The sequence below is a fragment of the Zeus faber genome (assembly GCF_960531495.2).
Source record: "Zeus faber genome assembly, chromosome: 16".
Classification (NCBI taxonomy): domain Eukaryota; kingdom Metazoa; phylum Chordata; class Actinopteri; order Zeiformes; family Zeidae; genus Zeus; species Zeus faber.
Genome location: NC_137202.1, coordinates 1,014,464 through 1,086,195, shown reverse-complemented (window position 1 = coordinate 1,086,195; position 71,732 = coordinate 1,014,464). Strand labels below are relative to the sequence as shown.

The following is a 71,732-nucleotide window of genomic DNA, read 5'->3' as shown; positions in this document are numbered from 1 at the left end:
AATATCTTTATGAATGTAGAAATTTATGGCCCTAGTGAATTTCTTAGCCAAGCAAATGGGTCCCAACTGTTAGCTTGATCTTTCATTAAATCATCACGTGAGTCTTTCATAACTTGTATGGCTAAAAACAAATTTCCTGATTCTACATCATTGGCAAGAATGTATGTACAGCACGACTCACCTATTATAGCACATACACCTCCTTGAGCTGCACTCATTATGTCTAGTACCATACGATTCTGGAGAACCATTGAACGGATCAAAGTTAATTCTTGTTTCTAGCTTCTTCTGCTAGGATAGTTGTATTAATGAACAGAAACAACTTATAATGTATGATATTTAGCAATTTAAAAGCTGAAGATGTACCTACAGGTGCTAATGTAGACGTAAAAAAAAAAAGTTCTGCTCCACCCACAATCCTATACTCAGCTGGAAGCCATGTCACGGACATATATGTTCCTGATCGTCTTACGCGCACATCTTGATGGGTCAGATTATATATGTAAATTGGCATATCTAACATAATTGGTGTGCAAATGCCAGTCCAATTCTTGGGCAGACTTGCATACGCCATGTGTCCACATAACCAATAGATATCAGGAATTGTTGCTTATCCCATTGTATAAATTATCTGAGTTTGTTTACATGCAGTTGTTATCCCCATGGAAATTCCAGGGTAGCAGTTAACAAATGGATTGAAAAAATAAAGGGCGAATAACCCCAGCACGTGAATGGACTACGTATAGTTCAGGAGGCTAGAGGAACAGTTACAGTAGTAACCAATCTTCTCCATACATTAGTGCAATTCAATTGTCCTACAGAAAGATTATAGTGGAATACCTTTATCAGTTCACCGTTTTGCTTCATCTCAACATAATGTGTCGTACCTCCATCAATATGGTTATATATTAGTTCAGTCATATTAAAATAAGTTGGAAAATATTAAGTCCTTGCTAAACATCTAGATTCTTCCAATGACGTTGAAATAGGTGAGAGGATGAATGGTGCTTGCACTGAGTGAGGCATTTTACTACATACATAACAGGAATGATCCGCACTATACTCTTCTTTAAGTGAATGATTCAAAAATCTCCATCACATATCTTGTTGAAATGAATGTCCAGTGGAGTCAACATTTAACCATGGGTGGACTGTGTTTATTTCTCACTTGGGGCTCTTCTTCTGGATCTGATGTGAGAGAGAGTGGGGTGGGGGAGCGGCTATTATTTAAGTCTCGCTGCGGAACTGTGTTCCAGGGTTGGATGATTAACAAGACTATGGCAATCATGATGAGAAAAATGATCACACAGGCGTGTCCAATCTTTTCCTGTTGATGGGGTGTCATCCTTTAGTAGAAATGCTGTAGTGGCATATCCTCTTCGCGGGACCGAGGTTACTAGCACATATCCCACAAGGTTCGTGATCTCAGTTCACGTCCGATGATTCTTCGTTGTTGTTGTTTATCTGGTCCTCTGGAATGTTGCAGACTTTCTTGCAATGTGATGCCTGTACCCACATTGGTTGTACTGCCACCTTAACTGCCACTGCGGTGGTGAGGAGGGTCTGTAACGGTCCCAGGAATCTGGCAGAGTTCCAACTTTACCTCCGGAAGTCGCCACCCAGTCACCTGGTCAGAGGTGGTGTAGTGGTCCTTCGAGTGGGATGGGTAGGGTTGCTTTGACCTGGGCAAATAGACTTAAACACTTGGGTGAGACACTTGGATTAAACACTTAAACACTTGGATTACATTTCACTGCATTACATTTCACTTCATAAATGTATGAAAGTATGTATATTTATGTGACGAATAAACCTCTTGAATCTTGAATCTTGAGAGACACACATTTTGACAACATTACTTGGTCTAGGTCCATGAATGTAAAATAGGGTACGTGGAATAATTCTGTAATTTCCCAAACAGTTATGTTGAATAACCGACTAGACTCGGCACAAAAATTTATGTATGCACCCTAGTGTAACAACAATAATATTATCACAATGTCTAATATGTAGAAGACAATGTCCATATAATCTCGATTAGGCTACAAAACAACCAACAGTGTGTAAATTATGCAACGCTTTTCAAATTTTCCTAGAACGCATTTCTCGAATGTTGCCTAAACATAATCCCATCGACACAATCCATTAATAAAGTAAATCTAACAATGATAAATACTAAACTTGACAATCTGATCACTACTGGTTTACGTGATGTTATTCATATGTGGCTTTTGTTGACAGAAGACAGACTTAACCGCATTGGTCTCCTGGTCAGCAATTCATGCTGAGACAGTCCTGTCGCACCATGTGATTGTCCTCGCATTCCCATCATCACTAATGACAGGAATGAAAACTCAGTAGAGCTTCCCTTCACTGGGATTCCATTCTGGAAAAACATATCAATTATCACCAAACAAAATTTTAATCATGACAAAGCGTCAGCTTGATTAGTCCATCATGAGGTTCCTGCATTGTTCTGAGCACAATCATTATGTTTACTTAATTCTCTAACTATATCCCTCCTTTTTGACAAATGGTACCTACCATATGTCAAACAAGTAAAACAATGAAAAAATTTGTGGGAAAGATACAGCTCAGTACAGTGTACCAAGCGACTCAGCCACTCCAATAATTTAGTGCAGGATACCTTTGAGTAGAGGAAAAAACAAAGTTAGTGAGCCTGTGTCCTCATCTGTGGAGGAGACAACCATCATTAGACAGAACAAAAATTGGGTACGGCGTCTTTGTTGGCTGCATTGGCTCCAACATTTTCTATAGAGATGGGGTCAAGTACAATCACGTAAACAACACAAATAGGAAGATCAAAATGGTGGGGGGGGGGGGGGTTATGACATCACAACATTAAACAAATGTTCTGTATGTCTCATCAAACAGCTACACCACACCTTATCACACTTGCCTGTACATATTCATGCAATCAAAATAAAAACAAAAAACAGTTTACCACAGATAGAAACGCAAACACAACTGGTTGTACAAAGATAGACAACCACTGTTTTATACAAAAACAGATGACGGACAAACAAACCAAACAAAAACCCTCCTTTTGTTGTACTCATGAGTTTAAATCATTGTAGTTGAACTTTTCAAGAACTTCAGTAGTAAGATCTGGGCAGGGCGAAGCCACAAGGGCTATCGCTGTCAAGCAATCATGTGAATCTCCATAAGAGTGAATAAGAGAAGTCGGAGTAAGCAAGGTGAAAGTTACACATGTTGATGATGGAGAGGTGACATCTGAGACAAACAAACCGGTTTGCTTTGTAGCAAGATATGTACAGTAATCAACCCAACCCAATGACCCCGGCACCGATTTTCCGAGCATAGTATGCAACAAGACGTAATTAATTTCCATAAGATTGCAACAACACAGCTAACATTAAACCATCTAATTTATCCTCAGTTAAAGTAATCTAGCAAACCCAACATGATGCTGGTGCAAAAACTTGTTCGAAAAGCAACAAAAGGTTATACCGTGTAATGGCTAGGCAAGCATTGCATCCAAAAACAACAATAACCACAACAGCTAAGAAAGGCCATGCCAGGGTGCGACCCTGAGGAGACAAAATTAAGATAAAATAGATCTTGTTCTTAGTATTTTAGGAATTCCTGTCTATCTACGACACAAGCAGATCAATTAACTACAATATTTTAATAAGTGTGCTGCCATTGATAAATTCAAAATCAGTCAAAAAAAATTTCCGTAATGTGGTAGAAGAAAACATTACCGGAGGCTCCACATAAATTCACCAATGAGTTAAGCAACTTGAGAGGGTAAGGAAAAACGTGATTCACATACTAAAACATTTTATTATTTAGCGCTCAATACTATATTCCTATTTTAATTTATTATTTATTTATTTGTATAATTCTTACATAGACCCTTAAAGGTACAATTGATAACTGCAAATTATAAGCCTGAGATGTCAGCAGTCACCAATCTAACAGAACCCTAACATCATCAATATAATAGGAGCCTAACTGGTGTTGATAAATAACATTTGATCAACTATCTGTCAGGGTTCGCCCGGGGCCTACCGGCATCGGCCACTAGATGCCACCAGTACTGCCTTTTCAGGGTTGCTCTGCTTCACCTATTTCTGTTCCTGATTACCCTGCCTCATTAGGTGATATGTTTCACCTGTGTCTCGTTTGGTCGTCCCTATTTAGACCCTGTCGTTTGTGTCCTCAGGCGCTCAGTCTTGAGTTTGTCTAACCTCATGACAATGCTCTTGTTCCAAGCTCCTGAGACTTCTTATTTGTTTTTGCCCAGTTTTTGTACTTGTTTTGAGTAAACCTCTATTTTTGCCACCTCGCCTCTGCCTTGTTCTCTGCACCTGGGTTCACTCAGCACGCCTCCTAACAGCAAGACTGAGCCACAACATGGACCCAGCAGAGAGCCAGCCTCCGGAGGTGGAGAGCCTGCGGGTGGCCTTGACGAACCAGGGGGCTGCGATTGGCCGTCAGGAGCGGGTTCTCCAACAGGTCCTGGACAACCTGCAGTCGCTCGCCCAGGCCGTCCAGCAGAGCCAGGCACAGGCTCCACCTATGGCCCCTGCGCCAGCGCTGCCTCCCATGGACCCGCGTCCTCCAGATCACCGCAAACCACGACTGCCGGCGCCAGAGAGGTACGACGGTAACCCAGGGGGTTGTTGTGGTTTTCTGACACAATGCTCCCTGGCTTTCGAGCTCCAGCCGTCACAGTTCCCCACCCAGCGCTCACAGGTGGCATACGTGGTCACGCTACTCACCGGCAAAGCACTCTCCTGGGCCACAGCCCTCTGGAATCGGCAAACCCCGGCCTGCTCCAGCTACCAGGCTTTTGCCGGGGAGATGCGGCGAGTGTTTGAGGCCCTAAAGCTCCCTCTGGCACCTCTAGAGCATCCTCTCACGGTGACAGCCCTGGATGGAAGACCACTGGGGTCCGGTAGCGTGCGCCATCTCACCGCCCCCCTTTGGCTGTCACTGGAGGGAAAACATTCAGAGGTAATCCAGCTCCACCTCATCCACTCTCCTGAGTTTCCACTGGTCCTGGGCTACCCATGGCTAGCCCGTCACAACCCACATCTGGACTGGGCCTCCGGGCGTCTCACCGAATGGGGTCCTGCCTGCCACACCACCTGTCTTTGTTCTAGTCCGTCTTCTCACCCTCTCGAGTCTCCAGTTCGTGTCCAAGCTCGGGCCCCTGCCCACTCCGGAGTTCCTGTCCGTGTCCGTGTATTCAAGGTCCCATCCCTCCCGAGTTTTCACGAGTGCCCCACGAGTATGCCGATCTGAGGGAGGTCTTCAGCAAGAGACGGGCCACCACGCTTCCTCCCCATCGGTCCTATGACTGCGCCATCGACCTTCTGCCTGGCACCTGCCCTCCTCGAGGACGTCTCTTCTCTCTCTCTGCCCCTGAGACTACAGCCATGGAGGAGTACATCCGGGGGGCGCTCACCTCAGGTTTCATCCGCCCTTCTACCTCCCCGGCGGGCGCAGGGTTTTTCTTCGTGGGTAAGAAGGATGGCGGCCTGCGTCCCTGCATTGATTACCGTGGTCTGAACAAGATCACAGTCAAGAATCGCTACCCCCTTCCTGTCATGTCCACATCTTTCGAGCAACTGCAGGGCGCCACCGTCTTCACCAAACTCGATCTTCGAAACGCATACAATCTCGTCCGTGTCCGCGAGGGGGATGAGTGGAAGACCGCCTTCAACACACCTACCGGCCATTATGAATACCTGGTCATGCCTTTTGGATTGGCCAATGCTCCCGCTGTCTTCCAGGCCTTTGTAAACGACGTCCTCCGTGAGTTTCTCAACCGCTCCGTGGTCGTCTACATCGATGACATCCTCATCTTCCCCAGGACCCTTCCCGAACACATACAGCATGTGAGAAAGGTCCTTCACCGCCTGCTCGCCAATGGCCTCTATGTGAAACTGGAGAAGAGTGAGTTCCACGCCACCACCGTTCAGTTCCTGGGATTTGTCATTACCGAGGGTCACGTCCAGATGGATCCTGCCAAGACCGAAGCCGTCCGGGACTGGCCACCACCCACCTCGGTCCAACAGGTGCAGCGCTTCCTCGGGTTTGCCAATTTTTACAGGCGATTCATTCGGGGTTTTAGCACTGTGGCGGCTCCCCTCACCGCCCTCACTAGGACATCCACAGCCCGCTTCGCCTGGACTGCGGAGGCTGAGGGGGCGTTCAGGGCTCTCAAGACGCGGTTCACCGCTGCCCCTGTCCTGGCCACACCGGAGCCTACCTCTACCCTTCGTGGTGGAGGTGGATGCTTCCGATGTGGGAGTGGGGGCCGTTTTGTCCCAAAGGACTCACGACAAGAAGCTCCATCCATGTGCTTTCTTCTCCCGTCGCCTCACCCCAGCGGAACAGAACTATGACATAGGGAACCGGGAGCTCCTAGCAGTCAAACTGGCGTTGGAGGAGTGGCGGCACTGGCTGGAGGGGGCCCAACACCCATTTGTCGTCTGGACCGACCACAAGAACCTGACATACATTCAGGATGCCAAATGCCTCGACTCCCGCCGGGTCCGCGGGGCCCTGCAATACCTGGTGGACTGGGAGGGTTACGGGCCGGGATATCCTGGACCCCTCTCTGATCCAGGATTTCCGCCGTCGCCGCCCGACACTCCCTGGAGGAACGTCGGGAGCCGTTCCTAGACGGGGGGTCCTGTCAGGGTTCGCCCGGGGCCTACCGGCATCGGCCACTAGATGCCACCAGTACTGCCTTTTCAGGGTTGCTCTGCTTCACCTATTTCTGTTCCTGATTACCCTGCCTCATTAGGTGATATGTTTCACCTGTGTCTCGTTTGGTCGTCCCTATTTAGACCCTGTCGTTTGTGTGCTCAGTCTTGAGTTTGTCTAACCTCATGACAATGCTCTTGTTCCAAGCTCCCGAGACTTCTTATTTGTTTTTGCCCAGTTTTGTACTTGTTTTGAGTAAAACCTCTATTTTTGCCGCCTCTGCCTTGTTCTCTGCACCTGGGTTCACTCAGCACACCTCCTAACACTATCGATTCTCTAATGGTCAATTTACGTTACTCAACTCCTAAAAATTACATACATTATGTGCTAAGCTTTGAACTGCTAGTCTTACCTTTTAGACAGGGAGTATTCAACTATAAGTCCCATCATTCTGCTGTCTGATTAGAGAAAAATGGAGAGGTTATTTGGCATTCCAATCAAGTTAACAACTTTTTAAAACAAATATATATCTATAATGACAATAACATAGCCAGCATTCAAACTGAGACCATCCAAAACCTAGAAGGGCTATTAATAACATACTTGTCAATCAATGAAGCAATCACTTCTGTTTAAAATCTGTGCCTAATTCTGATTCTACTGAATAATTGAATTTACAAACTATTCAAAACCTTTTCCTGACATTTTGGAAAATTATTTAATTTAAATTTGGCAATATAGTATAATAGTTTTTCTTCGAGAACATGAAATAATCTGTGTACTATCAGGATAGACAGATTGATAAAACAACGGCTGAGAAAACACAGAAGCAGTCCTTATGGTAATCACACAGATATCATTTCCAGCAGGACTTAAGGTGGTCAGTCATTCCACAGCACTCAGTTGGAGAAGAAATTTCAATTCCAGTCATTCAGTTTCATCTTGTCTGATGCAGTGACATCATCGAATCCAGTTCCAAAGGAGCACAGTTGATTAGGCTCCTCAACTTTGCACAACATCTTTTCCAATTATGCGTCTGCTGTACTTGGAGGCCAAACACCCTAAAAAACCCTGCTTAATGTGTTGTTCTCATACATTATCATGAGATGAAAGGAAAGGTATACCTCTGCAAGAAGCAGTGTCATAGGCGTCCAAGGTGCTCTGACAACAGTGTCCCTGAGTGTTAACACAGTACTCCTTAACTCAGCTTCTGAAGCTTGTTACAACAACTAGACTAGACAACTAGAATGTCATATTAAAATAAGAACTAATCAAGTATTATTATGGTTCTATAATGCACTCTATAATATCTGATGCTTTTATACATTTTAACAATGGAGCTCAATATGGGATATAGAGCGAAATTTAATCAAGGTCTCTCCATTTATATACTTGCATGCATATCATCTCAAAATAATTCCAATTGAGCCTATTGAATAATCAGATTTGCAAATCAGTTAAATACAAATAGTAATAATTACAATAATGTACAAGAAACTTTGAATGCTGGACATGTTATGACCTTACTCATTTGTAGAGCAATTCTCTTTGATCTGATCTCTTTGTCAGTCCTCCAAGCCTTCCCAATCAGACGCAGTCACATCTACACTGTTCAAAACTGCAGTCAGTGGATTATTGCTTAAAACTGCAGAAATAAAACACTAAATGGATGGGTTGGTTAATTCATCAATAGATAATTGTAAAATTAATCGAATCGAAGTTTAAACTTAAAATTTTTGAATGTCCGAATAAAAAAAACCATCTAAATGGGCAACATATTTCACATTTATTTAAGTTTTTCAATTTTTAGTAAGCGGACATACACAATCCATTACCTCTCTTGTATACAAAACAAAACAATTATTCATCTTTGTTAAACTACTTGTTGAATTTTATACTGTTTATCAACATCTACCTTATTCAATGTCAAATCGAGATTACTTCTAGAGTCAGACAAAAATAAAAATGAATTATATTAATAATGTTGTTTGATTATACTTAAACAATCACTAGCCTTACTGAGAAAAACAAAAAGTAACCGGTAAGGATTCGAAACGTACAAACACAGTTGTATATCACACCAAAACTAACAATTCACCCATGCAATATCATGATTTAATGTATAGTGTTTAATCTATACCATTTACCGGGGATGGTAGCTGGTAGCTCATGCGGTAGCGCTGGTGGTCTAGTGATCTGAAGGTTGCTGGTTCAATCCCAGGCACCTCCTGCTAGCATGCTGTAGTGTCCTTGAGCAAGACACTTAACCCCTCATTGCTCCTGATGGCTGCGTCTGTCGGTGTTTGAACAGTTGTAAGTCGCTTTGGATAAAAGTGTCTGCTAAATGTAATTTACTTATTTATCATTTCCTTTGATTGAGAATGACCAATTGCCTAATTCTTTGTGCCATTCAATTTGTTACTGCTGTAACACTGCAGACTATCCCTCTGTGGGATAGATAAAGGATTATCTTATCTCAACCAGCAGATCACTTTGACACAAGAACACAAAAGGGAAAAATAAAGTAAATTTAAAAAGAATAACTTTTTATTAACCAAAAAATATTTAATTTCTGCTGCTACTATGCATCATATCTGCTCTCCGAGATGTCTTAAAACATATTTTGGAAGCAATTTTGTTTAAATTTATATTTATACGGGCGGAACAACAAGCTGAAGCTCCCCATAAGCAGCCTGAATGAGGAGTTTATGGTTACCCGTGCAAGAGAGGTGCTGCAGTACAGGGAATTGAGTAACCCGAAAGTCTCCCAGGCTTGCATCGTAGTCAGGACTGGGAGGAAGTGGAGGGCAGCAGTCGAGCAGGCTGAGTCACGCTTGCGTCACAGCGTGCTGGTCGGCCCAGTGGCATCTGGACGAGCAGGGCTTGGTAGCGTTCCAACCACGTGCTACAACAAGGCCCTAAGCAAAGACAGACGCAGACTGGTCCAAGAGGAGGTGAGAGCTGGCGTGGAGGAACTGTGTGCTAGCCAGATGGTGGGGATGCAACAGCAAGGCGTGTGGACGAGATGGGAACAAGCAGTTGATCCGGCAAGCTGAGCCTTACCGGATGAAGTTCCTGATCGCATCCGTCTATGACGTCTTACCCAGCCCATCCAATCTCTTCTGCTGGGGCAAGGTTGACATACAATCATGTCCCTTATGTCTCAGAAGAGGAACGCTAGAGCACATCCTCAGCTGTTGCCCAAAAGCCCTTGGAGAAGGACGCTGCACTTGGCGCCGTGACCAGGTGCTGAAGGCTATAGCAGAAGCCATCTTCACCAGCATCACCCAGAACAAGCCTCTCCGACCAGCAAGGCAGGCGATTGCTTTCGTCCGAGCAGGGGAGAAGCCTAAGTCCCAGCAAAAGGGGAGCAGTGGGACTCCTTGGTACCGCGCCGGACTGGCAGATGAAGGCTGACCTGGGGAAGCAGCTCAGATTCCCAGAGCACATTGTGGAAACCACCCTGAGACCAGACATAGTTCTGTTCTCAGATTCAACAAAGCAGGTGGTTCTTCTGGAGCTGACAGTCCCCTGGGAGGAGCGTATGGAAGAGGCCAATGAGAGGAAGCGTGCCTAGTACGGCGACTTAGTGGAGGAGTGCCGCAGATGGGGTCGGCGTGCCCGGTGTGTGCCAATCGAGGTGGGCTGTAGAGGCTTCGCAGCACAATCTCTCTGCAAAGCATACAGCCTGCTTGACATCACAGGGGCACAGCAGAGAAAGGCCATCAAAACTACAACAGAGGCAGAGGGGTGATCCGTGGGCACATGCTACCTAGACACAAGTCGGGACTTGATCAATCCCGGCTGGGTCGCCTGGGTAAGGGTGTATGATGTTGAAAGACCTGAAACACCCAATGACCCCAGGTTCCATCACTGATGATGTGTCTAGGTGCATCAATAGATGTATATTTAACTAAATAACTTGAACAATTCAGTTTTATAATTTTGGAATACTTTTCCATAAACTCTATTAACAAACACAAACTATAGTTCTTGAAAAAAAATCACCATACTCCTAACCTTACCAAAGTCGCATTTAATGAACCAAAGACTTTTTCCAGCAACTTAAAACCTGCTTCAACTCACCACAACATTATACAACACACATTATCAACATCACAATCATCTCTCTAAACACAATCCAACAGTTCAAACCGTTCAATATCTATTCATACTACCACAGCATAGACCTCAGTTGTACACCATTTGACTATTAGTTAAATTATTCAGTTCTGCAGCTTCCTCTGCTGAACCAATCTCCTACTAAAATGACTTTTACATGCACTCTTCTCCAAGTTTCATCCCAAACAAAGAATCCCAAATGCATCATGGGCAAACTTTGCCACTTTCATTGTCATTGTCTTTCACATCTCAACTTCCCTAATCCTTTCAATCTATCATTACCTTTACAGCTCTCTCTCGCCTTGTTATATATAAAAGAAAAGATATAATTTTTTTTTCACAAATTAATTTAAAACCTTACGGTATCCTTTCCAGCAATCCTACCAGATATTTTCGATTATGCTACTTTTACACGTGCGTTTATACATTTGCTTGTTTCATTGAGATTTTTATCAACCAGGAGGCTAAACAAAGCCCAAGAAACTGATAGAATCTCTATGAACTCATCTCATCCATACGTGTTCCAGAGTGATCAATCAGCCAGACACCAATTTCATCACACAGGATTCATGTGAAAGTGTATTATACTGCAAATAGAGTCACACAGTAGGCCCTCGAACTCCGTTCTCCTAACTAATTAAAACTTACTGAAACTAGTTCTCCGAGTGCTGCCTTCTCCGAGTGCTGCTTCTCCGAGTGCTGCTACCTTGTTGTGGTGGAGAGGCTTGCGTGCCTCCGTGACTCAGAAGGCTATACCGGAGGGGGTTCATACACTCAGTAGGTTCAACCAAGCCGGACAGGTTTCTTGAGTAGAGGCCGGACGAAAAGCAGCACCCGGTCCTCCAGGTTGGGGGTTGGGCGTGGGGCTAACAACCTCACCCCGTAAAACACTTCCTGTTACAGAAACGCCAACAAGAGATCAAGACATCAACACCTTGGCCCAGGGAAGAGAGGGGTCTTCGATGAGAAGGTTTATGACGCCTCGGGGTGAAAGCCAGAAGTCTCTGGAAGCAACGAGGCCGACCACCCTTCTTTCGACCAGGGCAGCCCACATCGGATCGTGGAACGTGAGAACCATGTACGAAACAGGGAAGACATTCCAAGTAGCAGCAGCGATGAGGAACTATAATCTCACGGTTCTAGGTATAAGTGAGACAAGATGGACACAGTCCGGACAGAAACGAGTGCCCACAGGCGAGATGCTGCTGTACTCCGGACATGAAGAGGACAACGCCCCCCACACCCAAGGAGTAGCACTGATGTTATCTAAAACCGCCCAGAGAGCGCTCACTGGATGGGAAGCCCATGGTCCAAGACTCATCACCGCATCCTTCCGAACCAAGAAAAAGAAGATCAACATGAACATCATACAGTGTTATGCCCCTACCAACGATGCCGAGGAATCAGGAAAAGACCAGTTCTACAATAGACTGCAGTCCATCATAGAAACGCACTCAGAGAGAAACATCACAATCCTGATGGGAGACCTTAACGCAAAGGTCGGAAGGGACAACACGGGATACGAGGATATCATGGGAAAACATGGACTGGGGGTCATGAACGAAAACGGAGAGAGGCTGGCGGACCTGTGCTCTATGAACAGCCTGGTCATAGGGGGCACCGTTTTTCCCCATAAGAACATCCACAAGGCCACCTGGGTATCGCCAGACCACTCCACCGAGAACCAGATCGATCATGTCTGTATTAGTAGGAAATTCAGGAGGTCCATGCAGAATGTTAGAGCACAGAGAGGAGCAGACGTAGCCTCAGACCACCACCTAGTTGTAGCCAGCCTGAAGCTTAAACTGAGAAAGAACTGGATGTCAGCACATACAACAAGGCACAGGTACAATACAGCTTTTTTAAGAGACACCAGCAAACAGGAAAAGTCCTACAAGAGCTGCTGGAAGAGGACGAGTGCACTATGGAGAACAGATGGAAGGAGATAAAGGAGGCGGTTACATCTACCTGCCATGAAGTGCTTGGCCCCAAGAAGAAACAACACAAGGAGTGGATCTCAGGGGACAGCCTGCAAAAGATCCAAGAGCGGAAGGAGAAGAAGGCGGCAGTGAACAACAGCCGAACAAGAGCAGAGAAAGCCAAGGCACAAGAAAGGTACGAAGAGGGGAACAAGTTAGTGAAGAAGAGCATCAGAGCCGACAAACGAAAGTACATGGACAGCCTTGCAACGGAAGCAGAGCAAGCGGCAAGAGAGGGAAATATGAGGGAGCTGTACAGCATCACCAAGAAGCTGTCAGGAAAGCACAGCAAGCCAGAACGACCGGTGAAGGACAAAGAGGGAAGACCAATAAAGGGAGATGATTTACAGAAGAACAGATGGAAGGAGTATTTTGAAGAACTGCTAAACAGGCCAGCACCACAGAACCCACCAGACATCACACAGGCTGACACAGAACTACCCATAGCCTGCAACGCACCAACCATGGAAGAGATTAGGAAAGCCATCAAGCAGCTGAGGAACGGAAAGTCTGCAGGACCAGACAACATCCCTGCAGAGGCACTGAAGTCAGATATCGAAACCACTGTGAAGATGCTCCACCGACTCTTCATGAAGATCTGGGAGGAGGAAGAAGTCCCAGGAGACTGGAAAGAGGGATACCTCACCAAGATTCCAAAGAAAGGCGACCTCAGTAACTGCGGAAATTATAGAGGGATCACACTGCTATCAGTGCCAGGGAAGGTTTTTAACAGAGTTATCTTGAACAGGATGAAGGACCTCATTGACGCACAACTCCGCGACGAGCAGGCCGGCTTCCGCAAAAACCGATCCTGCACAGACCAGATTGCAGCACTCCGCATAATTGTAGAGCAGTCCATAGAGTGGAACTCACCCCTGTATGTCAACTTTGTGGACTATGAGAAAGCCTTCGACAGCTTAGACAGAGAGACCCTCTGGAAGCTCCTCCGCCACTACGGAGTGCCAACCAAGATCGTGTCCATCATCAGGAACTCTTATGAGGGATTGACATGTAAGGTCATCCACGGAGGACAGCTAACAGATGCATTCCAAGTGAGGACTGGTGTCAGACAAGGCTGTCTGCTCTCGCCCTTTCTCTTCTTGCTAGCGATCGACTGGATAATGAAGATCTCTACCTCACAGAGAAGGAACGGCATTCAGTGGACTCCTTGGACGCAAATGGATGACTTGGACTACGCCGATGACCTGGCGCTACTGTCCTGGTCTGGGCTATTATTTTACTCAAGTCAGTGTCAGCGGACCTGTTGGGTGTCAACACCAGATGCAGGAGAAGACCAACAACGTGGCATCCACCTCAGCACAAGTGGGACTCATCATCCACAAGGGAAAGAACAAGATCCTCAAGATCAATGCAGCCAACACTGACGCAATCATGCTGGAGGGGGAGGCACTGGAAGAAATTGAATCCTTCACCTACCTTGGCAGTGTCACTGATAAGGAAGGTGGCACAGATGCAGACGTGAAATCACGAATCAGGAAACCACGCGCAGCATTCGTGCAACTACGGAACATTTGGAACTCCAAAGAACTGACCACCAACACCAAAGTCAGATTCTTCAACACCAACGTCAAGGCAGTCCTCCTATACGGAGCAGAAACATGGAGAACTACAGCTGCTACCACCAAGAAAGTACAGGTCTTCATTAACAGCTGCCTACGGAAGATCCTCCACATTCGATGGCCAGACACCATCAGTAACACTGAACTCTGGGGAAGAACAAACCAGCTGCCCGCGGAAGAAGAAATTAAGAAGCGCCGATGGCGCTGGATAGGCCACACCCTGCGAAAGCCCACAAATTCCATCATTAGACAAGCCCTTAAATGGAACCCACAGGGAAAGCGGAAAAGGGGTCGCCCAAGAAACACCTGCCGCAGAGACCTGGAGGCAGACACCAAGACCATGAAGATGACCTGGACCCAACTGGAGAAGACAGCCCAAGATAGAGATGCCTGGAGATCGCTTGTTGACGGCCTATGCCCCAGAAGGGGTAGCAGGTGAAAGAAGAAACTAGTTAGAAAGTAAGTTGCATAGCTGGATTATCAATACCTCCAAAATGAAATCTAAACAGGAAAAACAATAAACAAAACAATAATTAAAATTATAATAATAACAATTATTATTATTGTATTTTATTTTATTTTTATTCCCTTTTTTATAATCAATTTTACTCTAGTTATTAATTAATTTTATTGTATTTCTACAACACCAGAAGTTTCCCTCCTTCCCTCAATGCTTCTGCTAGGAAGAAACAAGAGAGAGAAACATTCTGACTTTATTTATTAATTAATCTAATGTAATCTTGACAATAACAGAAGTTTCTTACCTATTCCCTGCTTTGCTAGGAGGGATCAACAATACTCTATAATATTATGTATTCATTAATGTTAAGTTATTATTTAATAAAAAAAATATATATAAAAATATAGATAAACAAACAAAAATCCACGATCCTCTTGATATTGGCCACTTCCACGGTCCTCCAGACCAATTATCCACTATCACTTCCTAGTTGCGCCGCACGCAAACAAGCCATACTTTTATGTGAGGGGGGGATTTCTAAGTTAACAAACAAGTTTACTCAGAGCTATTTCTTACACAATAGCTTTTCCTTCGATCTTCTCTGATTGGTACAATATCTCAGTTAGTCCTCACCTTAATTCTTTCAAGATCTCGTGTTGTCTCTTCTGGATCTGCCAGTCATGTCCAGACAACTCCTTCTCGGATGTCTTTACGGCCTGTTCCTGCCTGCTGTTGTGAGGTGTCTTGGAATGTGTGGCGTCACAAGACAGCCCCATCGTATAAGATAATCACTAAGAGACAGTGCCAGGGGTCCCGAGAGAGAGAGCACATCACCAGGGATCCTGGTGAGAAGGGAGGTGAAATGTGACCTGTGACCTATGTAGGGGAACCAAATGGTAAATGTTGTCTTTGGGCCACTATAAAAGACCCGCCCGAGTTGCATTCGAGAGAGAATACTTTGGCTTTGTTCTCTCCTAGGCTGTCCATGGCAAGTCTGGTCTGATGCTGTTCTTTTGTAATAAATCTATTATTTTACTCAAGTCAGTGTCAGCGGTCACTCCTTCTTCATCAACACATCAAATTCATCAAGAAACTACAAAGTGGCGTCACGAACAGGATCTGCTGGGCATCACCTGCCGATGCTGCCTGCTCCAGCAAATTACCACTCTCAGGGTGAGTGCTACCTCACAAATTGAGCTGTGTGTGGTTCTTGAGGCGGTAGTATTTTGGGCAGATACGCTGCACTGACAAGAGAAAATTGTGCGGGGATGGAGATGATGTGTTGATGTGTGAAGTGAGTTTCCGTCTAAATTGGGGTTTATTAAGTTGTAAAAGACGTAAATATGGGGAAGATTATCTAGAAGTAAAAAGTAATTGTAGAATGGCAGAACTAGTAGCCAAAAGTTATTTAAATAACCATGCAAGATTAATGGAGACAGGACCCGTATCTCCCTAAAAAGTAAGACATGTGTACATTAAATGCTGTGTGAAAGTTGGCTGAATGAAAATATAATATAGTCAAATCTAGGTAGGAAAAACAAAGAGGAAATGACCCTGGCCAGGGGAATTGACTCAAAATAAAATTATATGAATGAAGATTAAAAAGATGAAAAGTGAAAAATAGATAAAAGTTTAAAGTCTAAAGCAAGATGAAAAAGGATGAAAAGTGAAAAAGAGATAAAAGTTAAAAGCCTAAAGTAAGATGAAAAAGGATGAAAAGTGAAAAAGAGATAAAAGTTAAAAGCCTAAAGTAAGATGAAAAAGATGAAAAATGAAGCAAAAAGAGTTACAAGTTAAAGCTTAAAAGATGAAAAATAAAGTTTGAGAAAAAATGGGGAAAAGCAGGGCTAAACCAGCCTAAGAGAATGAGTGCACATCGAACATGAATGCTGAAAGATTCTGATTAAAAGGATAATTTGTTCAAAGTTTGGCCAAGGTGAAAATTTAAAAGTCTGGCCAAAGTGAAAATCTTGATGAAATTAGAAAAGTATACATGAGTCGAGCGCTTTTGAAGTTTTTGGAGAATCAGATGTGTGCTGCCGGTCAGACATGTCTTTTTCCTTTGGTGTGTGAGTGTGCCTGTGTGTGTGTGAGAAGTGTGCCGGCTAAAGAGATGTGAAAAGATTTGTGTATTGTTCATATATATGTAAAATATATATATAAAATATATATTTTTTTTATAAAATAAACATTTCTTGCCCCTTTAGTGATAAATATATATGAGCCTCTTTATGGACTTTGTAAAGCTGATGATAAAGATTATGAGCCTTTCTTAAAGGACATTTGATAAATATATATGAGCCTTTTTTAAGGATTTTTTGAGAAATATATATGAGCCTTTTTCTTTAAAGGACGTTTGATAAATATATATGAGCCTTTTTCTTTCAAGGACGTTTTATACAGTTGATAAAGGATATGAACCTTCACCAACAAATGAGCTTTCTTGAGAGAAGGACTAGAATCACCAGAAACAGTCTGCCTACACATTCATGTACACATTCAGAAAACATTCTCCTGCTCTGAATTATGGGTAGGATTTGTGTATTGTTTGGTTGGTGTGTGAGTTTTTTCTCTTTGTGCTTGGAGTGTGTGACAGTGCTTGCTGTGAGTTCTGTTGGTTAAAGGAGCAGATAGTCTTGGTGAAATAGAAGGAAAAGCTGGGTTTTTGATGCAAGAGAAGAGGTTTTGTGTTTCGGCTGCTGGGTGAAAGGAACCAGCTTTGATTTATGACTGTGCGTGGCCGCATTGGGCTGGGCTGTTCCAACGGGGAGCTAAAACAGGATGTTTGTTGGCTGACGACCAGTGCAAACTGGAAGGTGTGACTAAATTTAAGAGGTGGAGCAAGGGGTGGTGCTTCACTGGAACTTAGTCGACTCCCCCTGACAAGAGGGGTGGAGAAGAAGTATGATAGAAGAAAAGAGCCTAAGACACTGAACTTGTGTGTTGTTCTTTTTGTTTTTTCTTTGCTTCCTCTCTTTTACTTTGCTGAGTGAGAGCTGGGGGAAAGACAGAAGATGGAATGAGTCTGAATTGGATCATCCAAGGGGCAGATGACAAGACATCTGGCAGTTCTTCACAGACACCGGGAGCTTGCGGATGACAACGCATAAGAATTCTGAATCCAGATTGAATCAGGCCAGTACGGAACATCCACAAACTCTTTTCAATAGACACCTGCATTTACCTATAGGTGTGTACATCTAGTTATAACCTACATGATTGCTTGTTCTCACACATAGGATTACAGTAGTTATTTTTCTTATATTGCGTTTGCAATTAGTTAGTAAGAGACTTGGCAACAAACTGACTAATCAAGGCATTCGCCTAATTAATGGAGTATTAATGATTTGATTGATCACATGCGGAAAAACAGATTTGATTTAAATACAGTGGAGTGCTGTGAATATTGGTTTCATTATCTGAGTATGGTTTACCTTGATTGAGGCTGTTTTGAGATTGAACATTGATGGACATTTTGATAATTTAAGATAAATGAGTATGATCAGATGTATCAGATCATGAACAAGTGAAGTTGCTTTCATAAGTGGGAAGCTATTGGTCTCCTTTGGGGTTGGAAAATGTAGTTGTTTTTGGTTGAGTGTGATTACACGGTGCTTTATAAATAATTTTTAAATAAATCAATTGATTTAAAATAAAAGAAACGGATACAAAAATTACAAAAGTAATCACTCTAATTGATGTAGTGCGAAAGAATAATCCTCTTATTAAAGATATTGCAAAAATATCAGGAAAATGGAGCAAGCGGTGGCCTGACATTAAACAACCATGGCCAGCTGAAGGAACTCTTAACCCGGATGTGATTAAAACAATGCAGGTGCTTGTGTCCACATATAAAGTAAATCAAAAGAAAGGAAAAAGAGGAAAGAGACGCACGGAGAAAAGACAAATAGAACTTGGCATTCTGCAGCTGTTCGTAAAGGAGGGACAGACATAGTTCGAAGCTGTAAAGGAAAAAAGAGGACAAAGTAGACAAGAAATAAAGAAAAATGAAAAGGAAGCAGAAAAATTGATGGAGAAGATTTATGCACTCTTCTCACATACAGCATCTGTAAAGAAGCCCCCGCCTTATGAGAAGGAGGTGAAGTTCACTGATGTTTATCCTCAGCTCCCAGTGATGACAACGGAGGGCAGCTATCTCTTCAAAGATGAGGATGAGCAAATAATAGAGAGGGGCAAGGCTACAACAACTATAAAGATGTATCCAAGCTCCAACAGTACCAAGAGAAGGAACTGTTTGGGAAGCAGACAACAAGTCAGAAGCCTAGAAATAGGAGAAGAGAGTGTGAGTGATTCGGACGAAGCTATTGAAGGATACAACCCCGCAGTCAGACGGATGTTGGCAAAAGCAGAGAAAAAAGGAGATCGACCAGTGAGGAAAATGGCTCCGGGAACAGATGACACAGATGAGAGTGAACAGGCTGAAAGTGATGAAGAATCAGAGAAAGAAGGTCCTTCCTGTTTTCAACAATTAGCAGCCAGTACAGCGGTAGGAGATGACAGAAGCATGGTTTTAAGAGAGATTGAGAGGAGTATAGACAGATGCCTCGAGGACATAAGTGACACCACATGTCCAGAAGTTCAACAAATATTGGAAAAACAATTACACAAATTGCAAATAATGGAGAAGAAATTACAGAAGAAAAAGCTTCAAAAGCCAGACACTTTGAGGTATGGACTACAGCTAAGAAAAGGAAAGAGACCCAACAAAATGTGTCCAGTGATAATTCAAGGACCAAATTTAGAGTGCAAGCCTTGGCAGAATAAATACATGTCTAACATACTTGAAAAGTTACCAACTCTTCAAGATGGAGCACATCCGTGGATCTCAAAGCTGGAAGAGGTTTTAGTGGGACCACAGCCTGCCATGGGAGATATTAAGAGACTTCTGGCTAGCCTTATTGGAGTCCCAGCGATGGAGGAGATCCTGCAGGCGGCAGGCCTTAACAGATATGTGGCAACTGCAGTGAATGACCCAGAATTGTTTGCTGCAAGCAGAGGTCGGATGTGGAGAGCAGTGAGAGATGCATTTCCAACAAACGTACACCAGGACAACATCTTTGTTGAGTCATTGGGCCCACAAGAAAACCCAAGAGCTTATGTGTCAAGGGTTCATCAAGTGTGGAGAATTATGACAGGAAATTATCCAGATTTGAATCAAATGGAGAAATCAATTCTCCAAGCCAAAATACAGAAGGGGCTGCCTCTTCAAGTGAGGAGCAAATTTGCAGAAGTGGTTGACCTTGGAAGCATGACCAAAGGTGTTTATATGGATCACATAGCACATCAAGTGGAGCTATATCGGAAAAAGAGCATGACCAGAAGGAACAAGACCAGGAGACTCTCAGAAAACTCAGCCAAATACAGTTAGTGGATAAAAAGAATGAGGATAAGAAGGCCAAAGAGAAGGTTAATAGATGAGCAGAATCGAAAAAGTTGCCGGTAGATAATGCACTGCGGCGCCCCTAAGGGGAGCAGCCGAAAGGAGGGGATTCTTGGTGGTGGAATGAGGAAGTAAGGAGCAGCTATGAAGATAAACACTGATGATTATCTTGATAAAGAGCGTGACATTGAGAAAAGTGTGCCACATATGACTTTAATGGTGGCTGAAGGATTTGAGCAGAAGCATGTGGAGAAATCATGAAGGACTGATGGTAGCACCCCCAGACCTACTAGGTCTGATGATTCAGGAAGCACATGGGTTAGCCCATGTTGCAAGGGGGGAGATAAGAAAAAAAATCACAAAAGAGTATGGTCTTTGGGCACCGTACTTGCTTGAGCAAATTGATGTCATAGGCAGATGTACAATCGGTCTTAAAAACAATGTTCGGAGGGGTGTGATAAGTCCACCCGGTCACATTCCAACTCCGACAGGTCCCATGCGTGAGTTGGTCGTGGATTTTGTTGACATGATAAGACCAGTATGAGGTAAAAGATACATATTAGTCGTCGTGGATAGATTTTCACGGTGGACTGAGGCATGTCCAACCAAGCGTAAAGATGCTCAGTCAGTTGCCAAGCCAAGTTCTTGTGTCGTGAGGTCATAAGCAGGTGGGGACTTCCAGATCGCACATCTTCAGAAAATGGGAAAGACTTTGTGGATAAAACAGTAAAATAAATTCAGCAATAATTGGGAATTAAACAATGTCTAGGAGCTGTTTATCATCTGCAAGGCCAAGGTGTTTGTGAACATAACAAAAATTGAATGGTGTGCTGAAAAATCGCATTGTTAAAATCTGTCAGCATACAGGTCTGAATTGGGTAGAGGTGTGTAGTGAGGAGCTAACACTAGTAGAGAAATATCCATTCTGAATTTCTGATTCCGTCATAGACTCAAGTCTACTTTTAATCAAGAAAATGCATGGACAAAGGGGGGGAAAGGAAAATGTTAATTATATATTGGAATAATGTTAAGGTATAATGCAAAAGCAAAATTATTATACTGTATTTGATGTGTGTGCAAGATACTGGCTGGTGAATTTTTCTTCCAGGACCATGTTTTTATAATATTGGAGTTTGCTTATTACAATGTAGCCTGTATTATTGATGAAAGTCTGTACTCTACAGTAGATATTTTTAGCAAGACATGTTACTTTGATTTAGTATTGTTTTAATTGAAGTTTTCTGTAACAGGGTGAAATGGATCTATTGGGACCTCAGGTGTTTTATTGTTTTTGCGGGGTTTTGAGGGACATTGATGATAGGCAGGGACAGGTTCATTGGAAGGTCCGATGGGTAGACCAGCCTGATTTTGGACAAATTTTTTTATTTATTTCTGAGGTTCTGAATGTATGCATTTATATGTAACTGTACATATAAATGTAATATGTCCTGTACAGTGATCTAAACCCTTCTTCTTTGCGGTTAATTGATTTGGAGTGCAATAGGTGGTTGCCTGGGACAGAGGAACCGTGAGAAAATTTTCCTGTCTTGATTGTTTGTTGAAAGAACCAAGAAAGGAAGCTGCCAGATGGGTTTTTCGCTCTCACACTCCACAAATGTATTGTATTGCTACGACTAAGCATGTTCAGAAGGGTATATTATAATCATTTTGTTTGTTAGTAGGTGATTTCTATTAAGCCAATTAACGTTGTAGTTCAATGACTCTTATCTTTGTCGAGACTTTGTGTAGTCTCGAAGGGGGAAATATGAGCTGTCTTGGAATGTGTGGCGTCCCAAGACAGCCCCATCATATAAGATAATTATTAAGAGACGGTGCCAGGGGTCCCGAGAGAGAGAGAGCACATCACCAGGGGTCCTGGTGAGAAGGGAGGTGAAATGTGACCTGTGACCTATGTAGGGGAACCAAATGGTAAATGTTGTCTTTGGGCCACTATAAAAGACCCGCCCGAGTTGCATTCGACAGAGAATACTTCCGGCTTTGTTCTCTTCCAGGCTGTCCATGGCAAGTCTGGTGCTGTTCTTTTGTAATAAATCTATTATTTTACTCAAGTCAGCATCAGCGGTCTCTCCTTCTTCATCAACACATCAAATTCATCAAGAAACTACAGTTGTGCACACAACCTGGTCATGAAGAGGTCCAACAGAGCCAAGCAGAGATCCTGCTGACTACGCCAAAACTGTGGAATAAATTATTCTGCAATTATCAGTAAGGTTAATCTGCCTGCTACAAGAAAACAAAAAAATGAGAATATTCAAGATTATTTATTCTGCAGAATAAAGAGAAAGGTTCAGTACTGCTCCAAAGCAGTGTTCTGACCAGTCTAATCTTATTTCAGATCAAGAGGGTTTTATACAAAAACGGAGGGTGTGGCTTGGGTCAGTAATTTACAAGTCTGTGTCCCTCAACTGTCTCCCTGGAAGCCAACCTCAAACAGTAAATTCACAGGAACTTGTAAATGATCTGGCAGACTGTGGTTATTCTTCATCTCCTTACAAGGTAAACAGGGCCAAATATGATCTGGTTCTTCCATGTTAGAATTGACATTGTAGAGAGAAAGAACATTTCTCTTTACATAAAGTTGGGGGGTTCCTGGGAAAACAGAGACAATGTTTTAAAAAAACTCCCCCTCTAGAGGTAGAGGCCTTTGTCCTCATTCAAAATAAATGATCGTAAGCATTTTTCTCTCACACTAGCCAATCACGTTTGTCTAGATCTAGATCTATATAGAAACAAGCCCCGCCCACAGGTTGCACTTGTAAACACAGTATTCACGGAGCAGAGACAGAGCGCAGCGTCCAAAACACAGAGGAGAAGCAGAAAGATGATATATCATTGACAATAGGGTCAGGTCAGGGTTTTGATTTGATAAAATTTTTATTTAAGTGAATTGTTAATTAAAGCAGCTGCACTTTTTAGTTATTGCTCTTCGCCTTCATAATTTCATTCTTTATACAGCCTGCCTACCAATTGTTTTCAAGCTTGATAAACACAGATAATATTTGACTGCTATCTCTCTCATTTGTCCGGGACATTGAAATCTTCCAGGACATGTGGACCGGCAACAATTTTTCTAGAGGAAACTCTGCATGTCCCCCACAAGCTTGGAGAATGTCAACCAAAGTCGGGACGTCAACTTTTAAATGAGGCCTTGTAGATCTAATATGGGTGAAGATTCAACAACTCGATCGTTTAATTCTCACCTCAAATTTGTTCAGAAGCAGATACAATGATACCTAAACTTAACCATCTCTAACCTTAAACCTAAACTCACTGTAACCATCTCTAACCCAATATTTTTTGGACTATTGGGATTTCGGAATAATGGGCCGGTGGCACAATGTGCAGTCCCTGGGCTAGTAATATTTTTTAGACGTTTTTTCTGGACATGTCGAATCGAAACGTCCACGGTTGAGAGTTTCTATGTCATGTTATCAAACTCTTGTTGGTGTTGCGTGTTTTCTGTCTGAGCTTCTCCTCCTGCAGCGTGATGTCCAGCTGTCTGAGTTGTTTCAGGAATCCATGATTGGGCAGAATGCAGCGCCGCAGTCTTACATGCGCCACGGCGTCCACCACGGTTAGGTCCTGCTCCAGCATCAGGTAGGCCAGGACCAGGGAGGCGGAGCGGCTGCGACCCATCATGCAGTGGACCAGCACCTTGTCTGCAACACAGCACATTGGCCCTAAAAAGGTCAAACTATATGGAATCTTAACTGAGGTATACAAATTATTTGCTCTGAGGATTATTATAAAAGTACATCTATAGCAGTGGTATTCAAACTGTGGGGAGTGGAGGAATTCCAAGGGGAAGAACATTTTTCAATGTATATTTTAAGAACTAATTTGACATGACTAATTAAATTTCATGACTTATGTTCATATTTCAAATTTCTAAATCTAACAGGGTACTAGTTTATGTACAATTCCTTCATATTTTCATTTATCTTCACTATTTGTTTCCATTATATCATTTTTTTTATCATTAGTCGTGCACCTTAGCCTGTGTGAATAGGCATAAATGCCACAAATGACTGACTGTACTATAAACTACGTTAGTTTGCTTCTGACAACTTTTTTTTTGTACTTTTTAGACTGTCGAGTCCTTGAAATCCTGGGGGATGGCTCGGCAAAAACAGTTATACCACTGATCTAGGGGAGGCAGGTGCCAAAACCTGTCATACTCAAATTTGCCAAATGTATTCGTGAGCACATTTTCATTCTGCTTCTGGTCATTGTGACAAGGCTCGTCATGCCCGTCAACACCGGTCATTCTACTTTGGAAGTACTCTGCCGTTCTCTGATTGCACTCCAGATGAACTGGGCAGCGGGATAAAAAAACTGAGAAATGTTGAACGTGGGTTTATCATCCGCCTCGACGTCGTAGTACTGGACATCCATATCCCTGTAGTAATCTGCCCCAGTTAGCACGTTATTCCACATCCTGCATTCAGGATGTGGGTAACCCCCATGTTTCTCAAGCTGGGCCGCTCCAAGGCAGTTTTCCTGTTTCAACAGAGGCTCAATCAGCTGTCTGGTGGTTTCCTCATGTGTGTACAAGCACACACACAGGCATCGGGGTCCTTAAGTGTGAGTCCATGTGTGTATGTACTCACTCGTCTCCAATGTAGAGACCAGACCAAACCTGGTTGACGTGCGTGTACTGAACTCCAGCTCCTGACCAGAACCTCAGCTCCGCTCAAGGGTTCCTGGTGTGATGTAGTCGCTGTCAGGGTCCACCTGCACTGTGGTGTAGGGATTCCTGTCGCAGGACTTCTGTGCACGCGCAGACATGGTCCAGGTCCGTTGCTCTGATCTACTGTTCACTTACTCTGCCCAAACTGAAAGCTCTGGGACTGAACCGGTCATGACATCCAGCCCGTCGTGACACTTATCCAGAGTGCAGAGAACAGAGGTTAGTGTGACTAACCTCTAAGGACGAATTTTCTGTGTCTTTCTTTACTGACTGGTGATGCGACTTGGTCGGCTCCCACTGAGAAATCCCTGTCGTGATCGAGTCCGCCGCGTCCACTGCGAGGGACGCTGTTTTTTTTTGTTTTTTTTAACAGATTTAGTGTTTTGGAAATAAATAGTGTATAAATAGACATGTCAGTTTAAATTAAGTATTTCATTAATTTTCTTCCAATCACGTGTTCCTCTTCTGTCGTTTATTTATTGTCCCTCACCAATGGTCTTTTAACGATCATTACTGGATGATGTAGTGCGGGCACAAAAGAGTAGGATGGTTCCTTCAAAGGTTCTTAGAATTTCCTGCGGTGTGGAAATTATGGGAATTTTATTAATTACTTTGCTATGTTGTATAACCATGACCATATAAACTTGTGTCTAACAACATATCTAAATCTATGTAATCACAGAAAAATATGCAAACACATAATGAAGAACACAACCTCATATATCCTCAGTCACATATCTTTATTTTCCCATAGTTTTCCAAACCATGGGAGTACAGTCTGTATGCTATCGTCTTCTGGCCTCCCCACGATGCAGCTGCAAGAGCAGGAACACATCATTGTCCTTTGTGTGTCACAGAGTTTACCTTATCTTGAACACGTATGAATTTGTTAGGCCAAACTGACCATATATTCTCTGACTCCCTGAAAATAAACTGTTGATCCCAAAAAGCTGCTCTTAGGCACATCTCTATCCGACCCTTGTACAAGATTAAAAATTCACTTTGAGACCAAGAACTTTTTCCTCTTTGTTGTTTGGTTTTCCAAAAAGTGCACAGACTAAAATACCTCCACTCCTTTTTTCTTAATAAAAGGGATTTGGAAATAGGGAGGCGAACTCTCACTGGAGGAGAACCGGGTGACGGAGTCCTGCACTAACCAACCCAAAGGAGAAGTTAAGGTCTCATAAAATATTCTCGCTATAAAAGAAATTTAAATAGTTAACTAGGCTGTTGTACTGTCAAACTAAACTGTCCGCTCTTACAGGTCAGGGACCTGAGGAAAAGTACCTGGGGTACTTAAAACGATAAAGGTGATCATAGTATTGGAGACTTAGCCTTAGCTTAAAGAAAATCAGTCTGGGACTGAGGAAAATCAGTACTGAGCCAGTTTGGACAGCAAAGATAGTCAGGGTAAATAGCTATGGGTAACAACGGAAAAATCGCGGGAAGCGATCTCAAAGGAGATCTTAAATTTATGCATGAGAAAGACAAAAGAAATTCAAAATATGAATAATATGAAAAATAAAAAATGGGTGGAGTAAGAAATATGGGTTCAGAGGGAAGTTGAATGGGGATGAATGTAACCAGCTAGCGGCTGATATTGCAAAAGAGGCGGGAGAAAAAAAGAAAGACAAAGAAAAGTTAGGTTTTGAGGAAGCACGACGACCGCTGGAAGAGGCTAGGAAGAGAAGGGACACAAATGAAAAACATGGAAAAACAGAAACGCTTTTCATGCATACTGGAGACAATGAAGTATTTTACAGACAGAGACAACAACTCAGACCACAGCCCGATCCTCCTCCATACCCAGATCCACTCCTTACTCCCTCAGCACCCTCCTGCTTCCCTCCTCATTAGGAACCAGACCCTCCAACTCCATCAATATACCCAGACTTACAAGACTATGTGGCCGAGATCCCAATGGCCACATCAACACCCAACCCACCCCAAACGCGATCAGGTAAAACATTCTTTAATCCTTTGAGTCCAACACCAAAATTAGCGGACTGGACTATAAGCGGTGCAGAACAGTATCCTATAATAGCAATGCCAAATCCAAACGCTGGAGAAGACAACCAGCCTAAAACAGTATATGTGTACAGGCCTTGAAATATGAATGATAAGTATACCACATCCACGAGATAACCTAAGCACCTTTCTCATAGGGGTCCGAAATTTGCTGGCTAGCTATTAACTCAATGCTGTAGAATGTGAACAGGCATTAAGAGAAATCCTGCAGACAAATTGGTGCTTGGCAGCAGGAAAGTGGAACCCCGTAGCTGAAAATGCCCCCGTCGCCAACGACCCAACACCAGGAGGAGTATACTAAGGCTTAGTGGAAGGACTGACCGACAGAATTAGAGATCATTTTGCCAGCAGAGCAGACTACTCAAAAATCGGAGAAACTACACAACCCAAAGACGAATCGGTTGTGTACTGTAAAGGTTATCTTTGATGCCAGGTGGCGTGGGAAGGATGAACAGCAGGTTAGGGTGATGAAGGATAAAGATGAGAATGTGCTGACTAGTGAGGAGAGTGTTGAGAAGGTGGAAGGAGTACTTTGAGGAGTTGGTGAATGAAAAAAATGAGAGGGAGATAAGAATGGATGATGTGGGGATAGTGGATCAAGAAGTGCAGAAAATTAACCAGGATGAAATGAGAACAGCATTAAAGAAGATGAAGAGTGGAAAGGTAGTTGGCCCAGATGACATACCTGGGGAAGCATGGAAATGTTTAGGTTAGATGGCAGTGGCGTTCCTAACGAGACTGTTTAACACCATCCTGAAAAGGGAGAGGATGCCAGAGGAGTGGAGAAGAAGTGTACTGGTACCCATCTTCAAGAATAAGGGAGACATACAGAGCTGTAGTAACTACAGGGGAATAAAGTAGATCAATTCCAGCATGAAGCTATGGGAAAGGGTAGTGGAGGCTAGGTTAAGAGGAGAGTTGGGGATCAGCGAGGAGCAGTATGGTTTCATGCCAGGAAAAAGTACTACAGATGTAATGTTTGCTTTAAGAATGCTGATGGAAAAGTACAGGGAAGGCCAGAGGGAGTTGCACTGCGTCTTTGTGGATTTAGAGAAAGCTTATGATAGGGTGCCGAGAGAGGAAGTGTGGTATTGCATGAGGAAGTTGGGGGTGGCAGAAAATTACATAAGAGTGGTACAGGATATGTATGAGGGCATTAGGACAGTAGGAAGGTGTGCATTAGGCGTGACGAAGGCATTCAAAGTGGAGGTGGGATTTGCATCAAGGATCAGCTCTGAGGTCTTTCTTGTTTGCAATGGTGATGGACAGGTTAACAGATGAAATCAGGCAGGAGTATCTGTTGACTATGATGTTCGTGGATGACATTGTGATCTGTAGCAAGAGTAGGGAGCAGTTGCCAGCTGTACTTCGCACCAAGCACAACAGTTACTGGCAGATCTGCAGCCAGGTATCCATTCCATGTGGACCTACCGCTTGTAACCCGGTGTACATGACTATTAAAAAAGCACAACCTGACGATGGGGGGGATCTATCGCTTGGCATCAGATAGCATGGGAAGAGACACAGGGGGACCATTTAAAATCAGTGATATGGCAACCCACCAACACCACAGCAACACCTGCCACAACGCCAGAAAACACTGTACTGCAAAAGGACCTTATTAAGACCATAAAAGTCAAAGACCTACAGGATACTATGGAATAAGAGACAGGATACTATGATAAAAACGTGTGGTTAGAATGGATAAGGTTCACCGCCAGTTCGTTAGCCAAGGACTACTGCTATGCATGTTCTACTGCCAAGCCTAAGGTAGGGACCATACCCTTTCCACTAAATTTAGAAAATTCAGACCACGGACACTTCTGCATGATTAAGTTATATGAGAACCAAGCCATACCTACTGACCCAAACTGTACTGATTTACATTACCTATTTCCACCAGTGACAAACACCGACACCGCCACCATTTGAAGTGACTAAAGGCAATTACACCTGTTTTACTAAGTCCGTCACCCCGGGACATCGAATGGAACAGCTATCAGGATGTAGCCAAGTGATCAATGTAACTACTAACACCACTATGGGAAACCTTTCTTCTGTCTTGCTAGCCTCCACCTTTACAAGACTTTGTCAAGACAGGGCTGACGTCTGGTGGCTGTGTGGGGGAGTACGGCTCAGGTCTAACTTACCAGGCAATTGGACGGGGACATGCGCCTTAGTCCAGCTGGTAATGCCTTTCACCTTGATCCAGCCCCACGCGGTACATGACACTGCGCAACACCACTCTGCTAATGGACGACAAAAGAGAGGTAGCCCCAGAGTGATCTATTGATACACAGGTTTACATCGACTCTATTGGAGTTCCCAGAGGGGTACCTGAGTTCAAAGCTAGAAATCAAATAGGTGCAGGCTTTGAATCTGCACTGTTCTGGTGGTCCACAATAAATAAGAATGTGGACTGGATCAATTACATCTGTTACAACCAACAGAGGTTCATAAATCACACTCTGAATGCAGTTAAAGGCTTGGCAGAACGGAATCGCATTAGACATGCTCTTAGCTGAGAAGGGTGGGGTATGTGTGATGATCAGGTCGATGTGTTGTACATTCATTCCCAACACCAGTCCAGATCGCTCGGTGACCAAGGTGTTGCATGGGCTCACAACATTAGTTGAGGAACTGGCAGAGAATTCCGGCATTGGGAGGTCCCTCACTGGACTCTTTGAATCATGGTTCGGCCAGTGGAAGGGGGTGATGGTGTCCATAATAACCTCTGTAGCTGTTGTATAGGAAAATACTGTTGTACGCTTATTAACCACATTTAAGCTGTATAGTAAAGCCATAATCGCACATTGCTAAATAAGGTATCGCACACAATGCATTTTCAGTCTTCAGAACATGAACACATGTCTAGAACATAAGGTTCTTAGAATACAACCTCAAGGCCTGCAAAGCACTCAAACAGGAGATCGCCACACAGCTGCACGCTTGCATGATAAGCACCACAGTGCTGATAGTATAAGCAAGGCTGAAACATCCCAACAAGGTCACGATGCTTGTTTGTACCACAGTATAAAGACTGCACCTTTTTATTGTTCAGGAGGAGACCCTGAGACCGCACGAGATGAGGCTGCGCCCTCGTGACTCATGTTTAGCTCGCTCCTCTCCTTGCAAGGATCTGCTGTCGATCGTCTTTGAATAACTCACGCTTAACCATTTTAACATTACTGTGTTTATTGACCACGAGAATTTCTAGCACACTGTCAATGCAGGGGTGCTAGTGGTTCACAGCTTCTCCATGCACTGCCTCCGCCTCCTCCTGTCCTGCTCCAGGCTGCGGTCCAGGCTGCGAAGCTGCTGCATGAAGCTTGTGTCAGGGTTCGCCCGGGTCCTACCAGCATCAGCCACTAGATGCCGCCAGTACTGCCTTTTCAAGGTTGCTCTGCTTCACCTATTTCTGTTCCTGATTACCCTGCCTCATTAGGTGATATGTTTCACCTGTGTCTCGTTTGGTCGTCCCTATTTAGACCCTGTCGTTTGTGTCCTCGGGCGCTCAGTCTTGAGTTTGTCTAACCTCATGACAACGCTCTTGTCCCAAGCTCCCGAGACTTCTTATTTGTTTTTGCCCAGTTTTGTACTTGTTTTGAGTAAAACCTCTATTTTTGCCACCTCGCCTCTGCCTTGTTCTCTGCACCTGGGTTCACTCAGCACACCTCCTAACAGCTTGCATTTGGGCAGACATCTCTGTGGGTTCTAACGCACAGTATCATGTGATATAAGGATGTAGGGGGTGTATCGTACTAAGTTTTAATGCCAGTATTTTGTTTACGTACTTTATTTTTCTACTGGCTTTTTGGTTCAATTTTTAGGCTTATATTTAATGGTTATCATTTTTAATTATGCAACACCAATTTTGTACAATAATTTTCTGGTTATTATGTCATTTTTCTATACTTTTAAAATTATGTATTTATTTACTTGATTGTTTTTCAGTTCGTTTTTCTGTTATATTTGTTGTTTATCATTAGATTTATTGTATAGCGCCATATTTATATTATTTACAACTGTTATCTATCAATCCATCCATCAGTCTATCTACCATGTACCTCCCATGGCCAGCACGGCCCTGATGTACCGCGCCGCTGGGTAGAAGAACGGGGTCAGAGCAAAACCTATGGCATCGCCAGCCTCCACCCCAAAATAGTCCACGTCTCTGTAGAGCGCGGCCAGTGTTCACGTAGAATCTGGAGTCCGGGCTAGGGGGATGGTGAGCAGTGTTCAGGATGTGTGTTATGCTGAGGCCGTGGAGTGCGGCCTTGTCTCGGGTTGCCACCCTGGAACTCATTCACACACTGTTTTACTATTCTGTGTTTAGGTGTATTGTATTCACATACCTATTGTGTCACATACCTATACATACATATATGCAGTGAAATGTCATTGCGACGCACCCGGAGATTATGTACGATAAGTTCTAAAAATACTAAAATGTCTGTAACCGACAGAGTTGGGGTGGACCCCTAAAGGAAGTCAAACAAGTGTGTGTGCATAGTTGTTTGTGAACCTACTCGTTGTCAGTGTAAACGTTGGGCCACACTTGGTTCAGGTGTCCCGTTGGCCGTCTTTCCGCCAATAAGAAGTGCTGGAGCTCAGAGACGGCCGGAGGTTCATGGGGAGGCTCCTGAAAAGACATCCTGAAAAAGAAACATTGACAGAAGAAAAGCTGATTTTACATTTAAAAATGGATCGGTTGTGGGCATTTTGGATCTTGGAGATTTCAAAGGGAAAGTTGGAATCCCTAATTTCAGCACATTGTCGGTGATAACATTTTGTGATCTAACGTTGCTAATCCTGTTCAATTCTGTGAAATCCAAATTGCTCATCCTTGTTGTGGAAATTCAAACTTACTTCAAGTGACGTGCTCAATTCACGTCTGAGCTCTACAAATAACCTTGGGTCTCAAAATACAATAACACAAACAGTTTTTTATTGGGATATCTCAAGATAGTTTCATAGCACACAGCATGGCAGCCTGCAGAAATTCCAAACATTCTAAAAGAGTTGGTTATACAGTGTAGTTTCTTGATGATTTTGATGTGTTCATGAAGAAGGAGTGACCGCTGACGCTGACCTGAGTAAAATAATAGGTTTATTACAAAAGAACAGCATCAGACCAGACTTGCCATGGACGTCCGGAAGAGAACAAAGCCGGATGTATTCTGTCGAATGAAACTCGGGCGGGTGCTTTAATGCTTGTCCAGAGACAACGCTGACCATCTGATTCCAATCTATGGGTCACAGGTCACATTCCACCTCCCTTATCACTGGGACACCTGGCAATGGGCTCTCTTTCTCTTGAGACCTCTGGCACCGTCTGATAATAATTATCTTATACAATGGGGCTGTCTTGGGACGCCACACATTCCAAGACACCTCAACAGCCAGGCCTTTCAATCATTGCATTTTTCCATCATATCCTCTATGCAATGGCCGTACTATAATCTCGTGCAGAAAAGCTAAATGTGACTCTTCATGAACAATCCTAAAATCTTTTTTTTTTTTGTTTGTTTTTATTATTATTGCAATAACTTGTAAGACGCACTCCGCACACTGGGTAAGGGTTAGGGACTGACAGTTCTTCCTTTTTATTCCTTCTGTGCTACAAGAACACACTGAATACCGAACCTTGACCTGTTTCTTTTTTTAACTCTGCAGTCACATGCTTATGATCCAACACATCCTGCAGAGTTTATCAAGCAGCCATGCAGGTCCTGTGCAAGTTCCCAGTGTGTACTACCAACGGGATGAAATCTAACACAAAATCAGCAAAGATATGATCACTAAAAAAAATATTTCTGGCAACTGGGAGTGTGGTGGATGGGGTGGCTTGAGTAGCCACACCTGATGCTCGTTGGTTGGGCTAACAAGCTAACAAGCACCACCATCCATACACCACAGGGAGCAATTAATTCCAAAAAGTGTTTTAAGATTAACTGTTTAAAAATTGATGACACGAAATTAACTCAGAACTTCAGTTAAATTACATGAAACCCTTTCTAGATCAGAATGTGTCTATCTGGACTGCATGCCTGTAGTATCATGGATAACTGAGTTTCATTTGTAATATCGCATTCAATGCACTGTCCAGCAGCGTCTATGGCCTTTTATCAGATAATTCGGCCTGCACACCAATTACCATTTGTTCATTTAACTCTAACACACTGTCTAAATGGACTATTTCATTAATTTGTTAATTTATTGATAGTTTTTTGGGGTCCTTTGGTTAGGCTAACATCTATTATCTTCTTGGTCATATAAAACAACAAGATTTACATTTTGGGATCCTTAAAATCTTCATATGCATGAATTGCCTTTAGCCATCTGTCAAGATAATCAAAAACATGAAATAAATTATGTGTCATTATTGGTCATACATGCCATTATTTGTCAATCGAATTCATCCCCTTTTCCTCTGTTAATTAATGCAGTACAGAGCTAGAGAGTGAGAGGACATTTTTATTCAATATACATTCACAGCAAAATATGTAAAGCTGCAGAAAAACAGATTTTTTTTTTCTTTTGGGTTGGGTACCGAACAAAATATTCAATTATCAATCAAACACTGGTTAAAACACAAGTGTTACAATGCACCTGGAGATGAAAATAGTATATTATAGCTGTAACAGGTGTGGTTAGGACCCAATTGCAGCACAAAGACAGGCAGGGATATTTGGTAATGTCTTTTATTTGTAGAGCAGACGGAAGACAGGCAGGGAGCAGAAAATAACACCAAAAGTCCATGCAGGGTGGGAGGAGGGGGTCCGGAGGAGGGCTAGTACTCGTCAGAGACCCCGTCCATCTCCACGTCCTCCGCTAAATGGGCCACGTGATCATCATCGGAGTAGTTGGAGACCCAGGGTCGACATCCTCGCGCTCTGAAACATCGCTGGAGGACGCAGACAATAGAGGCAGTGGGGTCTGCGGTCGGGAGGGTTGACCCGGTCTGGAGGGCTGGTCAGGATGGCGCTGATGGAACTTCCTGATGAGGGTGTGGTCCAGAATGTGCCTCGCAGGGACCCAGGACCTCTCCTCAGGGCCGTAACCCTCCCAATCCACCAGGTACTGCAGGCCTCTCCCACGCCGGCGGGAACGTAGGAGACGGCGGACAGAGAAGGCAGGACCCGTCAGAAGCGTGGAGGAGGAGCCAAGGGGACCCAAGCACTCTCCCGGACTGGCTTGACCTTGGACACATGGAAGGTGGGATGGACGCGCATGGACCTGGGGAGCTTGAGCCGCACTGCCACCGGGTTGATGACCTTCTCGATCTTGAATGGGCCGATGAACCGAGGAGCCAGCTTCTTAGAGTCCACCTTCAGGGGGAGGTCCCGGGTGGAGAGCCAGACCTTCTGGCCCGGCTGGTACTCCGGGGCCTGGGAGGTTGGCGGCAGAGGCGTTGCGGCCAGCGGCTCAGAGGAGGGCGGCCCGGGCCCGGGTCCAGGTCCTGCGACAGCGGCGAATGAAGGCCTGGACGGACGGGCAGGAAGCCTCTCTCAAGGGCTGGGAACAGAGGCGGTTGGAAGCCGTAGGCGCACTGGAAGGGCGAGAGGCCTGTGGCCGAACTGGTCAGGGTGTTGTGGGGATATTCCACCCACAAAAGCTGCTCAGACCAGGACGACGGGTGTTGAGACGTCATGCAGCGCAGGGCCGTCTCCATCTCCTGTTTCTTCCGCTCCGTTTGGCCGTTGGACTGGGGGTGGTACCCTGAGGACAGGCTGACGGTGGCCCCCAGGAGCGAACAGAACTCCCTCCAGAAGACCGAGGCGAACTGGGGACCCCGGTCGGATATCACATCTACCGGGATGCCATGGAGGCGGAAGACGTGATACAACAGTAGCTTGGCGGTGCCCTTGGCGGACGGAAGCTGCGGTAGAGGCACGAAGTGAGCCATCTTGCTGAACCGGTCCACCACTGTCAGGATAGTAGTGTTGCCGCTAGACGGTGGCAGACCGGTGACGAAGTCCAAGGAGATGTGAGACCAGGGGCGATGAGGAACCGGCAGTGGGTGTAGGAGACCGGCAGGAGCAAGATGAGAGGGTTTGTGCTAGTTACAGGTGGGGCAGGCATTGACGAACCCTCGGACGTCCTCACCCAGGGAGGGCCACCGGAAGCGACGCTGGTGGCAGGTGAGTCGGGAGTTGTGGGCCCACTGAAGAACCTCAGACTGGAGGTCAGGCAGGACAAACAGACGTTAGGGCGGACATGCGCTGGGTCCAGGTTGTTCCTGGGCGGCGGCTCTGACCTTCTCTTCCACCTCCCAGTTGAGTGTGGCAACTAGACGGGAGGACGGTAGAATGGTGTCAGGGTCAGCAGCGTCTTCCTCCTCCTGGAACTGCCGGGACAGGGTGTCAGGTTTGACATTGCGTGACCCCAGCCGATAGGAGAGGGAGAAATTGAACCTGGTAAGGAAGAGTGCCCAACGGGCCTGACGGGAGTTCAGTCTCCTGGCGGACTGAATATACTCCAGGTTGTTGTGGTCAGTCCACACCAGGAACGGCACCTGGGTTCCCTCTAGCCAGTGTCGCCACTCCTCCAGGGCCCATTTGACGGCGAGAAGCTCCCTATTCCCGATGTCGTAGTTCCTCTTGGCCGGGGTCAATCGCCTGTAGAAGAAGGCGCAGGGATGAAGCTTCTGGTCGGAGGCGGTTCTCTGGGAGAGAACAGCTCCGACTCCCACGTCAGAGGCGTCCACTTCAACCACGAACTGCCGTTCGGGGTCAGGCAATACCAGAATGGGGGCTAAAGTGAACCGTGCCTTCAGGGCCAGGAAGGCATAGTTGGCGGCGACGGACCACAGAAACGGCACCTTGGAGGAGGTTAGGGCTGTGAGGGGGGCAGCCACCATGCTGTAGCCTCGGATGAACCTCTGATAGAAGTTGGCAAAACTGAGGAAGCGCTGGAGTTGTTTGCGGGTGTCCGGGGCAGGCCAGGTGGTGACGGCGGAGACCTTGGTGGAGTCCATCTGGATGGTCCCCCTCCCCACGACATACCCCAGGAAGGAGACGGACTGGACGTGAAACTCACACTTCTCCGCCTTCACAAAGAGTGAGTTCTCCAGGAGGCACTGCAGGACCGTCTGGACGTGGTGAACGTGCTCAGCTTGGGATCGGGAGAAGATCAGGATGTCGTGGAGGTACACAAAGACGAATTTGTTGAGCATGTCCCTGAGCAGGTCATTGACCAGGGCCTGGAAGACGGCGGGGGCGTTGGTGAGAACAAAGGGCATCACCAGATATTCGTAGTGACCGGAGGGAGTGTTGAACGCCGTCTTCCATTTGTCCTCCTCTCGAAACCCGGACCAGATGGTAGGCGTTGCGTAGGTTGAGCTTGGTGAACACCGTGGCCCCCTCCAGGAGTTCAAAGGCTGATGAGATGAGGGGCAGGGGATAGCGGTTCTTGACCGTAATGTCGTCGAGACCGCGATAGTCAATACAGGGGCGAAGCGACTTGTCCTTCTTCTCCACGAAGAAGAAGCCAGCACCCGCCGGGGATGAGGAGGGACGGATAATGCCCGCCGCAAGAGCATCGTTAATATAGGTGTCCATGGCCTCTCTCTCCGGGGCGGACAGGGAGTACAGGCGGCCTCTGGGGGGTGTGGAGCCGGGCTGGAGGTCGATGGCAATATCGTATGGCCTGTGGGGAGGAAGGGATGTCGCCTTGGCCTTGCTGAAGACCTCCCTGAAGTCGAGGTACTCGGCGGGGACCCCCAACATGTCAGGTGCGGAGCTGGAGCTGGTGGGTGGCTGAGGTGCGGGGGCTTGCTTCAGGCAGACCTGATGGCACGCAGGACTCCATCCCAGAATAGCCCCTGTGGTCCAGTCGAGGTGTGGGTTGGGGAAGTGACGAAGTGAGTGCAGGATGCAGAACTGTATCGTCTCGTGGTGGTTGCCGGACAGGGGCATGCGGATCGGCACCGTCTGATGGGTGACTGTCCCCAGGAGGCAGCCATCCAGGGCAGTGGCAGGAACCGGAGAAGGCAGGTGAACTCAACCAACACCCAGCTGCCGTGCTAGGTTATCGTCGATGATAACATCGGAACCAGAGTCAGTAAGTATGGCGAGGGAATGTGAGCATTGGGGCAGCAGCAGCTGAGCCTGACACAGGGGGCGTGGGTTGGAGGAGGGTTTGGAGGTGTGGCTCACCAGGACCTCCTCCCTCACTGGCGAGCCCGGCCTTTTACCGGACACCCGGAGATGTAGTGTCCAGCTAGACCGCAGTAGAGACAAAGGTTCCCCACCCGGTGTGTGGGAGAGACGAGGCTGGCCCGGCCAACCTGCATGGGAGGGGCCTCACTCGTGGGTTGACGGGCCGGAAGAGCTGGCGGCCCGGAGGAACATGGGAGACGAGTTGCTGGGCGGCGCTCCACTTGGCTCCGACGCCTCTCTCGCTGCCGGGGCTGGATGCGTCAGTCGATACGGGAAGCAAGCTCAATGATGCCATCGAGAGAGGTGGGGAGGTCGTGGGAAACTAGCTCTTCCTTCATGTACTCTGCTAATCTCAGCAGGGGGTACCCAGGCTGGGCCGGTGCTGGTGGGTCCGGGGAAGCGGGCGGCGGGATGAACTGACTGAGAGAGATGGCGAGCTGCTGGACCTGGGCGGCTAGCGTGGCGAGCCCTTGCGCCTGGCTAGCTGCTGCTAGCCGAGCGTCCGCTGAGGTGGAGGCTCGGACAGCCTCCTGGTGTTGGAGCTGTGACTCCACCCTTCTCAGGCGTGCCAGCACCTCGGGGTTGTGTGCTGGGTCCATTGTTGGCCAGATTGTACTGTAACGGGTGTGGTTAGGACCCAATTGCAGCACAAAGACAGGCAGGGATATTTGGTAATGTCTTTTATTTGTAGAGCAGACGGAAGACAGGCAGGGAGCAGGCAGGATACGTCGTCGGGGACAGGCAGGTTCGATAACGAGGAGTGCAGACAGAAGACAGGCAGGGAGCAGGCAGGATACGTCGTCGGGGACAGGCAGGTTCGATAAAGAGGAGTGCAGACAGAAGACAGGCTGGGGGGCAGGGTACGTGGTCGGAGCGAGGAATCAGTCCGGAGAACGCTGGAGTCTGGTGCAAGCATCGAAGACAATCTGGCAATGGGTGACTGGTGAGAGAGGCATATATAGTATTAAATTACATTTAGCAGACGCTTTTATCCAAAGCGACTTACAATTGTTCAAACACCGACGGACGCAGCCATCAGGAGCAATGTGGGGTTAAGTGTCTTGCTCAAGGACACTACAGCATGCTAGCAGGAGGAGCCTGGGATCGAACCAGCAACCTTTAGATTACTAGAAGACCAGCTCTACCGCCTGAGCTACCATCCCCATAATAGTAGTTAGATTACAGATCGGGAACAGCTGTGTGCGCAGGTGAATGGAGTTGGACTAATGGGACAGGTAAGGAGAGGGAGGGGAAAGTAGAAGAAGGCGGAGATCATGACAATAACTTCTAAAAGTAAAGACATTCACCATACAGAACAACTATATGGGATGTGTGTTCTGAAACAACTTGAATGAAACGCTGACAGTTCAACAAACTAAAACTTGCACTGATGTATATTATATATACAGTTTATATACTGTTTTCTCTCTCTCTCTCTCTCTCTCTCGCTCGCTTTATATATATATATATACACATATACACACACAGTATATATGCTGTTCTCTCTCTTTCTTTACACACACACACACACACACACACACAAACACACACACACACACACACACACACACACACACACACACACTGTTCTATTAGATATATAGTATATAGACATTTATATATTTATATTCTCTGTACTCAGTTCCTTTCTCTGCACTCCACATCTACATGGAAGTGCCACTGAAACAGAAAATTGAAGATTATCTCTCACAAAACAAGTGTGTTTGTAGGGGGAAGGATCTCCTTTTTGTTTAAAATTCCAACTGAGCACAGTAATATTGAAAATGAATCAATAATCCTGGTGGGAAGTTTGCTCTTTTCCCATTGATTCAGAGGTTGTCTGGAGCGGCATCTAGCGGCTGTTAGCTGAACGGCAGATTGAAGCACTTCCTTTCATTTTTTAAATGTCTTTTTTATTGTGACCGGTGCCAAGGGAACCACATTTATTTACTAATTCTATATCACTTATGTGAAAAATATTTGTGACAAAATGTTATATTGTAAAAGAATCCTTTATTCAAACGAAGATATTGCTGCCAATTTTGAATTCTACGAGCAAAAAGGTTATGACACTGATTATAATTTGTGAAATAGATGAGATATTTTTGTAATACTGATCCCTAGCTGTTATGTTATGTGTTCTGCTTCCATTTTAAAAATAAGAAAAAAGTTTGAAGCACTTTGACAATGTTGGTCCACACGATTTGGGTGTGGATGTGGCTGTCACAGCAGAGGACACAGTTTCCTCCTGTGGGTGAGCTGCGTGTCCAGCGACAGGAGCTGGGACAGGAAGTTCCTGTTTGGGTAAATGGCTCGTCTCTCCGCCACGTGCCTCAGGGCGTCGGTGAGAGAGAGCCGCCGTCGCAGCATCAGGAAGGCCAGGACCAGCGAGGCCGAGCGGCTCACTCCCATGATGCAGTGCACCAACACTTTCCCTGCCGGGGGGAGAATGGGAGGAGGAGGGAGTTCAGTCAGTGGGTGGAATGTAGAGGGTGTGAGGAAAGGCGGAGAAAAAAAAACTGTGGTACCCTTGTTGCTCTTCAGGGCCTTGTGTATGAAGTCAGCGGCGGGCCTGAAGTGTTGGCTGAGGTCATAGCACTCTGAGTCGTCCGCAGGGACACCGCAGTAAATGCAGGAGCTTCCGTAGAAACTCTGATCGCCAATACTGCCTTGCTTGGAGTGCGCGGCGTTCAGAACATGAGTGATACCTAGCTTATGTAACAAGTTCCTGTTCTGAGCTATGGCCCTGTAGGACACACACACAGGATGACAGTTCAAGCAGAATGATTGAGAACTATGTTGACACTTCTACCTGGAGGACAATTTAGAATAATGATTGTTCCACTGGGGCGTGACCTCAGGACCTTCTGTGTGTGAAGCTGATGTGATGACCACCACACTACGGAACTGCCTGCTATGCAGTTATGCAACAAGAGATTCTCAACCTTGGGGTTGCGACCCCATGTGGGTACACTTGATATGCACACAGAGTGGCAAGAAATTTCAGGACTGATGAATTTGTATTTTTGAAAAACATCATTCATATATTATCCATTTGGAGCTCCCTCCATGCTCCATGATAGAATAAGACACAGATGAGACACTAAAGTTCAGGTCAAACAGTTTCCTAATATTCAAAGGGGAATATTTGTCAGTCATGCACAGTCAGTTTTAAAAGTAGAGGAAGAAACATTCTTCTTACGTTTCTTATAGGTCTAAATGTGAAAAATAAAATGTGTGTTGCTGGCTCCAAAACAGTAGTTAAAGGAAGGGGGGGAAAAGAAAGAAAATGTGTCACGTTCTCCTGTTGTCATGGGAGCCAAAAAAGAAAGGATTGAACCTCTGCTGTGCACGAGCTGCAGCAAAACAGACTATACAGAGCGTACGACTGGACAGGACACTCACACATTGCCTATATACAAGTTGGACCACACCTCGTCTAGCGGCGTCAGCTCCACTTGACAGGAATCCAGGACAAGCTCCAGCTCCTTGACGAACGCCACGTCCTGGTGCTGACCGAGCCCGGACATTTCTCAGAGAGTTAGAGCGGCTCCAGCAGAGTCTTGTTCTACTTCACTGTCTCTGGGCGCTCCCTTCTTCCCTCCAGTCGAACTGTATGTGTGTGTGTGGGGGGGGGTGAGTGACATAGCAGGTGGTTGTTTGAATGCCAGACGGCTCCAAATTTAGTTCTTGGAAAAAATGTCCAGAGATGCTTTCTCACAGAGAGATACAAGAGGGAACAGTTTCTGGAAGAAGGTGGAGTTTGGAGTGAGACAGAATGGAATTGGATGGTGCGTAGAGGTTTACGTGAGGATTCTCAATGTGGTGCATGGTAACTACTGCAGAAAGAGCATGGACCGGGTAGAATTAGACAATAAATGAGTCCTTTAATGCCATCTATCATACATTGTGTCTGAGTTTGTGACCCACTGTAATCAAAGCATTTCTTCTTGCATTGTCTTTCTGGGGGTTTTGTTCAGGTCTTTGTTTCTCTTAGTCTGTAGTTTTTCATCGAGGGCAATGAGCTGCAGGAGGAAACCTCTGTTTCGGAAAATCCAGTGTTTCTGCTGCACAACATTGATGGAAGCCAGGAGACTAAGGTGGTGATGAAGCATGAGGTAGGCCAAAACCAAAGCAGCCGAGCGGCTCACACCCACGGCACAGTGCACTAACACCTTGCCCAGAAAAACAAAACAAAAAAAAATAAACACAGACATGGAAACATAGATACAGGTACGTACAGTAAACACACTGTGATCACAAAGCTCTTCAAGTCTCTGTTTGTTGAAGATGTGTGTGACGATACCTCCTGAGGTCAGAGCCTGGTGAATAAACTGCACAGCAGAAAGAAAAATGCCATCGAAACGAAAAATACTTTTTACATAAAAGTGAATATATATATATATATATATATATATATATATATATATATATATATATATATATATATATATATATATATATATTTATATATACACACACACACAAACTTTAAATCAAAATAAATTCTGTGCAATAATTATTTTAAGTTTTATATTTATTTAAGACTGATAATTGCCCTGCAGCTGGCGCACCGATGCGCAGATTATTTACTTTACCTCACATGGATAATTGCAATCAGACGATGCTATGGTTATTGTTAGCAGTAATTATAATTCCGGTTGTAGTGAAACATCTTCTGATTCATAGCTAGGGCACATCATCAGTGATGTTACCTGAGGTCATTGGGTGTTTCGGGTCTTTTGAACATCAGACACCCTCACTCAGGCAACCCAGCTGAGGTTGATCAAGCCTCAGCTTGTGCCCTAGCAGCACTCTCCCATGGATCTGCTCGCTTGATCGAGAGCCACCTAGAGGCTTTCTCTGCAGCCTCTGTGCTGGTAGAGATGGCTCTTCTCCTCCTCTTGCCTGTGATGCCAAGTAGAGTGTAGGCTCTGCAGAGGGACTGCCCTGCAAAGCCTCTGCACCCCACCTCCACCGGCAAGCACCTTGCTTTCCACCCTTGTTTGTGGCAGTCGCTGACTAGGCCCTCATACTTCTCCCTCTTCCACTCAAAGGCCTCCTCCATCCGGTCCTCCCATGGCATGGTAAACTCCAGATGGTGTGCTTTGTTGCCTCTGACACCAAGACAATGTCAGGTCTTAGGGAAGTCTTGGCAACATGCTGAGGGAACTTAAGCTGCCTGCTTGAATCCATTAAGAGTTGCCAATCTTGTGCGGTATTGAGAAGCCCTAATGTTGGTCTGTGTTGTACTTGGCTTCTCTCCAGCTCTGATGAAGTTGATGGTCCGCTTTAATGGTTTGTATTTCCGGCAGCAAGTGATCTCAGCAAAAACCCTCTCAGCGATGGTCTTGAGCACCTGGTCGTGTCGCCAGCGATATCGACCTTCCCCTAGAGCCCTTGGGCAGCAACTTAAGATGTGCTTGAGGGTCCCTTTTCTCTGACACAGAGAGCACGCGGGCGTATCGATTAAGCCCCAGCAGTGCAGGTTAGACAGGGTGGGAAGGATATCGTAGAAGGCCTGGACTAGGAACCTGAAGCGATGTAGCTCTGCCGCCGGAGGTCAGTCCACGTGATCTTCCTCTCCACAACTTGCTCCCATCTTGTCTATGCACCTTGCTGCCTCATTCCCACTGCTCTGCTGGACCTCTCTTCCTCGACCGCTGCTCTCACCTCATTCTGGACTAGTTGCCTCCGTTCCTTTCCCCAAGCCTTGTCATAACAGGGGGTTACGACGGTTCCTAGTCCTTGCCCTGGCTACTGCTCCCACCAGGACTCCATGGCCAAGTCGGGACTCCACTGCAGCCCCCACTCTTCACTTCCTGACAGTCTTGACCACTACCCCACACCAGAGACTTTTGGGTCGCTCAACTCTCTGTACTGCAGCATCTCCCTTGCACACAAGAACCTTAAACTCCTCCTTGATAGATTTGAGGGGGAGTGTCAGTTTGCAGGTGTTTCCATAGAGGGCGATGCTGCTCAAGCTCCTCGGCAGACCAAGCCATCTCCTCAGGTAGCGGCTGACTCTCCTTTCCAGTTCTGAGATGGTGGAGATTGGAAATTTGTAGAGGAGCAGCGGCCATAGGATCGTAGGAAGAATCCCGTGCTGGTACAGCCACGCCTTGAATTTAACTGGCAGGCCCGTTTTGTCGATGTCTTTCAGCCATCCCTCTAACTCCTCACAGGTGTTCTTGACAGATGTTGCATCCCAGAGGTTGCTGTCAAATAACTTTTCCAGGATTTTCACCAGCTTCTCAGCGATAGTAGGGATCGGTGTTCCTGAGATAGAGAAGCTGAACTTGTCCTCAACTCTGCCCCTCTTCAAAACCAAGGATCTAATTTTTTCTGGCTTGAATGACATCCTGGCCCATCCCACCAGCCTCTCCAACCCCTTTAGGATCCATCTGCTCCCAGGGACAGATTCAGTAGTCATTGTCAAGTCATCCATGAAAGCACGGATTGGTGGTTGTCAGATACCTGACTTGGACTTGGGGCCCATGCATTTTGGTTCAGCTGATTTCACCAACATGTTCACCGCCAGATCAAACAGGATCACTGAGATGGTGCAGCCTGTGATGATTCCCAGCTCCAATCTGTGCCACTCAGATGTTGTTGACCCTGCTGACAGTCTCAAACTAATATCGCTGTAATAATCCACGATAAGGTCTCTTACTGCGGCTGGAACATGGTGCCTCTCCAGCGTCTCAATCACCAGCTTGTGAGCCATCGAGCCATAGGCTTGGCCAGATCTAGCCACAGCACCACCAGATCACCCTTGTTCTCCTTTGCTTCTCTGAGGAGCTGAGTGACCACGCCTGTGTGCTCTACGCAGTCTGATACTCCAGGGATGCCGCCTTTCTGCACTGAAGTGTCTATGTATCCGTTCCTGAGGAAGAAAACAGCCAGCTGCTTAACAACAATGCTGAAGAAAATCTTCCCTGATTCTGAACTGGCTGATGTTCTTTGAGTCTTCCTCTTTCAGAATCCACACTCCCTCCGCAGAACGCCACTGCTGTGCTGTTTTCCCCCTTCTCCAGATGACCTTCAAAATCCTCCAAAGTCGGTGGGGCAGCTTGGGGCAGTGCTTGTACACCTTGTAGGTTGTCCTGCTGGGTCCTGGTGCTGACCTTGACCTTGCTTTCCTCACCACCTCCTGCACTTCTTTCAAGAGTGGTTCCCTCAGGTCAAATGCCTCAGCCGGTGGTCTTATTACAGCCTTGCACTGCCCTAATTCATGTTATCTGCTGGGATCACTAAAGGTGGTGTGCAGGTGTTGGTCGATTTTCTCCTTTAACCAGATTAGGCGTCCACTGCGTCTCTGCCCGAGGAGCTGCTTTGTGAAGCCAAAGGGGTTATTGATGAGGTGCAGCCCACTTCCTAGCCCGCTCTCTTCGCCACCTCCTGTGTAGCTCAGGTCTTCGCAGGGGTAGGAGCTTCTTCCTGAGCATGAGACGAAGCTCTGCCAGTGATGGCCACTCCTCTTCACTGGCCTCCTTATGTTGTTTCTTCAGGGACTTCAGCTCTTTCCTGATGCTGTGGATTTTGACTGCCCTTTGGTTCTTGGCATATGCTTGTCGAGCTCCCTTTCCTTCTTCAACACAAAACCTCTCAGCAGCCATGCTCAATATGATGGTTGTCATAGTCCACAGCCTGTTCTCTGCATCCCCTTTTGCCGTTGCTTCCAGCACTGTGTCTACATCCTTGTCAAACTTCTGCCACTCTGATGTTTTATAGGCTTGTGGCCACTTGATCCTCCTTTTCTCAGAGTACCTGCTTAAAGAGACTGCTTGCGTCACGTGGGGGCTCTGGGCTCTGTGGGGTGCTTCCGGGCCCCGCTCCTCCTCTGTCTCATCAGGTGCTTGACCTGTGCATTGTGGTGCTTGCAGTCCCTCCTTGCATTTCATGCTTGATTGGTGAATCTTTACCCCTTTCTCATTCTCGCAGATTTTGCCACAAAAGCACTCTCTGCTCATCGTCGTTTGTCTGTCGCCATTTGTCATTACCCTTGCATCCAGCCATCATAGCTTGCTTTGGGTCCTGGATGGGTTAAATGCAGAGGAACCATTTCACCAGCCACCATCAAAGCATGTGCATGTGCATGTGTGTGTGTGTGCAAGCATGTGTTGTGGTGTGTTGTGTGACAAATAAAGACTGTTTCTTCTTCTTCTTCTTCTTCCTTTACAAAAGGTGCAGGTTAGTGGTGCTAGCCCATGTCGCCCTGGTTGCCGTCTTTCCGAGCTGTTGTCTGTCTCTCCAGCTGTCACCAAACTCTTCTTGGTTGTCACCCAGCTTGTTCCTGGTAGTCACTGGTTCCTCCAGTCTGGCAGTTGTAGTAAAGTGTATATTTGTATGATATTTGATACACTTGCGCTTTGTTAAAACCAATTGTCTTCTGATAAAATAATACCTGTCACATTGAAACTCCTATGGTTAAGAGTTTGTATCCTATATTCCTTTTGTTTAAGTCCCATCGTGATACGAGACATTACATCTGTGCTTGGCAGTATCTTGTTAAGGTTTGGGTTACTGACTCACGTTATCTGTGTACTCCGTCAATTTGTGTGCAGTATTCTACAACAACTTATCCACTGTAGCATACGTCTTTGCGTGGTGCCAGTTTAGCGAGGACCAGGTTGTAGACCGATCACTAGACTGCAATGCTACCATGTGACCTGTGTGAGCCTGCACTTGCGCATGCACGCGTGTTGCATTGATGACAAAAAGTTTTTTTTACTAAATTATTCCACAATAATGGACCGATCTAGATCAAACTTGGAATGTTGGGACCGCTCCAAATACACATTTTATTCATCTCGTCTGTGAGTGCAGCGGATCCATAAGATCCATAGACTACTGTTGTCAGTTTTTCATTAACAATAAACAAGGGCCGCTGGACCCCAAACCCCTAATTATTTTTATTTTTCTCTAGATTATTCACAACAGCCAAATATTTTTTTTCGTTATACTATATATTTGTTTACAATATCATATATGTATACATAGCCTAAAATATCTTGGAAGGAATGGAGCGCATTTGTTTTTAACGCAGCTCATACATTCCGCTGCTCAATCTGGGTCCTCCCACGGCGCCGCATTACCGCCACCTCCGCTTCCGTACTGTCACTTCCGTACCTCCAGTTCCGGTTCGCCGTGGTCCCTTCTCGCCCCCCCCCTGTCAGACCAGAAGCATGGTGGCGGTGGCGGTGATGAATCACTTCTCTAATGGACTGTCCGCTCTGAAACCAGGCACGGGCGACGCAGGAAAACACCGAGGGACGGCAGCGAGTGGTATGTGGGAGATAATTCACCATAACTTCAAATAGAAACAATACAAAAAAAGGTTGCTCCATAATGGACGTGGATGTTGTGGATGTGTTGCTGTTGTAGTTCAAGAGTTTATCAAGTTTATATCCATGATTTAGTCGAATGGAGTTTATCGTAGTTGTAGCATCGGAGCCATGGCCACAACAATGGAAATCGAACCACAACAACAACAACAACAGTAAACCCAGTTGAATAGTCTATGGGTCCTTTGTTGGGTTCTCTGGCTCTCTCTCCTCCTTTCTCCAAGTGGTTGTCGCTGTGACTCACTGTCACGCAGGAATCCAAAAGTAAAGAGAAGTTGCGGGAGAGTCTTTATTATTTCCTGGTATTGCAAAGTTTCCGAAAGGAGCTGTCCCTCCCTTAAAAAAAATGCTTGAGAGAGATCGGCTGAGGTAGGCTAAATTCAGTAAATTGTTCTTGCAGATCCTTAATAAACCAATAAAGCGTTTATAAAGTTCAAGTTCAAGTCAAGAGATTATTTGTCACATACATATACGTACCGTCATACATTTACTAGTGCTGCTGAGTGTTGCTAGCATAGTGACACAACCTCACTATATACAGTATCTGTGAATTTAAAGTGGTAATCCGTAAGATTACGCTATTAATTATTTTAGCTGTCACTTTATAAGAAACAAGCATTCGATTTCTTTGGGTAAGGTATGTGCTCCTCTCTATGCTGTTTCCATTGTTGATGGCGGGATCCGCCCTTCTGTGAAGGCTGCCCTACCCGAATGGAAAAAATATCCTCACCATCTCAAGTTACCAAGAAAAAGAAAAAAAATTATAGGTCAGAGGGAAGCAAACTTTTGAGAAAAGAAAGTGACCCTCCTAATCCTGGATGTTTTTAATGGAGCTCTGGGACTGGGTTGTTTACTCCGCCCAACGCAGACAATCTTATGGATTTCCATTTTAAGGAAGTTCTTATTGATCTCTGTGTGTCACGCCGTTGAACTCAGGCACTTTCACCAGCCACCCATACACCATGACCTGATTTAGATTCCTTCTGGATTGCAATTCCATCCTCACATTGCAATGTGTGCATCTCTAGTTTTATTCCACACAATTTCACAGGCTGCTAGGCGCTGTTATTGCCACATGCTATAGTTAAAAGCCGGACCGCATAACCACAAATTCAAAATTCACAGGATCATCTCCTTGTCATCCTAAAGCAACCTTGGTCTGTAATTCTGCCTCAACAAGTACTGCAACTTTAAAAAAACATACAAACAAAAAACCTGTCACTCTCCCACTCCCACTTCCACTCACCCAAGCTCATTATTTTAAATCTACTTACATGCATTGAATAATGTTATTTCCCTTTGAGTACTATTTGAAACAGTTGAGGAAGAAAACTGCTGATGATGGGATTACTGATGATGATAATGACAATGATGATGATGACAAGTCTCTGTGTACTGTCAAAGAAACATGTGCTGTTGCTCAAAGATATTAGGCTGATAATTGCAGACCTTTGGAATACAAGTGCTGAAAATCAGTGCTTTAGTAAGCTTCTCCTTATCAGTAGGTCAGAGGGTAGCAGCAAGGATAAAGGCATATTTCATTAACAGCAGAATCCCTGCTGATTGTCACCACAACATTTCCAAGGTGATATTGAAGTTGACCAATGTTTTAGGGAACAGGCTCATGCACTTTTCCCTTACACAATACTGCACATAATACTTTGTGTCTGTGTGTGTGTAGTACAGTTAGTTACACTCGGTGAGGGTGAAGTCCAGTTTGTTTGGGAAGAGCAGGTGTTACAGAAATTGGTCGGTGGTTCAGTCGTGGTTTTATATGGGTTTTAGTTAATAATCAGCACTATTGTATATGCTAAATGTGTGTAGCTTGGAGTGTGGAACTCAGGGTTATAATCTTTGCTGTGTGGTGGCTAAACTGTGGATCCTGGGCGGGGTTAATCAGACACACCACATTCACATATCATCAGCAAAGCGCATGCAGATGGGATCTCTTCCAGAAACTTCTCTCAGTATGCTCCAACCCTCGAGCCGCTCACTTCCTCCTATCTCCGTTCGTGACTTTAACAGTCCATTTGTCATCCACTTTTCCATGTCGTTCTATTTCCCTCAGAATACAATAATATTTCCGTCATCTTTATCCCAACAGCACTCAAACAACAATAATTTCAGCAATAATGCTGCAACACAAAATACAGTGCACACGAGGAGGAAACAGACAAGTCTTACCACGTCCCAGACAGTCAACACTAATACAGACTTTCAAAATGGCTCCGCACACCTTAGTTCCTATGGGTCCTGTTGACTGGCCAAGTCGTGGGTCAGACGATGAGCCGCGGTTCAGACCATACAACAAACCCCCATACTCTCACAGATTCCATTTAAACACAAAACACAACAATAATTCATACAACTCTTAACACAAAGATTGGTAGGCTGGTACTGAAAGGTAGGGCTTTTGGTTCTGTGACAATTCCGCTGCTGGGAGATTGTTGATAAAACAAACTCTGTGAATGATGCTAGTGAGCAGATAACAATTGGCTCTGCACTCTTGGTTGGAAGGAGAAATATAGATTAGACAATTACAGAATACAGAATTATTTAGCGCTAGATAAAAAAAAATTGAATAAAAGAACAAAGAATAAACCATGGCCTGTACTCACTATATTCTAAGAATTGTATCACTATATCTAGAGAGCTATGATATCATCTTATGTTCCTCTGACCTGGACACATGCCACAAAGACTCACAAACTTATTTGACACTTTTGGCACAACGACGGAATAGTTAAAAGACCACTGACTGTGGACCTGAGAGTTCTTGCTGATTCGTGTATAATTAGCATTTATTTTATATACTGAGGTGCACGGCCATTTATAGCTTTATTGACAAGTAGCAGAATTTTTAAATCAATTTTAGTTTTAACGGGGAGCCAATGTAGATATCTAAAAACAGGTCTGATGTGTTTTAACTTTTATATTCTGTGATGTCAGTGGGAGCGAGGAGTGTGGCTTAATTGAATGGGGAACAGCGTTGGATTTTTAGGTTTGGCATGTCAAGCAGTCACACATGATAACGCAAAAATCTTTGTGGTGTCATTTGTGTTGGTTTACGAGTTTGTAGGATCAGTTCTAATTTAGAATAGAAATATGCCACCGGGCAGAGTTTTCCCCCATGGGGTTGACACAGCATCGATAGCACATATCGGTGCTGTGCTTTTGATCCACAAACTGAGCAAACGGGAGTCTATAGTCAGGGAAACCGAGTGTGGGTGCGATGGTAAGGGAATGTTTCAGATCAGTGAAGACCACCCGAGGTGGGTGGGTGGGTGTGGGTGTGTGGGTGTGTGGGTTTGTGGGTGTGTGGGTGTGTGGCTTGGGTCGATCCCTGGGGTCCCCTCCTCCCGGCGTCAACTCTGATAATGTCCAGATTCCCCTGTTTGACCCCAGTTGCCCTGTGGTCGTCTCTTTGGTGCCGTGGGACAGGCGCGGGCCTAGTGTCCTTCCTGGATGCGATAGCAAGTGCTGCAGCCTAGGTTGACCTCCTAGGCCTCGGTGATTGAGACGGCTTCCACGGAATCCCTCGCCTTGTTGGGTCTGGCCTGAGGTGTTTTGCTGAGGCTGTGATGGACTTTGCTGACCTTGAGTGAGTGCCTGAGTGAGCATGGTCGTCTGGGTCTGGGACTCACGTTGTTTCTTTTGATCTTGTTTGCGGTCTTTGTCCCTTTGGTGGGTCTCATAGGCGTATTCAGTGTGGAGGATGATGTCAGCAACATGTCACCAAGTGGGAACATCTGTCCATTGATGAATGCGGACCGTAGATGAGTCTTATCTGGTGTGAGGGGAGGTGCCCCCATGTTTCCAGGTTTCGCCAGTCCACTGTGGTTGTGGAAAACAACTTTCAGGCGTCAGGCGTAGGCTTGTGGTGTCTCGCCATTGTCGCTGTCAAGGTCGACCACTAGTAAGTATGCGTTATGATAGGCTCATCGCTAATGACGTCGTTGGGTAAATTTGGAGGTTGACGCCATACAGGAAGATGGGAGTCCAGGTCCAGATCCAGGGGCGTTCCCGCCGGTAACATAGGATACAAAGAAATACATTGATTAGCATCATAGGGTGGTGGTGATACTTATAGGATTCTTTTGATTCCTTAACTTGTTGATCCTTTTGCAGCGCTTTACTATTCCTGGTACCCATCGTGAAATTCAGTCAACAGTCCCGGACTGCATTCTGTACGCCACTCTATTAGACCCGCGAGGTCTGCGCCCTTAAGACCCGTGAGGGCGATTTCACCGCAGCTGTCTCGCAGTCACCGACTGCTATAGTACTATATCACCAACTGTGGCTTTTTATTTTATTTTATTTTTTATTTTTATTTTTATTTTATTTTATTTTTATATTCTATACAGTCGTCACTATATTTAACGGTTTCGTCTGAACTTCGATTGTAAATTTGAGAATAAGGTAACCAATGTCTTCACTTTTAGAGAAAAATAAAAATACAATTATAAAAATAATTAAAACCCGTATCATAAAATAAATCCTGAATTTAAAATTTTAAAAATTTTAATTTTAGAATAAGAAACCTTCTTTCAAACACTCCACATCTGTCTTACCCAGCTCTCAGGAACGATGATCGAGGCAGCGCCCCAGAGTCCCACCGAAGAACGGTCCTCCAAACGAGGATTTTAGTCTATGCCGGCTCCGTCGTCGATGGTCCCCCTGGACGCAGCTCGATCCTTTTCCGTGATGCCAAATTGTTACAGCAATTAAAGGGTCGTTTTAATCTGCAGTTTGTCATTCGGTGGTCTTAAATAAAGTGGCAGACAGACGTTGGTTTTACTTGTACAAGAGTCGGATCAGAGATGTGCTAAGGAGCAGCTCTCTGGGTCCACCAGTTTATTTTCAGGGAGTCAGAGAATATATGCTCAGTTCGACGTCACAGATACAGAGAATATAGGCAAGCTTTGAGGATGGGGAAAGCTTTTTGGCAGGAACCCAAGGGAGGACACAATCTAAATGGTTTGTGAAAGAATTAACCCTGTTTGCTAAAATAAAAGTGTGTGACTGGAAGCTACATGAAGTTGTGTTCTTCATTGTGTGTGTGTGTGCATATATGTTTATCTGATTACATGGATTTAGATATATTGTTACACAAGCAGACAGTTCATCTTTACTGTATTAATTCTTCCACCCAGAGAGAGAGGCAGGGGGTCCCATCGCTCAATATCCTGCTTCAGATTAGATAATAGGGAATGATAGTTGGCTGCATATAGATCTTTATAGTATGTGTAACCCATACTCCAAGGTACTTGAATCTCTTGGGGCTGATTTTGAAGAGAAATCAGGCTTAAGGCATCCAATCAGCACCAAGAGGCATCAGCTCACTTTTCTGAATGTTAACTTTCTAGCCAGATATTTTGCCAAATTCCGTACGTAAGGCCATTAATTTGGGACAACTCCAAAGGGGTTGCGATATGTACAATAACATATTGTCCGCGTAAAGCAAAACTTTATGCTCTGATCCATCACGCTGGATTCCCTTGATATCGGCATTTTGCCTCAGAGCTAGAGCAAGTGGTTCCATGGCAAACGCAAATAGAGGAGATAGTGGAGATAAGGACACCCCTGTCTTGTGCCGTGTTGGAGCTCAAAGTAGGTGGAAAGGTTATTGTTAGTGTGAGCTTGTGGCCAAATCCAAACATCTCCAGTGTGCTGAAAAGATAGCCCCATTCCACCCGGTCGAATGCCTTTTCCGCAACTAGTGAAAGCACTACCTCTGGCGCCCTTGGAGAAGGGCCATAAAGTATATTCAAAAGACGTCCGATGTTAAAAAAAGAATAGTGGTTCTTAATAAAAACCTGTTTGGTCAGAAGATATGATGGAGGGGAGAACTCCCTCCAAGTGACGCACCAGGACTTTAGCAAGGATTTTTAGCATCTGTATTTATAAGAGAAACTGGACTAAATGAGCCACATTCACGAGGGTTTTTGTCTTTCTTGAGGATTAGAGCGATAACTGCCTGGCGCATGGTTGGAGGTAGGGATTTCAATGAAAGTGATTCTTCAAAGACTGATAGTAATAAAGGGGAGAGTTGGTTTGAGAATTTTTTGAAGAATTCTGTGGGGTAACCATCCGGCCCCAGAGATTAGCCACTTTGCATAGACCTAATTGCTGAGGCTATCTCCGCGGCTGAGAGTGTACAATGACTGGTAAAAAGTTTGGAAGCATGAGTTAATTTTTAGGCTGTCCGTGCTTTTTGAGCCTTGCTGATGATTGCAGGAATAATTTGTCGCGTTGTCAGGAGATCAAACTCAGCCTGCAATGACATACGCTTTTTCATCATGTCAGAGGGCAGATGGCTATATACCCTATCCATCTCCAGTATCTCATCCGCCACCTCTTAAAGGCGTGCAGTGTTTTTTTTTATTTTTATTCACACAATATGGGTGGGTGGATGATCTGGCCCTGTAGATATACCTTTAGCGTCTCCCATATAGTTAAGGAGAACATTCCTGGAGTTTGATTAATATGAAGGAATAGTGTGATCTGAGACGTGATGAATTAGGTGAAGGCTTCCTCTGACAGGAGCAGAGGGTTTAGTCTCAAAGGCCGGTAACTGGACTGTGTATTAGGGATACACATTTTCATATGTAAGGGGCCGTGATGAGAAATGGCTCCTTTTTATGGCTCAATAATCACAATTGATAACGAGAGGAAAAGTCTTTTATCCAGGAAAAAATAATCTATACTGGAGTAGGTCTTATGGACTGAGGAGTATCCTCTGGAAGTAGTATTACGGAACCGCCACACATCAGCCACGCCATATAATTTTAGAAAAAGCTGAATTGAGTGTGCTGATACGGCGATAGTGGCGCCGCCCCTAGCGGTCGCCTGCGCCGGCGCTCCGGTTACTTTCTTGCTCTTATTACATTTCACTGCATATATGTATGGAAGTATGTATATGTATGTGACAAATAAAAATCTTGAATCTTGAAATCTTGAATCTTGATTTGGACAGGGAAGTCTTTTTGGGTGAGCTACGGTCCAAGACAGGAGAGAATGTACAGTTTGTGTAACTGCCAAGAATCAGGTGGTGCAGTGTCATGTTTGGTAAACGGGAGAAAAGATTGGAGAAGAACGTGGGGTTATTCCAGTTTGGCTAAGATGGCCGGAAACGTATAAAGTTTCCCCACCACAATAACATAGCGCCCTGTGGGGTCTGCCTATACGCTTCTCATTGTAAATGGTGTATTTTCATCAATGAGCATGGCTGCTCATCTAGCTTTTGAGTGGAAGTTAGAGTGATACAGTATGTCTGTCCTGCCCACCCCCCTCTCAGTCGAAAATGGTCTGTTGTACATAGATGGGTCTCCTTGAGAAATGCAATATCTGCTTTGAATTGTTTTAAATGTGTAAAAACCTTTCTGCGCTTCACTGGATGGTTAAGTGATTTAACATTGCAACTCACTAAGTTGACCAAGCAGCTTTCCTTCGGTGACTGGGAGTATTCGTGTCAGTTACGTTAGTCGTGAACAGTTGTGTACCTGAAATCTATAAAGGTCAAGGCGTAACAGTAAGTGAAAAGTAAAACAGACATCTGGCAAGTTAAGTCGTATAGATGAGCTTGTCTGGCATCCCCCCACCTCCCCCCAACAAAACCTTCAAAAACATGGTGAACATACGACCCTTCCAAAACAAATCCACACATATAGTGTTTGTGTTGGAAAACACTAGAGCAAACCGGTCAAGCTCCCACCGAACATCTTACATGAAAGTTTTTTAGATAGCGCATTATGATATATTAGAAACTTCTGCTGCATAATGAAATAAGACAAAAACCAAACTAAAACTGGTAGGGAAAAAAAACAATGATAATGTGCTTATACACATGTCGCCCCGTCAAAGTGAGCCCTGTAATGCCTCAGAGCATTGCAAGCTAAATGGCTGTGGGTGAGCAGTGCTGTATACAAAAATAAATACAATTTGAAGAGAAATAAATTTTTGATTTATTTAGTTACTTTTCTTAATCTATTCATTTTTAAAGGCATATAGGAGGCTCTGATACATCACAAAGCGACCTACCTGCCCCACCCCTGATTAATATAGACAAATAAGTTGTTGCCCCCTTGGGGTATAATATAACAGAAGAAATAGTGATATGAACTATACTGCATAATAAAATAGGACTGGAACTAATAGCCTTAACAAGAGCAGTGATAATGTGTTTAAACAAGTATTGTCCGGTCAAAAGTTGGCCATGGAATGAAACAGAGCATCACTGTCCTGTAACTGAGGGTGACCTGCCTCTTATGCCCAGAAATAAAAATAGATAAAAGGAGAGGAGAGGAAGCATTAACCGCTACCGAAAAACAGTCCTCTGTTCAGGCCAATTTCACCTCCCACCTCCTTTTAATGCAAAAGTAAATTATTTCGCACTTGGGGCAAGATTTAAATTGGGATATTGTATTAGTACATAAAGCTCAGTCTCATCATCAAACTCCAACCTCTGTGGTAGAGATGATATTCTTCTTAACGTGGACCGTCGCTTTGTTCGCGTCAGTGAACTCCTTTTCTTCTCAGTTGTGCGTGATGCGGAGTCGGCTGGGAACACAATGCCAAACCGGACGCCCTGGCGATTACGGAGCAGCTTCCTAACCTCTGTGAATACAGCCCTGGCCATTGCGACGCTTGCAGTGTAGTCTGCAAAGATAGCAATTGTCTCCCCGCTGACCCGAAGCGAAGTACGAGTGCACGCACGGTTCAGCACCTCGACACAGTCTCGATAGTAGTGGAGTTAAACTATGATGGCACATGGTTTCCCATCTTTGGAGCCAGGCTTCTGTGTGAGCACTCCACAAGCATGTCTTTATCCAGCCCGTAGCGCTTCCCTCAGGAGCTTCGACTGTGCAGGAGAGCTCGATTCATTCGTCTCAGCTACCCCCAGTATCCTGATGTTGTATCTCCTCATTCTTCCCTCCATTTCGTCACATTTCGCTTGAAGCGTGGTCATCCCTGCTTTCAAGTCAGTCACCGTATTCTGTAAAGTTGCCACCTTGTCTGACCATGTCGACAGTCCGCCTTCCACCTCTTTCATTGTCGTCTTCATTTGGTCCATCTCAGAACGGATCGCCATCGTATTGTTTATTTCTATTTTTACCGCTTGTAGTTCACTCTTGAGGAAGTCGAAGTCCTCGGAAAGTGCATTTTTCGGTTCTGATTTTATCACCGCTGAAATGTCCGCCTTTAGCGAGAGCAGGATCTGTGATTTCAGAACTTCAGTGTCCATCTCCTGGATGTCTAGCGGAGGCGGGGTCCTTCGAGTGGGGGGGCCTGTGGAACTCGATGTTTTGGCAACGTTGGGCCCAGTACTGGATGGTCGGTGAATTTATATTTACGCAGATTTGATGCCATCAATCTGCATAGACTATCATCTGACTTTAAGAAATACGTTCGGGGCAGAATTTACAATGCTTTGTAATGAAAAGCGCTTATTAACTTAATAAAACAGAAGTTCAGCGGGAGCTCAAATCAAAAGCGTCCTACTCCATCGCCAGCTCAACAGCGCCCCCTGCATTTAATTTACTCTGTTTCTTGCTGCTGATCCATTGCGGTTGGGTTGGTCGGGTTTATTTCCCACTTTCAGCTCCATATCTGTTGAATTACTGGACATTCTGGTCAAAGGAAAGGGAAACCGCCACTGGTGTGTGAAGTCCGCGTCGAGACACACGAGCGCACCGAGAAATATTCCCGTTACTGGTAATATTTCTCGCTAATGTGTGTCACTGTGCAACAAACTGGATGAACTTATATTGAATTTTATTGCTCATCACATGTGAATTGACTGCTAATGTTAGCCAAAACATTTATAACCAATTATTTATTTATAAAAAAAAATTCCAAATCAAATGGCAATTTCAGCATTCAAATAGTGATATAAATTTTTTATATTCAAATTCTATTTAAATTTTAAATTTCGTTCCTGCAGCCCACACACTACACTGTCCCGGCCATGGCTGCTTTAAGAGTGCCAAGTATCCTACTGAAGTCCATGTCAGCAGGTCAAGTCCAGTCTGTATCTGCAGGAAACTAAGAAGCTGTCTTCGTCACTGCCCAGTCAGCTGAGGAGATTACGTCTCAAAGTGAGGTCAGGCTGATTCCCAGATTAGATGTGTAATGTTTCTACTGTACCTGTGACAGCAAGCACTTGTTCATGTATGTCTGTCTGAAGCTTTTTTTCCATTGCAACATTCATTTTATTCATGCTGTCCTGCTCTGTCGGTCTGCAGTGCTATGGCACCTTCTGAGGCTTGTGTGAGTATCTGGAGCTGCAAGCAAGTGGCCCGATGGCTGAGGGATGAAGGCTTTGGGGAGTATGTGGAGCTACTGTGTACCCAGCACCGCCTGGATGGCACCAGTCTGTTGGCTTTGACCGAGGCCGACCTCCGTGGCCCTCCGCTTGGCCTCAGCGTTCTGGGGGACATAAAGAGGATGGCCCTCGCCCTTCGGCAGCTCCAGAGACGGAACCAGGCCCAGCTGGAGGAACTTGGTCTCAGCCCAGCAGAGAGCTTTTCTGCTGGGCTCACGCTGGCTTCTGCCCGGGCTGAGTGGAGCTGTAACGGAGCCGACAGGAGATGTAATGGAGTAGACAGGAGATGTAATGGAGGGGATGGTCTGAGTAACGGGAACGGGCCTCGCCTCAGGGACAGCGACCGTGCGCTCCCTGCCTCAGGAGGCACGCTGTGCCATACCCATGCCAACGGGCGAAGCAGGCAGAACCTGGCTGGGCGACTGGACCCAGAGCTGTGGAAAACGGTCATCAGCTCCATCTATGTTATGTTTGTTTTTGGATTTACATCCTTCATCATGGTCATTGTGCACGAGCGTGTCCCGGACATGAGGACGTATCCACCTTTGCCGGACATTTTTTTGGATAGGTATAAAATTTACCTTTTATTCTTCCCGTTGCATTTATTTAACTTAAGGAAATATTTCCCTGCATTTTTCTTCTATATATTGTGCAATATGCCAGGGCCCACAGGTCCCACAGGTCAAGTATATCTTTGTAAGCTTCGATATCTAATCTACTCACTAAAGTATGTGGGTTTTTGTCCTTGTCTGTTTTGTTTGTCCTCTGATAGTGTTCCCAGAATTCCTTGGGCATTTGCAATGGCCGAAGCCTGCGGCCTGATCCTGTGTTATATCTTTCTGCTGATTCTTCTTCTTCACAAACACAGGTAGCTTACTCCCAGAGTTAATAGTATCATTGCTGCAGTTTATGTGCTGCTGCCAGTTAAACTGTAACTAATATTTACATAGATGATGGATTTGTTTCTTGAAAATATATTCTGGAACCTTTCCTTTTTTTTTTTTCCTTGATCCCATGTAGCCGGTGTATTTTTTCCATTTTGAAAAATTAGTCAGTGGCATTATTTTGCAAAACAAATAAGGAAACCATCAATTTTTTTTCCTTTAATTTGCATATTCAATCCAACTACATTAGAACAATACAAGGTGTGTCCACACATTAATATTCAATCAGCGTAACTTGCAAAATATGTTGTGACAGTTCCGCCTGCCACATGCCATTCAAGTGGCGTTTTCAGGGCCCTCCAGCACAGAAACCCAGACGATGGGGTTGAAACACACCAGTTTATTGTAGTGAGTGGGAAAGGTGGAACAAGCCCCTGAGCAGATGGACATGTCATGACAAGGGCTCCTCTCCTGTGTGTGTGTTTGTGGGGATTGGGGTTTTACCTGTTCGTTGATTAGTCTAATGAGCAACAGGTATAGAGCCACCCTCACCCTGGGCCCAAATTACTTAGACCCAGGACAGGTGTGGCTGCTAAAACCACACTATCCCCACACCACATATGTGTTTGTAGTTAACATGTGACTTAATAGTAGTCTATGGCCCACTATCATATATGTAATTATTAATTTGGCCCCAGACAGGAAAGAGGTTTCCCACCCCTGGTATAGTTTCCTTGCTAATACATAGAGTAACAGTAGTGTTTTTCTGTATTTAATTGTTCATATCACTTCTCTCCTCTAATTCATATTACCAAAGGGCACAGAGAAACTCTGGACTATTGTATTTATCAAACATCTCAGCAATGGACTGTAATTTCATCTCATAAGGACAGGTAATAACACCAGTGATGTATTAGTCTGTTTGGTTTTTAATTTGAAAGTGTATGTGTCCGTGTCAGGTCCATTCTGCTCCGTCGTCTGTGCTCTCTGATGGGGACGGTGTTTCTGCTGCGCTGCTTCACCATGTTCGTCACCTCGCTGTCTGTGCCCGGGCAGCACTTGCAGTGTGCGAGTAAGGTGAGACACAAATATATGTAACGCAAAATAAACTCTTGATATTGAGTTTACAACACCACAAAAACACTTTGCCTACTTCACTTTATTTATTCCTGTTGGGAAATTCATATCATGCTGTTGTTCAGTGTTTCCCAAGCCACCCCAATGTGACAACCATGTCGAGCAATATTCCCCACAAAAATATGGGGAGAATCGCGAACCCGCTTGTGATCTCGAAGTTTGAAATCGAATGCTCATTTTTATCGATTTTTGAATCGGAATCGTGAAACCCCTACTGATTACTGGAAAAAACCCAAGTTTACACTGCGAGTGGCACTTCCTTACACAACGTAGCTTCCTGTCAGTAACTGGACAGGAAGCTACGTTGTGTAAGGAAGTGACCCTTCTTATGTCCCATCCTCTCGGACTCTTTTCTTAAAATGTCATAGAAAGTCCAGTAAAAAAGGTTATTTGGCCTCAATTTGTCGCTTAAAGGTGTGTATATATATGTCCCCATATCTCATTGTATTTTTCTCCTTCATCAAACTCCACATAAAAACACTCTCATTTTCCCACCAAAAGGGCACATGTTTATCAGTGGTTGCCATGGTGTCCGGTGTTTATCTTTCCAAACAACTCTTTCGGGTCAAATCTATGCGGTGGAATTGCTGGGTTTTGTGGCACGTGCTCAGTTTGGATACTCTGATCATTTAAGGTGTTTATACGCCACAATAAATGGAATGATTGAAGAAATACAGGTCTGTTGATTGGGTCGTGTTTGCAGCTATTTCCAGTTGAACACTGATTAGAGTGCAAACAGACTGCGTTAAATATTCCCACAGCAATACCACTATCCTGTTAACCACTACAAGCATGTAGAACAGTAGGCTTGTTCCAGTTCCAATCGGCGATCGCTGGGCATGCATAGAGCGTAATGTGATGCGGCAAATGCGGTCGCCCTGTTACAGAAGTGCAGCATTTATTATTCACAAGTAAAGTAGACACACAAAAACATCTAGATTTTACTAAATCAAGCCCCATAGCAATGAAAAGCAATGGGGTATGTGCAGCGTGGATCAGTGAGGACACATCGTTTTTTGGGGGGTTTTTTGGAATGTGACTGAATGGGACAGTCCCTTAACATAGTTGTGTTTAAAAAATGTTGTTTAATACAAGTAGGAAACAAACCAAAATATTATTGTACTGTTGTATTGTTGGAAAGTGCCAGGCTTGGGAAGGATTTCACTATCATGGAGTCGGTCTGAGTGAACTGATTCTGTCCTCCGATGACTTGCGTGCCGAATAGCAATGGCTTCAGTGCGTTTCTCTCATAATTAATCAGCTGGGCTTGAGTTTTTTGTGGGTCGGTTGAAAGGTTTGGTGATACAAAATTAAGAAAGGAGATAAGAAAACACAATTCTTCAGCTTAAAATATTAATTTAAAAAAAGTCTTTAAACTCGAGTGAGTTGCCAAGGGTGAATGGCCCTCAGTAACTTGGCCAATGGCTCCTTTTAAACACCCAACAGGAGAGGAGGAGTTTGGGTGACTCCCTTCTCAAAATGGCAGAGGAGGTGGTGTTTTGTACATCTTTTTTCTTATTGGCTATTAATACTTTCTAACTAGGGAATGTAACTTCCTAACGCCGAGTTCAGACTATATGATTCTGGGCTGATTTGCCACTCGCCGGCATAGCGCGCTCCCATGAGTGACGAGCACGTGGTGTGACCTTCTCACGATGCAATCCAAGTGCTCGCTGACGCCTGAGTGATATTAAGCAGGTTTAATATCTGGTTGTGTCGGGATCGAGTCGGGAGTGACACAACAAGCTACAGCCAGAAACACACAACATACCTTCTTCTCAAGGTTCAACTTTTCTGCTTTTTAAATTTTTTTTTGTTTTTTGCAGTGATCAAGAATATAAGGAAAAATAAATAATCCTGTCCCACGCATCGTACCGTGTCATTTCCAGTGTCACTTCTCATGTGTGTTTTCATGAAAAAACGTAGTTTGGAGACCAGGCAGACTCATCGGGGATTCCTCCTGGTGAAAGATCTTGTAATGTGTGACGTCCTGTCACCGATCAGTCACATAGTGTGAAACCACAAGACTTCACGATTCCCGATCACAAGAAAGATAGTTGTGTAGTGTGGACAGTACAGCGATCTGACGACTTTGAAAGTCCTGTCATGTGCTGATGGATTCACACAACAATATGTTCGGGGGGCGGGCATCTCTGGGGAAGAGATTCCAGAGAAGACAATCGTGCTTATATCCGCTACAGGAGTCTTACAGGTGGTAGTAGTAAGGAGTATGTTATAACGCACAATATACACCGGTCAGCCACAACACTAAAACCACCACTAATTACCATTAATATTGTGTATCCCCCCTCGTGCCATCAAGTCAGTTCTCACCCATTGAGGCGTAGACTCCACCAGAACTCTGAAGGTGTCCTGTGGTATTTGGCACTAAGACAGATCCTTTAAGTCGTGTAAGTTGCGAGGTGGCGCCTCCATGGATCAGGCTTGTTGTTCCAGCACATCCCACAGATGCTAGATTGGATGGGACTAGGGATGCAAATTTAAGGGAATTTCCTTAATGGATAGTTGTTGACTATATCAAGTGAGAGACATTACTCAATGCAGTTGTACATACAAGCTCAAAGATAGGCTAATAGTGGACACTTGCACACACTGCAGGCCAAAGTTGCCCAAATCCGATGTTTTTTTTTTTTACTCAGATGTGACTCAGTGTGAAAACCACAAATCACAGGGAGTCTGATGTTTTTTTTAATTCGGAATTGGGCCACTTTCATATGTGTTGCTAAATCGAATACATGTATGATTTTTTTACAATGTGGCCTCATTCTAAACAGTCAAATCAGAATTCATGTGACTTTTACCTCACTCTAGAGTAGGGCTTCCTTTTTGGTGTGCGTGCGTGCGAGCGTGCATGCATGTGTGGTTGTCACCACTCTACCTGTGAGACCAATAATAAATGATTCTTTATTCTTCTCAATCATGGAAGTCAGTACTTTTTTTTTTTAAAGCATTTTTCTTTCAATAATTTGTGGGATTGCTGTTGATTGACTTAAAAAAACATGATGTTAGCTTTCTTTGCACACTGTAAGATGAACCGCTTTTTCTGGTTGTTTTCAGAGTTAGCCATGCACAATAAGTGGAAGTGCTCTGAAGTATTGTTACAGTGCCTTTGGAGCCAGAGTCTGGTGAGTTCCAGGTGTCAACCCATATAAATGGAAGCAGAAAGAAAAGGATCCAGCCGCTTCGGGGTGCGCTGTAGGACGGTTGCACTCACGATGGCGCCACATTCAACTTATAGTTTTTTGTATATCTGACCTACCTCATACTTTAGGGTCATTTGGCGGCTTAAAGTGTAGAATCAGAGCTTCCAAACAAAGTGTCACTTGTGCAAATCAAGCAAATATTTTTAAACCTATGACTTGTTAATGACAAGGGTGTGGCAAACTGTGTTTCCGAGATACCTTCAAAGTTTTACCCACACCAGGTTCATTCAGCCAGCTCCCAGAATGCAAATGGGGTTGGCGGACAAACAAAGCCTCATGGCTAATTAACATATTGCTGAATGGGCCAATCACAAACAGTTCAGCAACACACAACAAATTTTGTTTTTAAAAAAGCTTTTATTTAACAGTAGGAATAAACATTTTTTATTAAAGTGCAATTATTTTGGAGTTTTAAAGTATGGACAACACAACAAAATGTAGAGTATCAATATTATGAGTCTCAGAAAATCAGAAATCTGAAAATCTGTCACCAACAACGTATTTCATCACGTCATCAACTTCTTCCAGTGTAATAACAATGGACGTATCATCGGTCTCCTCCGGTGCTTCTGGAAAATATTCTGTTTCATCGTCACATTAAGTTTGAAATCCGCTGTTTGAAATGTTCTCCAAGTTCAGAGTAATAACAGATTCAGCAACACTGTCGTTCTCTGCGTCGCCGTCAGAGAATTGGCTTTCATCGCGGAAAATGAAGTCCAGTACGCGCTGCTAACACTGATTTTTGATCTATCGCACTGGGCAGATTAAGGCCCGGGATATGCTTCAGAGCTTCCGCCACCCACTCCGCATAATCCATAAAGATACCGAGAAGAACGTTTTCACAGACAAGTGAGAACGTCCCCGGGCTGCACTTTAACCGTCTATTTACGGGAGTAACGTAGGTGCGGGACGTGAAGGGTTCCTCTTCTTCGCCGTTTCACAACCATGGTGTTTAAAGTAGTACGATTTAAAGGTTGAATTCTATCAAAACGGTTTCACATTGTGAATTCATATCACATGGAATATGGATGAATAATCTTCACCTGGACTCTCGCTTAAAAGGAAACCATCGGTCATCGTTGTTCAGTGCTGTTCTGCGTCTCGGTAAGTAAACTGCGTTTCCGCATGTAATTTAACGGGAATATTTAACTCCACAGTTTAACATTTTTCTACTATTTATAAATCAAACTCAGTTTTGAAAATATGTTGAGAGATAAAAAAACACAAAGGAACACGAATCTGGAAAAATCTCATCTTCCTTCAAGAAAGGTTTTTTCAACTTATTTGGCTGCTCCTGGCGATTTTAGAAATGCGCGAGATGGCAGCTTTTGCTGTGGTGGGACACATATTATTGTTTATTAACAATAGGGGTCCAGCCCGCAGGGAGGCATCATTTTTTATCAACACACACAATGTCACTGGACCCGGCCGGGTTCCCTGTCATGAGGTTGCCGGGACTCAGCCAAAACCTCAGGCAGTCTTGACACTCCCGTGTAATGGTCAGCACCCAGGAGAGGTCCCTGGCTGGACGTACCTGCTCTTTTATAAACCAGTGTTGCAGGGGTCTCATCCGAAACAGACCCAATGGGACTGCAGCTGAGGAAGACGCCATCAGCTCCAGCAAGCCCATGACCTGACGTGCCATGGCGACCTTGCACAGGGACAGCACAGGAGCTGCAGTGACTACAGTCAACCTCCTTGTCGAAGTCAGTCATGTACAGTGGGGGAAATAATTATTTGATCCCTCACTGGGAGGGATCAAGTTTTTTAAGTTTGCCCACTGACAAAGAAATGAACAGTCTATAATTTTAATGGTAATTTTTGGGAGGTTTATTTTAACAGTGAGAGACAGAATATCAAAAAGAAAATCCAGAAAATCACATTAAATAAAAGATATAAATTATTTTGCATTTCATTGAGTGAAATAAGTATTTGATCCCCTATCAAAACATGACTTAGTACTTGGTGGAGAAACCCTTTGGCAAGTACAGAGGTCAGATGTTTCTTGTAGTGGATTACCGGGTTTGCACACATCTCAGGAGGAATTTTGTACCACTCCTCTTTGCAGATCCTCTCCAAACCTTTAAGGTTTCAAGGCTGTCGCTTGGCAACTCCAAGCTTCAGCTCCCTCCACAGATTTTCTATAGGATTAAGGTCCAGAGACTGGCCAGGCCACTCCATGACCTTAATGTGCTTCTTCTTGAGTCACTACTTTGTTGCCTTGGCTGTATGTTTTGGGTCATTGTCGTGCTGGAAGACCCATCCACAACCCATTTTTTGTGTCCTGGCTGAGAGAAGGAGGTTGTCACCCAGGATTTCACGGTACATGGCCCCATCCATCTTTCCCTCGATGCGGTGAAGTCGACCTGTCCCCTTAGCAGAGAAACACCCCCAAAGCATAATGCTTCCACCTCAATGCTTGACTGTGGGGATGGTGTTCTCGGGGTCGTAGTCAGAATTCCTCTTCCTCCAAACACGGTGAGTCACATTGATACCACAGAGCTCGATTTTGGTCTCATCTGACCACATCACCTTTTCCCAAGCATTCTCTGAATCATTCAGGTGTTCATTCGCAAACTTCAGACGGGCCTGGCAAACTTCATACATGTCCCTTCTTGAGCAGGGGGACCTTATGGGCGCTGCAGGATTTTAATCCATTACAGCGTAGTGTGTTACCAATGGTTTTTCTTGGTGACTGTGGTCCCAGCTGCCTTAAGATCATTAACAAGCTCCCCCTGTATAGTTCTGGGCCTCACCTTTCTCATGATCATTGATACCCAACGAGGTGAGATCTTGCGTGGAGCCCCAGACCGAGGGAGATTGACGGTCATTTTGTGTTTCTTCCATTTTCGAATAGTATATATTTTGCTATATATTTTGCTATATATATAATATATATAGCAAAATATATTTGTAAGTTTACAAATAATTTTTTGTACTGTATTTTTGGAAGGTGTTTTATATTTACAGATTACAAACAGATTACAGTGACACGGATTGTCCATCTGTTCACACAGGTAATATTAAGACAAATCTGTCTCCTTAGTCACAACAAGCTCAACTTTCAGTGTGAAAGTTGAGCTTGTTGTGATGAACATGGAGCTGCTCTTCTGGAGTGATTGGAATGTTTTCATGGCACACCCAGTGATCTCTCTCAGCATGGTGGCTGAAACACATTGCTGTAGCTGCTGCTGTTATTACTGTTAACCATGTTATGTTTGAGTCAGGATTACCGTTGCACATGTCTGACGGTGAAACGTTTCCTCCCACAGATGTACGGTGACACCTGGGGCAAGGTGCAGAGGGCCCTGGCGATCTGGAGTGGCTTTGGAATGACTCTGACTGGCGTCCACACCTGTGGAGACTACATGTTCAGCGGGCACACCGTAGTCATCACCATGCTCAACTTCTTTGTCACAGAATGTAAGTCAAGTCGAGTTTATTCATGTAGAACTTAACCACAGTGCAGTCTCAAAGGGCTTCACAAGCTTCATATTTCACATAGAAATCAACAGCACCCCCTAGTCCTAACCTCCATCCAGTCAAGGAAACCCTCCCAGAAAACCCCTTAGGGGGGGGAAAAAAAATAAAAAAAAAAGAGAAAAAGAGACCTTGAAAAGCAATCACAGAAGGAGGAATCCCTTTTCCAGGACGACCAGGATGCCATGGATGCCGAGTGGGCAACGTTAATAACAATGTGACAAGTATTGTACAATACACTATCCAATCTTCATTTAGACAGTCTATTGTCTGGTGCACAGCGCCGCAGGTAAGGCGCCCAGGAGGCATCCTGATCAGATGCCCGAACCACCTCAACAGGCTCCTTCGACGCGAAGGAGCAGCGGCTCTACTCCAAGCTCCCTCCGGATGTTCGAGCTCCTCACCCTATCTCTAAGGCTAAGCCCAGCCACTCTACGGAGGAAACTCATTTCGGCCGCTTGTATTCGCGATCTCGTTCTTTCGGTCACTACCCAAAGCTCATGACCATAGGTGAGGGTTGGGACATAGATGGACTGGTAAATTGAGAGCTTTGCCTTCCGGCTCAGCTCCCTCTTCACCACAACGGTCGGGTACAACGCCCGCATCACTGCTGACTCCGCACCAATACGCCTGTCCATCTCACGCTCCATTTTCCCCTCACTCGTGAACAAGATCCCGAGATACTTGAACTCCTTTACTTGGGGCAGCAACTCGCCCCCAACCCAGAGGGAGCAATCCACCGTTTTCCAGCAGAGAACCATGGCCTCAGACTTGGAGGTGCTGACTCTCATCCCGACCGCTTCACACTCGGCTGCAAACCGTCCCAGTGCGTGCTGACACGGGACACGGTCAAAAGCCTTCTCCAGGTCCACAAAACACATGTAGACTGGATGTGCAAACTCCCACGAACCCCCCAGCAACCCTGCAAGGCTAAAGAGCTGGTCCACTGTTCCATGTACAGGACGGAATCCACATTGCTCCTCCTGAATCTGAGGTTCGACAATCGGCCGGAGCCTCCTTTCCAGCACCCTGGAGTAAACTTTCCAGGGGAGGCCGAGCAGTATGATACCCCTATAATTGGAGCACACCCTCTGGTCCCCCTTTTTAAAAATGGGAACCACCACCCCGGTCTGCCACTCCACAGGTACTGTACCTGACATCCACGCGACACTGAATAGGCATGTCAGCCAAGACAGCCCAACAATGTCGAGAGCCTTCAGCATCTCAGGGAAAATCTCAACCACCCCCGGCACCTTTCCACTGAGGAGCTTTTTGACTGCCTCAGTGACCTCTGCCAAGCATATGGACGAGACTTCCGAGTCTTCAGACTCTGCCTCTTACCCTGAGGACATTTTGATCGGTTTCAGGAGCTTCTCAAAGTGCTCTTTCCACCGCCCAACAATATCCCCAGTCCGGGTCAGCAGTTCTCCCCTCCCCGGCTGAACACAGCCTGAGCCAAGTCCTGCTTTCCCTTTCTGAGTCGCCGGACAGTTTTCCGACAGACTTTCTTGAGGCCAACCGAAAGTCCTTCTCCATAGCCTCGCCAAACTCCTCCCACACCTGGGTTTTTGCTTCAGTGACCGCCGAAGCCGCAGCCCTTCTAGCCTGCCAGTACCTGTCTGCTGCCTCGGGAGAACCCTGGGCCAGCCAAGCCTGAAAGGCCTGGCTGGCCCAGACTCCTCCTTCTTCAGCTTGACAGCTTCCTTCACCGCTGGTGTCCACCAACGGGTTCTTGGGTGACCGCCATGAAAGGCACCGACTACCTTCAGACCACAGCTCCTAGCAGCCGCCTCTGAAATGGAGGTTTTGAACATGACCCACTCGAATTCCATGTCCCCAACCTCCCCCGTGATGCGTGAAAAATTCTTCCGGAGGTGGGAGTTGAAGACCTTGCAAACAGGGGCATCCACCAGGCATTCCCTGTTCACCCTCACTACACTTTTGGGTTTACCAGGTCTGTCTGGCAGCCTCCCCCGCCATCTGATCCAACTCACCACCAGGTGGTGATCAGTTGACAGCTCTGCTCCTCTCTTCACCCAAGTGTCCAAGACATATGGCCGCAGATCTGATGACACGACAACAAAGTCAATCATCGATCTTTGACCTAAGGTGGTCTGGTACCACGTACACTTATAAGCCACCCTATGCTCGAACATCGTGTTCTTTATGGCCAATCCATGACTAGCACAGAAGTCCAATAACAAAGAACCACTCGGATTCAGATCAGGCAAGCCGTTCCTCTCAATCTCCCCCTTCCAGGTTTCTCCATCGTTGCCCACATGAGCGTTGAAGTCTCCCAGTAGAACTATAGAGTCCCTAGACGGAGCCCCTTCCAGGACGCCACCCAGAGACTCCAAGAAGGCCGAATACTCTGAACTGGTGTTCCGTGCATAAGCACACACAACACTCAGAGCTTTCCCCTTAGCAACTTGTAGTCGCATAGAGGCGACCCTCTCGTTCACTGGGGAGAACTCCTAACAGAGCGGCACTCAGCCGGGGGCTCATGAGTATCCCCACACCTGCCCCGCGCCTCTCACCCTGGGCAACTCCGGAAAAGGAGAGAGTCCAGCCCCTCTCCAGGAGTTTGGTTCCAGAGCCAGTGCTGTGCGTAGAGGTGAACCCAACTATATCTAGTTGGTACCGCTCCACCTTCCGCACCAGCTCTGGCTCCTTCCCCGCCAGAGAGGTGACATTCCACGTCCCTAGAACTACTCTACGTTGTACTCTACCTTTGCCCGCCGCCCGGCTGACATTGCACCCGACCCCAACGCCTATCCCTGCAGGTGGTGGGTCCACAGGGTGATTTCTTATTTTATTTTTTTACTTCCTCTGACATAAATAAAAATAAAGTTATTTTATTTTAACATTATTTTATTTTTAAAAAATCGTTATTTTTTTCCTATTTTTTCTTTTTCATCCTTAATGCTAAATGCACCGAACCTCACCCTGACAAATTCCTCTGACAGTTTATGTAAATGCACCTGGCGGAATTAACTCATCTCTGTAGTATAAACCTGTTGAAATTCCACAGACACGCCCAGAAGCTGGAACCTGATCCACACCATCTCCTGGGTGCTAAACCTGTTTGGAATCTTCTTCATCCTGGCGGCCCACGAGCATTACTCCATCGACGTGTTCATCGCCTTCTACATCACCACGCGCCTCTTCCTCTACTACCATACGCTGGCCAACACCCGCGCGTACCAGCAGAGTCGCCGAGCGCGCATCTGGTTCCCCATGTTCTCCTTCTTTGAGTGCAACGTCAACGGACCGGTGCCAAACCAGTACAACTGGCCGTTTAGCCGACCGACCTTCATGAGGAGTCTGATCGGATGAAGTTTTTTCTTTTTTTCTTTTATTTTTCTGAACGTTATGAAACATTTATTGTTGGATTTTATTTACCCTATTGCTGCTGACCAAAATAATCAAATGTGTTTTTGTTGTTTTTTGGGGGAGGAGTTGGCGGGGCTTTGAGCTGCTGGTACGAAATCTTGTAGCCAGAGCACTGTGTTTTTGAAAGGACCATAAATACAGTTTTGGTGAGTTTGCTTGACACCGGTGTGGTCGTCTAATACTAAATCTGCCTAATTGATCTTTTTTTTTTTTAAATTTGCATCATTAATGGCTTCACATGGTTCACTTGGGTTTTGTGTTATTTTCTATGAAACGAAGGGGAGTCAACAACCGCAGGTGTCACATTGTCGTAGCCGACGATTTTGGGCGGCTGTTTTGGGGACGGCACAGACTGTTGAGTGAAGTCAGCAGAGCCCCGAACAAGGGAGTCATTATTATTGGTGGCGGATATGGAAGAGAACAGGCTGTTTTTGTCTCTTGTTCCAAGAATTTTTCTGCCACCTTTATTTTCACTTTGTGTCCTGATGGCTTCTCTTAAAACCCCAGGTGTTGCCTAGAGTTATTGATCCTTTGGACAAATCGGAGGAGTTTGTTATGCCAATTAGCCTGCTTTTATCATTGTGTTATTTATAATTTAGTATTTTTGTGATGATCAATTCTGCAATTTGTTTTACAAACAGATGTATGTGAGGGGCTTTTTTGTAAAGCTTTCAGTGTTCAGAGGTGCAATGCTGAAGTCATGACTCTTAGGGCAGCGTTGCATGTTGAACGGTTCAAAATGAGATTTCTTTCAATGTATTGCACAAAAAAACACATTCCTTGTCACTCGTTAAAAGTTGAAAACCAAGATCTCTCAGTTGATACTCGGGGAAACCCTTGTGTTTACACTGCAATTATTATCATCAATGTGCTTATTTTTATTTTTTTTTCGACTGTGCAGGTTGATCTGAATAATTGTTTACAAGTTATATATTTATTTGCGGTACTACTAATGGGTTTTTTGCCTTTAGGCTGTAAGGCTTTTTATATTCCAGAGTAATCATTTGGTCTGGGGCCCTGATCAGTGTTGTTTTGTTTGCACTTGTGTAATGAGACGGATAATTAAAGAGGTCAGCATTCCGGCCTCCTCCCTGCTTCACTGTGTCTGAGAATCGGATTAAAAAAAACATATTAATGTCAATATCACCGGTTACTAAGTCATAATGCAGACAGGTGCGGCTTTGTCTGTATCCTTTAGCCTGTTTCCTTTCTCCCCGGATCTAATTTCTCCACACCTTAAAACAAACATATATAACAATCTGATTGACATTGTACTAATGATGATTAGTGATACGCGATGGTGTACGTGTGGATATAAAAGCTGTGTCGAAAAACTCTCTTCAGAAAGCTTCACTTCACTTCTTCAGATGGTGAGTACTTTTCTTCCTTAATTTCAGAATATTTTAAGAGATTTCTTAAGGCAGAGGCATTTGAATATAGATTGAAAAGTCTGGGATGTAATTTTCTTTATCTTCATATATATATATTTTTTTGTTATATATGATATATTTTTGGGTTTTGAGGACAATTTTCAACTCAATCCATTGCTATTTTAAGCTTTCCTAAAATTGTTCTCTGTACACTGAGTATTCGATAATTGAAGGGAATTTGTAATGTATGGCTTTTACGCATACTTCCTTTCAATGGTATCTGGATCACAAAGTCAGTTGTTATTCTTTTGTCATTATTCATGTTTAATTTGATCTGTGTCTCCTACTTCCAGCATTCCCTCCATGTAATTGGCTGCCTGTTGGGCCTGGCTGCACTGTGTGAGTCTGCCTGCTTTTTCGAAGGCTTGGTAATTGGAGATTTATACCCCCCCCGTGAGTCCAACCAGGCTTATCGATGCCAGTGGCAGTGGCACTATATGTGAGCACCAGGCTGGTGCACTTTGCCAGGGTCAAAAAACAGAACTTTATTACCTTCCTTACTGGGATGAGGGGACTCTTGAGTGCATTTTCTTACATCGTCTACTTTCCCTGGCGTCGGCAAATTGGTGCCACGCTGAATAATTCTTCAACCGAATACACAGTATTTTTTTACATGAATTTTCCTCGTTCGATTGTTTTGTTGGTTAATAAAAACGACTGCTGTCTCAAAGTTACCCAGAAACAGCCATGCAGGAACAAAAAATAAAAATTATAAATATATATATGTGTGTGTGTGTGTGTGTGTGTGTGTGTGTGTGTATGTGTGTGTGTGTGTGTGTGTGTGTGTGTGTGTGTGTGTGTGTGTGTGTGTGTATATATGTGTGTATATATATATATATATATATATATATACACAGTGGGGCAAAAAAGTATTTAGTAAGCCACCAATTGTGCAAGTTCTCCCACTTAAAAAGATGAGAGAGGCCTGTAATTTTCATCATAGCTACACTTCAACTATGAGAGACAGAATGGGGGGAAAGATTCCAGGAAATCACATTGTAGGATTTTTAATGAATTAATTGGTAAATTCCTCGGTAAAATAAGTATTTGGTCACCTACAAACAAGCAAGATTTCTGGCTTTCACAGACCTGTAACTTTTTCTTTAAGAGGCTCCTCTGTCCTCCACTCGTTACCTGTATTAATGGCACCTGTTTGAACTCGTTATCAGTATAAAAGACACCTGTCCACAACCTCAAACAGTCACACTCCAAACTCCACTATGGCCAAGACCAAAGAGCTGTCAAAGGACACCACAAACAAAATTGTAGACCTGCACCAGGCTGGGAAGACTGAATCTGCAATAGGTAAGCAGCTTGTTGTGAAGAAATCAACTGTGGGAGCAATTATTAGAAAATGGAAGACA

At 44.9% G+C, this 71,732-nt stretch overlaps 3 protein-coding genes and 1 pseudogene across 5 annotated transcripts; 1 reads left to right on the top strand and 3 right to left on the bottom strand.

Annotated features, from left to right (window-relative positions):
* Positions 1-23,691: 23,691 nt before the first annotated feature.
* On the bottom strand, positions 23,692-25,056 carry LOC307242467 (dual specificity phosphatase 29-like; the record flags this gene model as incomplete). Its single annotated transcript, XM_080016962.1, is given in 5 exon segments — positions 23,692-23,927; positions 24,552-24,704; positions 24,707-24,768; positions 24,879-24,960; positions 24,963-25,056. Coding segments are annotated over 5 exon segments (627 nt in total).
* Positions 25,057-30,232: 5,176 nt separating this feature from the next.
* Positions 30,233-31,640, bottom strand: LOC307242466 (dual specificity protein phosphatase 13B-like; annotated as a pseudogene). The gene is made up of 3 exons: positions 31,516-31,640; positions 31,047-31,281; positions 30,233-30,338 (listed from the first exon to the last, which is right to left on the bottom strand). The product of its transcript is annotated as a dual specificity protein phosphatase 13B-like (transcript).
* A 7,459-nt stretch (positions 31,641-39,099) lies between these two features.
* On the bottom strand, positions 39,100-40,750 carry LOC307242636 (dual specificity protein phosphatase 13A-like). The gene is made up of 3 exons (XM_080017158.1): positions 40,555-40,750; positions 39,678-39,895; positions 39,100-39,584 (listed from the first exon to the last, which is right to left on the bottom strand). The coding sequence occupies exons 1-3, from the start codon at positions 40,677-40,679 to the stop codon at positions 39,373-39,375; spliced, it is 555 nt and encodes a 184-aa protein (XP_079873284.1). The 5' UTR covers positions 40,680-40,750; the 3' UTR covers positions 39,100-39,372.
* Positions 40,751-46,401: 5,651 nt separating this feature from the next.
* On the top strand, positions 46,402-70,244 carry LOC307241885 (sphingomyelin synthase-related protein 1-like). 2 transcript variants are annotated; one of them, XM_080016139.1, is made up of 6 exons: positions 46,402-46,437; positions 56,741-57,388; positions 57,593-57,688; positions 58,664-58,781; positions 65,338-65,488; positions 68,577-70,244. In XM_080016139.1, the coding sequence occupies exons 2-6, from the start codon at positions 56,745-56,747 to the stop codon at positions 68,879-68,881; spliced, it is 1,314 nt and encodes a 437-aa protein (XP_079872265.1). In that variant the 5' UTR covers positions 46,402-46,437; positions 56,741-56,744; the 3' UTR covers positions 68,882-70,244. The 2 variants fall into 2 exon arrangements, with proteins under 2 accessions (XP_079872265.1, XP_079872266.1); XM_080016140.1 differs by lacking the exon at positions 46,402-46,437 and adding an exon at positions 56,467-56,598.
* Positions 70,245-71,732: the final 1,488 nt, after the last annotated feature.

Bases quoted from the DNA above. Each gene is read 5' to 3' on its own strand.
- LOC307241885 (XM_080016139.1), top strand. From the start codon at position 56,745: ATGGCACCTTCTGAGGCTTGTGTGAGTATCTGGAGCTGCAAGCAAGTG. The intron at 57,689-58,663 runs GTAGCTTACTCC...TGTCCGTGTCAG, and splicing joins CTTCTTCTTCACAAACACAG to GTCCATTCTGCTCCGTCGTC. The intron at 65,489-68,576 runs GTAAGTCAAGTC...GAAATTCCACAG, and splicing joins CAACTTCTTTGTCACAGAAT to ACACGCCCAGAAGCTGGAAC.
- LOC307242636 (XM_080017158.1), bottom strand. From the start codon at position 40,679: ATGTCCGGGCTCGGTCAGCACCAGGACGTGGCGTTCGTCAAGGAGCTG. The intron at 39,896-40,554 runs GTGAGTGTCCTG...TGTGTCCTACAG, and splicing joins AACTTGTATATAGGCAATGT to GGCCATAGCTCAGAACAGGA. The intron at 39,585-39,677 runs GTACCACAGTTT...TCCCCCCGGCAG, and splicing joins GGCCCTGAAGAGCAACAAGG to GGAAAGTGTTGGTGCACTGC.